Source organism: Cricetulus griseus (genome assembly GCF_003668045.3).
Source record: "Cricetulus griseus strain 17A/GY chromosome 1 unlocalized genomic scaffold, alternate assembly CriGri-PICRH-1.0 chr1_1, whole genome shotgun sequence".
Taxonomy (NCBI): Eukaryota; Metazoa; Chordata; class Mammalia; order Rodentia; family Cricetidae; genus Cricetulus; species Cricetulus griseus.
Genome location: NW_023276807.1, coordinates 219033096 through 219084775, shown reverse-complemented (window position 1 = coordinate 219084775; position 51680 = coordinate 219033096). Strand labels below are relative to the sequence as shown.

The following is a 51680-nucleotide window of genomic DNA, read 5'->3' as shown; positions in this document are numbered from 1 at the left end:
GGAAGGAAGGCACAATGGAGCCACGGTTGTGCCAGGCCAAAAAAAAAACGTGTGTGCACCATGAGGTCCGGTGCTCAGGAGCTGTACTGAGAGAAAAGCCCCATCTCCCGCAGTGCTTCAGAGGAGCAAAGTCCCTAAAGTGCTGTTTCTCAGGCTGAAGCCAAAGTGATTCTTGCCTATTGTCCTCAGGGAGCGGACACAATATGAGACTGAAGCTAGAGGGTCTCACTGTCCACAGCCTGCAGTTTCAGGCCATTGCTGGGAGCCTCTCACTGTTAATCCAGGGTAAAGATGGAGGCTGGTCATCAGAGGCCAGGAGGGAGGACCAGTCCAAGGACACAGCCTTGTGCATTTGGGCTTTGGAAAGGGCTGGTTGTAGTGTGCACCTACAAACCCTCAGCTTACCCTGATTCCGTCTGCTCCCGGTGAGGTACCAGATAGCATGGAGTTGGGAGTGTTCCTCTGGGACACCTGGGAGACCCCAGGGTGTCTCTGTGCCAAGCTGTGCACCACAGTGGAATGCCACCTTCTTGTGGGAGAGGGGACAAGATGTCAGTAAGGCCATTTGCCTCCCACTGTTCTGAAGGTCTCCTAGGATATCAAGGTCTGGCTTATCAGTGTTCTGGGTCACTAGGAGGTCACTTGACTACCACTGGGCATGCTCCAGCTCCTCAGTCTGTGTTGTAGCCAAAAAGCCATTGGGACTAAGATGAGCACTAACAGGCTCTTTGCTGGCAGGAGCTGGGGAATGGTGGCTCTTAAGGGCCTCCAACCCTTTATCCCCAGCAATTCAGTTCTTGAAGAAGCTGCCCATAGAATAAGCACCATGGGGTTGTGATCAGGAGTCTTTGCATGTGAATGCCTCATTAGCTGTCACTCCCTCAGTGAACCCCAAAATCTTACGGCTGTGCTGGACTGTTTCCCAGCAGTCCCTTCTCCATGCAATCAAGGACAGAGCACCGAGTCCCTATTACAGGCTGTTTTGTCAGCACTTGGCATGCGACCATGGAGGTGACACCAATTACTCGTGTCACAGCTTCTGGGGAAGACGGAGATGCATGAAAGCCAGCTCAGGGCCATCCATCAAGACTGGAGGGGGCTGAAGGCCTGTCACAATGACAGGGACTAGAGAGAGGCAGTGTCTCTCAGGGCACTGAGCTGGCAGAGTGTGTTCTATCATCAGAATTGATGCCTCTGCAGGCAGGATGGCCCAGGGCGAGAGAAGGGGACTTTGGGGGCTAGGTGTCAGGTCACAGTGCCATCCCCTATCCTCAGGCCTGCCTCTGCCCTCTTGCTGTTGTCCACACAAATGAACTATATATTACTTACTGTTTCCTCCTCCAAACACCCTTTAGCTCTCAACTCTCCCGTCAGAGCATCCCTGTTTCTTTGGGAAGCCAATCACATGCTGCCTCTTACATGAGGCCTCTTACATACCACATGCCTGTTAAAAATGTGCTCTATGGGAGTCCCGCACCCCTAAGCCAAATGATATTTAACCCACTGAAGTAACATCTTCTTTATTATATTCCGCAGTGTGTCTACACCTTCTGCCATGCCATCAGATTCTCCTGACCACACAGCAGACAGGAATGAAGCCAGTGTTGGTAGATGGGTAAACTGAGGCTAGCAGAGCTGTTAACTCATCCCCAAATCATACTGTTGATATACATATCATCTGTGGGGTACAGCAGTTGGGCAAATTGGGCACAAAGGAAGAAATGGTAGAGTTCACCCTCTCACACCTCCAGACCTGCTACTGTACCTATGGGGACTGTGTGTTAGACTGAGGCTCCCTGAAGAAAGCAGGCAGCTGGGCTCACATCATACTTACAGTATTCCCTACCAGGAAGCCTTCGCCTCAAGATATTTTGGGATTCAGGGGGACCTTCCAGAGAAGGGAGATGCTCAAATCCCTGATCAGCATGTCTTTACTTTTAGCCGTCCCTGGCACCTCTCCCTAAGAGTCTTGGACAACGAGGACGTTTCCAATGCTCTACCATCGTGTGTTCATTCACTCCTTATCTCACTGCTGTAACCAAATACCTGGTAGAAACAACAAAAGAGAGGAACATCTATTTTAGCTTTGGTTTCAGGATATTTTAGTCCATTTTGGGGCATGTGAGGGGGTGATATGGAGTCAGCAATAGCTTGATTCCAGTTGGTGATAGTGTGAGGCAATAGTGCCTTCTTGGTACCCCACCTGGAAGCAAGGAATAGGACTGGAATCAGAACCTGGCTCAGAGACCCCCCGTCCCACCCCTGTGATCTGCCTTTACCACCTAAGCCCCACCCCCTAAAGCTTCCACAACCTTCCTAAACTGCTCCACCAGTTGGAGAACAGGTATCAAAACACACAAGTCTATTGGTGCATTCCACATTTAAACACCAGCTTTATTTTGTTTTACCTCCAGCCTGCTCTGAGGGTCAAAGGATCCAGGTGGGGCTTCATAGAGCATAGAAGACCCTGAGCTACGGAGAGAGTGTGTCTCTGCCAAGGTCAAGGCAGGCTAGAGCTGGTGGAGCCAGGCTCTGGACCAGAACCTCCCAGAGTTTGCACAGCTCAAGCTCAATGTATGATGTAGCAACAGAGACACACACACACACAGAGGTGAAGCACCCCAATAGGTCAGAGCTGGGAGGAGCTTTCCAGCATGATGGGTGACTTGCAGGAGTGAAGGGACATCCAGTTTATTGAGAAAGAACTGAACCTAAGCCCACATGCCTACACTTACAGTATTCCCTACCCTCTTTCTAAAAAGGCAAGAAGGAGTGAGCTTTGAAACTTTCCGTCTTCCGTCTTTGCTGCAGACTCTTCATCCAAGAAACCATTTTTACTACAAGTGTTAGGAGATGCCTCAGTCCCCATGCCCTTCAAAGAATAGCCAAGGGACAGTGGCACACATCACCCCAAAGATCAGCTGACTGGCTTCTCTCATATTTTGTCATCAAGGAAGTAGAGGATACACAAATGACAGTGACATGACCAGTGTCTCCCAACCTGAGCTAGAGAGGGCTCCAATGCAATGTCCTGGTATCTCCACCAAGTTGTGGCCATAAGCATGTCACCCTATGTTACAGGCTGTCTCCTGGTCTGCTGGCCAGGGTCCCAGAGGCTTATCCAAGTTTTCCTCCCTCCTTCCTCCAGATCTAGGTTCAGCTTGCCCCTCAAACTCTAAAACTCAGCCAATGTCCCCAAGTCCATGATGTAGGTGCCCCCCATCTCACGCCCCCACAGCTGCAGCAGAAGTGCACGAGGAGTGAAAAATGCAGCCATCAGCACTTCTATTTACAGTGATCCTATTGTGTTAATTACTTAAGGCTCATGTCTCTGAGAGATAGACACAATGTTATTCTTGCTTATAACTGGGGGAGGGGCTTCCCTTTGAGCTCCATCCACTCCTTAGAAGGAAAACATGGAAGCAGGGTTTGAGGTTCCAAGAAAGGGATTTGGGCACCTCCCCTCTCGCCACCTCTTTGTAGCCACACACCTGAGTAAATTGCTTGGGATGGCAGACCTGAAAGGGCTTTCCACCCCATCCTTCTGCTTAGCAGGCTGTGGGGGAGGGGCTTTCCATGTTGCCGGTAGAACACACTGAGGAGGGGGAGGAGGAGGGGGAGGAGGGGGAAGGACCACAGAGAAGATACGCATCGGCTTCAGGAGAGCATAATAGGAAGACTTCAGGGTGATGTATGGTTCTGGGGACGTTATTAATGATTTGCTGATTTTTACCTTTAAAACCTTTGGGCAGATTATTTATTATGTCCTTGGCGTATCTATGATCTATGGAGGGTGCACTAATCTCTAAGCACGCCCCCCCCTTGTGTCCCTACTCCTTTACAGTGTCTAATTAGGCTGAGATGCTGCCCTATCTACCAGGCTCCACCCCACACCTGAGCAGGAAGGAGGCCAGATCTGAGATTCATGTTTTTGCCCCATGGAGCCTACAGAGCAGGGATTCTGGTTCCTATGCCCAGCTATGCATGAGATTGCTGTGTGACCTTGAACTGAAGCATGAAGCATGACTTTTCTGGGCCTTGTCTCATGAAGGAGGCTGCTAGAGAGATCAGGCATCAGTTAGAGTAGAAAGCAAGACACATAGCCCTGCTGGCATGAAAGTCTCAAACTCCTGTGACGAGGGACTAGAAAATAGTGGTGGCACTTCCAAAGGCTCAGAGTCCTTCCTCATCCTGGGCCTTCTGTCTGTGCCTGCTCAGCACAAGGCTTCAAATCCTCCCAGGATGGAGAGACTTCAGATCATGTAGTGATTGGAGACACTATGGGTACAAGAAACCAGATGCAAGAAGAAGGCCATCGTGGCTGGCAGACCATGTGCCTCAGGCAGAACTGTGGAAGAGAGAAGAGTGCATTCCCCCCACCCTCAAGTCCCAACCCCGCTCCAGGAGCCAAGGATCAATTTCCTACCCTGGCAATTCTCTTCTAGAGGCCAAGTACATCCTGGCCCCAGCCTTGCCTCAGATTGCCAAGTGCTCCTCCTATGCTAGTCTGTATTTTTGAGGACCTAGTGGGTCTTTGGACCAGGACTTGGGTGGCTAGCCAGCTGGAAGGAGTCCCATCCTGCCTGGGGTCTAGGGAGAGGCCAGGGGTATGACTCTAGGGGCCTGTTTGTCCCAGCTGAATTCCATGTCACCTCTGAAAGTGCAGGACAGAGGGTTCCAAAATCCTGGTTTCACTTCTCCTAAACTATGCTTTTCTTTCTAGAATGGCTGTCAGGTCACCATCTGGGGCCATCAGATCCCCTCCTCAGGCAAGCAACACTTCAAATCTCAGCTGCTTCACTGCCAAGCACCCACTACCCGTAGAGCCCCCTGCCCCACCCATGCATGTATACACACATGCACAGACATGCACAGATGCATATAGTCACATGGCCATACATACTTGCCTCATGACTTATCTATCTTCTCTTGAGCCCATCACCCCAGACCACAGCTCCTCACCCCAACCTCAGCCATGACTACTGGCCCCAGCTCTAGCTTTGCCTCCCAGAGTGACTGCACCCTCAGTAATAATACCTGCCCAGAACCTCCAGTAACCTACCCTTTGGCTGCTGTGGCTGGGGGTCACTTTTGGAGCTGTTCCCACTGTACCTCAGCTTCCTTAACTGTCACCCAGTGGGCACCACACTGGGATAAAAACCACCTGTGCAGCAGGACGTGGGGCTTCAGACCAACGGATACAGGATGGGTACTCTAGCTTGTGTGCTTATAAAAAGGGGAACAACAGACCATAGCTTCCACTCTGTATAAGCACCTGTTGTCAAAAGGCCTGGCAGAGACCAGTGACTCAGGCCAGAATGAACCCAATGCTCTTTAGCTTTATCCTAGGGTTAAAGGGCTCTGAACCCAGAAACCTTCTAACTTCTTACCCTTATATCCAGAGCTTCTATCATTACTATTACTATTATTATTGTTACTTTAAAACAAAAATTTATTTTATTTTATTTATGTGTATGTGTGTGTGCACCTGTCACATATGTGCAGCTACCCTTGGAGACAGCTTGATGTAGGTGATGGAAACTGAACTCGGGTCCTCTGGAAGAGCATCAAACTTTCTTAACCACTGAGACATCTCTTTAGCCCTTAGGTTTTTTTTCTTTTGTTGTTGTTGTTGTTTTGTTTTTTTTTTTTAGAGCAGATCTCACTCAGTAGCTCAGGCTAGCCTGGAACTCACTATGTAGCCCAGGCTGGCTTCCAACTTTCAGCAATCTTCCTGTGTCTGCCTCCCTAACTCTGGGATTACGGGTGTGAGCCACCACTACCTCTTAAGGACTTGATTCTGAGGTACAGGGAGGGACCTCAGATGTGCTTGGAAGGCAGAGGCAGGAGGGGAAAGCTTTGCTGCTTCTTGATAGCAGAAAACTGCTCTAGAGGCTTCTCTTCATCCTGGCCCCTGGAGATGTTTGCAACCACATGCTCTGTTGGGTCTGCGTCTCCTGGCAAGCACAAGCCCATGTGCTGTGGCCGAACAAAGTAGGATGTGAGGCTCAGGCTTGTCCCAGAAAAGTGAGTCACACCACCCTTCCGTCCCTGCACCCAGCCAGTGCCTGTCCTCTGGCTTTGTCCTTTCCTGGAACCGTATGACTGACTGATTGATGGGGCTGTGAGAAGTCACCCAGTTCATCCTGTGCCCGGAGGAAGGGTGCTCTGGAGCCAGCCTTGGATTCAGGAAGCAATCCTGCTCTTTCTGGGAAAGAACTCGGGAAGAGTCAAAAACCAGGAGAGGAGGCACAGGCCCATTTCCCTGAGGCCTTGGGATAAGAGGCAGGCACCCGTTCTTGGCTCCAGCCTTCTCACCATTACAGAGCTGTGACTGCTTGCATGCCAGCCATCTCAGGGCATCCTAGTGTTAGCCATGCACTCCACAGAGCAAAAGGAAAGATTATTTGCTGAGCTCAGAGGGAGACTGGGTGCCTCACCTGGCACAGGTTCTGTGTCCCTGGGCACATAGGCTGGTGGCAGCTGGACCCCACACAGGTCCAGTGCTGCAGAACACAGCCTGTACTGCAGAGCAGAGAGCCCAGGGCTTCTGGGCCCAGGGCATGGCATCTTCAAGTCCTGACGAGTCCTGATGACCAAGCTAGGCTGCATCTGAGGCATTAGCCCAGGAAGGGACACAGTACTAATTAGAGCATTGACCACCAAGCCCAGGCCAGGGTGAGCCTGTGGGCTGGGCAGGGAGACTACTCTCAAAGTTCAGCCTATGGCCCACACAGCTGCTCCCCCAAGGGCAGCTTCAGTTTGGAACTGAGCCTACATCTTCTTGTTATAGCAGGTCAGAGGGAAAGAGGGAGGGAGAGGCATAGGGGGGTGGGGACCAGTCCAAGTAGAGAAAGTTGGCTCACTCTGCTTCAGGTGACTTGGTTGGTGCAACCTAGATTTCTGGGTTCTTGGATATTGGTCTTTACAGAGGCCTGGGCAGGTTAAGCTGTCAGTTGGGCTCTGCACAGAGGAGTAGGGACAGGGTTGTGGTAGGAGAATGACCTTTACCCATCTAATTGCCTCTCAAGAGATGAGTGGAAAGGGAGACTGACTCTGGCTGACCCCCATTGTCCCTTGGGCAGACCATGTAATGAGGGAGGGCAAGGAAGCCGACCTCTGGAAGTACATGAATGTTTGTGCACGTGGTGCGTAGGTGACTGTGTACACAAGAGCGAGGATGTGCATGTGTGTGAATGTGTGTGTACACACCTGTCTAAGTGGGTGACTGTGTGTGCGAATGCCTGTGAGCCTGCATGTGTACAAGCATGCAGTCACATGAGTGGGTCCACAGATGGAGTAGGGCATGGTGCATGAGCCTCTCTGGGTGGTCCAGTCCTGGTGGAGTATCTGATGACTGACTCCATGCAGGCAATGTGGGGAGGGGTGTCGAGCTGGTTTTCCTGGGTTGTTATGAAAATTTGTGCTAAGGCTGACCTCAGACACCGGGGCAGAGTGTCAGGGAGGCAGAACTGTCTTGTTTTCTTTCTGCTTCGAGTACTCTTCTTGATCATGCAAGTGAAGAACAAAGCAGCTAGCCTGAGGTTGTTTGCAGTCCCTCTTGAGGCCTCCCTGCCGGCAAGCTGGTGCTTGTGGCAAGGCCTTCACAGCCTAAGCACAGGTCACCTTTCCTCTGGCCACAGGAGTGGTCAATGAAGCTTGTGTCTGGGAGACTCGGGTGCTGGGATCTGGTGAAAAGGGAGGTGGGGCCAGGGGATCGGGGTGTGTGGTCTGGATGTCCAGGGACTAGAAGAAGATCTGTTGTTGACTGTGTTCTAGGAGGACAAGAGGTTTGAGATATTGAGATATGGAGAAAGTCTGGGGTCTGAACCCAGAATCCCCTGGCTGTGTGAACACTTCTCCAGGAAGGCTCTGTCAGTTGGGTATAGGACTGGTCAATTCAACAGAGTGCTCAATTCCTCTTTTATTAAAAAGGAATGGAGCAGAAGTCCTAACCAGACCAACATGACCCGTCTCTGGTTGTGAACTCTAGACATGGATTTTGGCTCCTTAGACATTGTAAAGTTGCCTTTCGGGCCTGAACCTCTGTAGGGCAGAAGGGTTGCTCCACTCTCCAACCATTTAAGGCTGAAAGGTTTTGGGTTGCCATGGCTACTGTGAGCCCTTGTAAGCATTTGGGTGATGGATGATTTGGGTTTTTATCCAGCAGCCAGCTGAGGCTATAGGAGTGCCACCTTCCCAAGAGATGCTCTGCCACAGAGGCCTGCACAGCTTGGCTGCCATAGTAAAAAGGCGGGGAGAATACACCAAGGTCCCCACCTTAGCTATCACCATAAAACTCCTTATCTCAAAGTGAAAAAAATAAAAAAGCTCAGGTTGTCCATTAGCAACAGATCTTTTAAAAGATAAAAAGCAGAAATAAATGCGGACTTAAAGTAGGTGAATCTGTAACCAAGAAAATCCCACAAAGAGATACATTTTCAGTGTGACACTGGCTTCATGGACCTGGGGAGGCCACTCCTGACATCTGCCCACAAGTAGAACATTACTGGGAACATGATACAGTCGTCCCAGCAGAAAGAATCCCACTGAAGTTACTTTCAGTATTTTGCAATGAATTCACTCAGCAAAGTGTTCAGTGCCTTTAGTTAAGTTACTTATTCACACAACCTAGATTGAAAAGAAAGAGAGTAGGGAGATACAATAGAAAAGGACGTGGACTTTGAGCGTGTGGTATCTCCTTTGCAATCCTGGCTTTGCAGCTGGGTCAACTTAGGCAAGTTTCTGTATCTCCCCTGTGCCTTGATTGCTTCCTTTGTGAAATGGACATGAGAATGCCTGTTTGCATACCTGATAGATACACCTGGAAGGTTAAATGGGACTGATTCCGTGAACGGTACAGGATGATACCAAGTGTATCATGAGTTTTGAACAAATGGGAATTATAAATGCAGTGTTGAAAATGCCCCAATGTACATGCAATGATGTCTCTCGCATCTGCTCATTTGCTTCCACAGCAACGCAGGTTGTGGGGGTGGAGCCTATGTCATGGTGTAGAAACTGAGATGTGAGCTCTGGATTTGAACCCAGGTCCTCAAATCCCAGGTCTCATGCCCTTTCTACTTTTTTTTTTTTAAAAAAAAAGTATTTTTATTTTGCTGTGTGTAGAATATGTACACATAAAACAGCATTGGTGTAAAAGTCAGAGGACATTTTGCAGGAGTCAGTTCGTTCCCTCTACCATGTGGGTCCTGGGGACCAAGTTCAAGCCCTCAGGCTTGGCAGCAAGCACCATTACCCACTGAGCCATCTTGACAGTTCCTGTCTTCTCTTGATGAATAACACCATTTTAATACATAAGGGTAAGGCTGACTGCTGCAGGCATTTGGGAGGCATTGGAACATCTCTTGGTGATGGAGACCTCATATCATAGATGAGGTATATTCTGGATGTTTCTTGACAACTAGTAGTGATAAGAGATGGACAACTGTGCATGCCGCCACATCCAGACACCTGGTTGTATCTAAGTCACAATATAATCTTCTGGGAAAGGGAGGATGCTAAGGAATAGCCAATTCTCTACTTTGAATGACAAGTGGTTTGCTAGAGCATGGCCATCCAGGTCCTCCACCCAGTGTCAATATCAACTACTGCTGATTGACTGTTGGGAAATCAGTTCAGTTGGGAATGACTGCTCAACCTCCAGGAGCACTGTACTTCAAATATATTTTTAAAAGGTGAATTTGTGCACGCATGGTGGAAGGAGAGAAGCAACTCCACAAAGTAACACTCTGTCCTTCACACACATGCTGTGGTACTCAAGAGCCCCTATGAAACGATAAATAAATGAATGTAATAAAAGACTCAAATAATGGCAGAATTTCTTTAACTAACAGCAAAAGACACATGTAAATCAGTTCTTTTTTGAAAAATGAGTTAGTCTAGTCATATAATTTATAGGGAATGGGTCTTGTTAAACCCTAAAATGGGTTTTAATTTCATTAGTATTCAGATATATCTGGAATGGTGTCACATGAAATGAGATCCCGTGCTTGTCCATGTAGTTAGCCAGCAAACTCTGCTTTTCAAGGCCCATGCTGAATACTGGTGAGCACTCAGGGATCTAGAGGATGCTGGTTGAAGCTGACCTTCAGAAAACAATGTCCCAAAATGAATTATGATTCACCAAAATGCTGGCATCCTTTGACCCTGTAAGATCAAGCCTGGGAATCAAGTCTAAAAGAAACATCTAGAAGTTGGCCAAGGGGCCTGGGCAGGGGGCAAATGTTTTGCTTGCTGGTCTGCTGGTATATTTTGTGTTTTTGAGCCAGGGTTTTGCCACATATCCCAGGATGGCTTCAGACTCTCAGTGGAGCCCAGGTAGGCCCTGGATAGATGGAGCTCCTCCTACCTCAGCCCCCTGAGTGCTGGATTTCCCAGCCTGCGCTGCCATCATCAATATGGAAACATTTTTCGGGACAAAACAATGGAAAACTAAGGTGTTTGGGTGCACATATCTGCAATCCAATATAAGCCCAGCATTGGAGAGGCTGAGGCAACAGAATCTAAAGTTTGAGGCTAGTCTGGGCCACAAAGCCAGCCCAGGCTACATAGCAAGACTATTTGAAAGATATTTAAATGTATGGGTTTGGGAGATGGCTCAGCAAGTAAAGTGCTTGCTGTGAAAGCATGGGTTTGGGTCTCTGGAACTCTTTGAAAATCCAGCTGTGGCTACATGTGCTTGCAAGTCTGGAACTAGGGAGGTAGAGACAGGCAGATCCTGGGGCACTTCCACCAGCTAGCAAGCTCCAGGTTTGACAAGAGGTCCTGCCATAAAAGAAAATTTAAAAAGTGGAGAAATGATTGAGAAAGACTTTCCATTGTCAGCCTCTAAACTCTACATGTGCCTGCTAGGCACGTGCACTGGCATTTAATATAACAGAGGTAGGGAGGGAGGGGGAGGGAGAGGAGGGAGAGGGAGAAGAAGAAGAGAGGGAGGAGAGGAAGATCAATGATAAGTTTTTCTATTACCATCTAGAAAAATTCTTCAGTAATTAAAATATGAATTTGAATTTTTAAGCATTTATCTTATCCATTTATAATAAGTTCTTATATATTGAAGCGTTTGGGAAAGCAGATATAAATATTATACAGAGAACAATCCCCATGAAACATGCAGAATACAGAATATGATGGAGAGCATTGCACCCAGTCTTTTTCCAAAGCTGTCTACAATCACTGGTCCATGGGAGTCACTTCTCCTTCTGGCTCCTTGCTTCCCCTTCCCCTTACAAATAGTATGAATTGTGGGGGATGGAGCCTAGGACATTGGGGCTGAGAACAAACTTTATCCCATGACCCTGAATGTCTCTGCTTTTTCCAAGTATTTTCACATCTGCAGAGTCACCACATATAGTCCAGACCAGCAAAAAAAGTTCCTCAAAGTCAAAAGAGGTGAGTGTTCTCAGAGAAACCAAGGGGAAAGTAACGGCGGATCGATAGGGAGAGAGAGAGCACGCGCACAACTCCCTCACAAGAGCCAACACAAACAGAAGGTCCAACAAGTCTTTCCAGACCCTTCTATGCTCTTGAGCTGTGTGGATAGAGGAACCGGCTGACATCTGGTAATATGTCATGAAGTTTAGCTCCTAGGGACAGCATGGTGTGGTCATCTTTGGCAAGTCCTTTTCATTGCTGTTACTGTCAAGGTTGAACCCGGAGCCACAGATAAGCTAGGCAAGCACTCTGCCACTGGGCTATAGTCCCAAACCCTGAAACCATGTTTCACTAAGTTGCCCAAGTTGGCTTTTGAACTTGCTCTACAGCCCAGGCAGTCTTGAACTTCCTATCCACCCGGCCTTAGCCTCCTGAGTAGCTAGGCCTGCAGCTCCAGGGCGGGTAGCAGTTCCTTGGTCTTTGTCCTTGTTCCTTATACATCCCCAGTGGCTTGAGCCTCTCTTGGGTACATGGGTACTATATTTACGCAGGTATCACTCAGACTCATTGCTATCCTATCATTTGATGTCTAGAAATCTAAATCGTCCTGACCAATGCCATCTACCCTACCCTTGACCTGGGTACAAACTAAGCTTCCAGCTGTTTCTTCATCTTCCACACCACAGACTTCTCCTTCCCTCTGCTTTGGAGATCTTGGGCTGGAGGGGGCTTCTTGTTCAGATGAGGAACTCTCTGGGTACATCGTGGTACCTTCTCTCTCTGCATGCAATACCCGGCTGTTCTTGGCCTTGGTGAACTTGAGCTCTCCACTTGAAAACTTTTCTTCTGAGCTCTTCTGAGACACCTGTGAGCAGATGCCCAGAGATGATGCCCTGGAGGAGTGTGCTGTGTGGTGGCATTGGGGGCCTGGCCTTCTATGGTAGTTGTAGAGCCTCCCCTCTTGGTCTAGGCTGATGTTTTTAGAAACTGCCCTCCTCTGGCTCTCTCCAGAACTACCCCAAGGGCCATTCTCCTTTTCATCTTGATTTCCTCCTTCTACCTCTGACTGTCTTTCTCTGGAAGCATCCCGAGTCTCCACAGAGTGACCATCATCACCCTGTCTTCCTGAAGCCTCCCAAGAATCTCCTTCTCTAAAGCTCTGGTGCTGGGTTTCTTCCTCAGTCATACACTCCTCTAACTGCTGGTTTTCTTGTGCAGCACTGATGTGGATTTCCCCTTCTCTTGCAGTGGCTGCGTCCTCTTCTGGAACATGGCAACCAGCTCCTGCTTTCAAGAACTCAGAGTCCTCCTCTCCTCTCAGCCTCTGCCTCCCTTTCCCCTCTTCTTCCTCATCTGCCCCAGACCCCGGGGCCAACCTCAGCTCCTGCTTCTGATGAGTTCCCTGGACAGTTTGAGGGTCCTCCTGAGGCAACATCATCCCTGCCTTCTGGGGGGGCACCTCCATGGCCTCTCCATTCCTACCTTCTTTCTTGCTCTGTAGAATTTGCTGTAAGTCAAAGGCCTTTCGGACCGGTGCGCTGAAGACTGCTGTTGCACCCTTTGGGAATCTAGGGGTCATCTTCTTTTTCAGGCAGACTTCACAGGGACAGAACTCATCCCCCATTCCCCCCACACCTGGCCTGGTCCCTAAGGCTGTGCTGAGAGTGGACCCATCCTCCAAGGCGAGGGAGGGGGCACCCTGGCCGGGGAAGGCTGAGAAGTTTCTCAGGCCCTGAAGGCGACGCCTGCGCAGTGCTGTCTGTAGAGATGTCTGACCTCTGAGGGCTTCCCGGGGAGGTTCTGGGACCATCCTCCCTGCCCGGCTCTGGATCTTCCTCACTTCCCTGACAGTGCTTGCTTGAAGCCGTCGGCCCACATCCTGCTCCAGCTCAGTCACAATCTGGTCCAGTTGGCTGTTGTCCTGAAGGTTCCATCGGGCTCGGAGTTCAGTTATGGCACCAGCCAGGTGAGCCATGAAGTCTTTCTCTACCTTCTTCAGCAGCTTGGACACCCAGATGGGGTCAGGGTCCAGAGCTCTCCTGTGGGCAATGGGTGTGTTTGTCTCCCTGGTTCTTGAGCTGGCCTTGATACCTGCTTGCTCGCTGCCCGTTGCAGCCACTCTGGACTTCCCTTCCAACCCCAGCTCCAATACGTGAAGACTTTGACCCTCATTAGTGTTTGAGTTGCTCTCACGGAAACGGCAAGGGGACTCTGTGGGTTCCTCTCTCCCATCTAGGGGCCATAGTCCTCCGGAGGCAACATCTCTTCCTGCTTCATCTTTTGACATTCTGGTGTCTTCTGGTGAGCTCTCCCTGTCCCAGGAGCCAGCGGGAAACTTTTCCTGACTGCAGACTCCAGACCTTTCTTCTGGAAGCCCTTTCCCATGGACTCCATCTCCCTGTAGCCTCTCTTTTACTCTCCCTTTTTTCTCTTCTGATTGTGCCTCCTCTTCCAGCGTTGTGCTTTGGATGGATTGTTCTGGAGTGTTGCTCCACTTCTGGTTCCTGCCACCTTTACCTGACTCCTGCCCACTGGTGGCACAAGGCCACATCTGGGAGCCAGATGAGGCTGTGGAATGACTCAGTACCCCTGGGTACCCCTGGTTCCCGGAATCGGGTCTTTGAGAGGGGATTTTCAAGGGTAAATCTACCCTGTCCGGAGCCAGGGTATTATCCATGGCACAGGGCACACTGCCCTCACCGGAGCCTCCAGAGCCACTGCTGACATCCACACCAGAGGAGGAGGTAGGTGTGAAGTCCTCAGTTCCCAGCAGAGCCTGGTGTGAAGAGAGCTTCCTGAGGTCAATGGCCAGCTGGGCTTGCCCAAGCTCACTCCCAGGCCACAAGGCCTGGGAGATGTTCAGCATCTCCTTGTACTTAGGGGATTCTTCAAGCCTGGTGTTGCCATCAAAGAAATGGAGCCTGGCAAGGCAGGCAATGAGGGCCCCAGCAGAGTAGCTGAGCCTTTGGGCTACTGTGCTAGAGATCTCTGGTAGACTGCTGGGCCGGTCTGGCTTGGAGCCCAGCAGGGCCTTCATGATCTGTGTGGAGGCTGAGACCCTGCTGGGGAGCGCATATAGGCTCACACCATGGTCCACAGTGGTCTCCTCTCCTATTCCAGCTTCTGCGGGGGCCTTGACTCCTTCACCCGATGCTGCATCGTGATGGGGGTCACCTCCTGGCTTGTAGTACTCAGGACCAGACCCTGGGAGGTCTCCTGTTGGCTCTGGCTGCTCATCAGTGACCCCTTCTGGGGGCTGCTGTCTGGCCTGAGCCAGTTCCCTCAGGGCTTTCAAATAACAGTCATCACCAAGGTCCCCCTCAGGACTTTCTGGGCCATCGCTGGCCACCTCTGTGCTCTCACCTTCCATCTCCCATGTCATGAGTACTGGCTTTTCTGGGATGTTGCCTAGCCACTCACGAACCACAGCATCTGGAGAGGTGTGGGGCAGAGCAGTGGGTGTCACACCACCATCTGCCTGCTCCTCAAGGCTTCCCCTGGTACCAGGGGACTTCCCCAGCAGAGTCTTCCTGGGCTCATCATGGCCATCAGCTTGATTATGGTCACTTCTGGGACCACTGCTGCTTGTAGGATCATTTCTGGAACATGTTTGCTCCTGTGGGGGAGTTGGGCAGAAGCTGCTGGTCCCCCAGCAGGCCTCAGAGATGGGTGCCTGTGCTTGACCAGTGGGGACTATGAGGACAGAGGATGCTCCAACCTGTAAACAGCAGCAATCTTGGTGGGTTCCAGGATCTTCTACCTCAGGCCATGGGTCCAGCAAAACAGAGGGTGAGAAAGGCTCAGGGGTGGTCCCTGCATCTTCCCACAGGCAACCAACCTCTTCCCTGTGAACAGGAGTGGGAGCTGGAGGGCGAGCTTGGCACTCAGTGTCTCCTGCTGGCTCTGCAGAGCAAGTGCTAGGATGGTAAAAGCTGGAAGCACAGTCTGAGTCACTGGTGGGTATGATGTTGGCTTTGCTGGTGGCTTGTGGGTCCTGAAAGTCAAGAGACCTAGAGAATGGTGATCTAAGATGCCCGGAGGCTTGATTTTCAGCACTGGGTGAGTTTGGAGGAAATCGTGGTGTGGGGCCTCCTGGGCAAGCCTGTTCTCCTTCCTGAGGCATTGGCATCTGCAAGGCTGTGTCCAGTGAGGGTTGAGTGTCCCTACAATAATGACACTGCCTGGCATGGCCTTTCTGAGCCCCTTGGCAAGGGATAGAGACATCAGGCAAGCATACAATACTAACTGGCCTCTTCTGCTTTTTCTGCCTTTGTTGGGCTGGGGCACTGGCAGGAGCTGAGAGAGCACCTCTCTCACCGTCTGAAGAGCCAGAACAGCCTGGAACCAGGGGCAGCCTCAGGTCAGGCTCACCTCTGGCTTCCTGGTCCCTGGTGCTCCGATTACACTGCTCTGTCTGAAAATCCATGCGGCTCAAAGATAAGAGGCTCTGGGTGGAAATACCTTGGGTGGCTTGCCCCTGGGAAACCATGACCCTCACCTGACTTGAGCCTCTGTGGCACTGGCCACCACACTCACTGGACCCTTCGTGAGACTCAGCACTGACTGATGTATCAGAAAGGGCCCTTTCTATACCTTGGGTCTCAGGTCCCAAGCCACAGGGTCCTGTGGCTAGGCAGGGGCCCTTCTCAGCTTCTAGCTCAACCCCACTTGAAGAGGCTGAGGAGGCTGGATGCAAGGTGTCACTGTCTGTCTCACCTTCTGTTGTCCAGGGACAGCAGGGGCCTGACTGGGCACTTCTAGGGTGCCTGGGACTTGAGACTGGGCTGGCATTATTGTTGCCATGTCCTTTCCTATCATTGGCCACCTGGCTGCAGTGGCTCCTGCATCCAGAGGGCTTAGACAGGCCCCACCTCCTCCTTCGAGTTTGACCTGTACCCCCAGGGGTGGTCAGGGGGTTCCTCCATATGTCATAGTTGGGCTGTGATTCCTGGTCCAAATTAAAGACTCCCTGGTATCCTCCATCATAGGGGCCCAGTCCCTGAGCCCCATGTGCCAAGAACCCCCAGGGGTAGCCTTCCTGTCTACAGCAGAAGGGATCAGCCTCCCTCAGGACCTGGCCTTCCCCACTGGCTGGAGTGAAGACACTGGTATGCCCCACCCTCTGTGACCACCGCAGGGTATCCTCTCCTAGAAGTTGGAAGCGGACTTTCATCTCCACAGACAGGCTGCCATCCTCGTTCATGCAGACCTTCTTCTCCACATCATCAGCAGCCACCAAAGAGCCATGTGGAGCAGGTGTGTCCTGAGGGCGCCTGTCCAAAGCAGGCCCTCCCCAGTCTTGATGACCCAGTGCTGTATGGTTACTGAGACCAGATCTCTCTGACATCAAGGACACCTGCTGCGGCCTGCTGCCAGACCTGGCCCTCGAATGCATCACACTCTGCTTGGCATTTGGTCCCCAGCCACCTATTGCACAGCGGAGCAAGAGAGAAGAGAACAAGGCATTGAGTTACTGGAGAAAGCAACAGCAGAAAGACAAGGGCAGAGCCATTCCAGAAGGTCCTGTGGATGCTACAGAGCACTAGAAAGAACTGAGTGTGAATCTGACCCAAAGTTACCAGGTACCCGCTATTTCTAGATCTGCAGCTCATTGACACTGCTACAGTATATGCAGCCATGCACATAGTACTTGCTGTACATTGAGTTGTTGCACAGAAAGCTTCTTGCACGGAACATTCGCTGCATATGAATGCTTGCTGAAAGGCACCAGCACAATCGGGGTCTGGAGAGTTGGGGCATTGCAGGTGGAAACACACTGTGGAAATTCATTGACCTGGTCCAGGAGGCAAGCTCAGGCTACTGCCTGTGATCTGACCATAAACTGTAAGCCGACATCATGGTGATCCATCTCCCTCACAATAGCCAGGCTCATGGGCTGAAGAAGATTGCCAGAATAGGTCTAGACACACCACACCAGTTTGTGATAGTCTAGCCTGCCCCACAGACAGAAGAAAAGGGTGGGGCCTCAGGTGATATAAAGTAGCCCCAGAGAAGATGGAGTCCTGAGTGTTTCTCATTTCATCTCCCAAACTATGCTTGGTGGGATGCACTTATGTCCAGCAGGACAGACCTCATGATCAAGCAAGCCTGGTGCTCTTCTAGTATGTGCCAGACATTGTCTTTGTGTCCCAGCCACTGGTATGCCACAGCTGCTGGCACTGTTGCTGGTCATTTTCTTAATGGAGTTCCACAAAGGACAGCCCTTTGTTTATTCACCAAACTCTATTATCAGTCCAGTAGTTTGGCTGTAATTTTATTCTGCATTTGTGAATCATGTTCTCAAAATAATGCATATTTTAATGATGAAGCCTACACCTTTGCCCACTGTGGGCTTTTCTGATGGAGCTACATGTCTGAATGAATGGCCCATGGTCATGCTATGCTTTAATCACAGTAGCCAGCTATAGACCACCACTACTGCCTAAGACAGTCATGACTCTGAAGGACTCAGTGCTACCTATACTCACAGGGCTCAGCACCTCCACGATGACATGCCTGCCGGGAATTTTTTTTTTTTTTTTAACAAATTTTATTGGAATGTTTCAAATGACTTAAGGGGTTCAGGAAATACTTGAGATGAAGAATCTATTAGAATTAGAAGAGCTACTGTTTCCATGGACTGACAGATACCGCCGGGAATCTTAATTGGTAACTTTAGACCCCAGCAACCTTGAGCTCAAATTTCCATGTGTCAAAGTCTACACTGATCTCAAGCATCCCCAGCAACGTTCTGCTCAGTTAAGGCTGATGGAAGAAGGAAGAAGCAAGAGAGACCCAAAGTGCCTGCAAGACCTAGGAACTGGGCCAAAGCACCTTTCCCATGGACCTGGAAGTGATAACAACCAAGCCCATGGAGCCACTGTCCCCTTTGAAAGAAGCCATGGAGGTCCGGAACCTACTCACCACGTCCACTCCTTGCAGTCACACCAGATAAGGTTCTTGTCCTGGCCCCTCCAACATTTTCCATCTCCAGACGTCTGAAGGCCTCATTCCCAGCACACACCAGCAGGGAGGGACCATCGAGGAGTGTCAGCAGGGAGTCCACCTGGAGGAGGGGAACATGGAGTTGGGAGCCTGGTCTACAGAGACCCTCTGCTCCAGAAGGCCCAGGAAGGAAGATGGGATCTCCTCAGCTCTTCTAACTCTTGCACAGGCCATTCTGGTTTCCCACATCCCACAATGCTTCCATCACAAGCCAGGGTCTGAGAACCCACTGCCTGCAGGATCTCATTTTCTGTCTCCACCATCTGAGAGCCTGTGACCACAGGTTACTTTGGGTAGAAAGTACCCAAAGTACTTGAGCCAGCACATGAGCCAGCAATCGTGCTCTTTAGCACGATTTCTTGCAGCACTTTTCATGTGGATGTCTGATTATCAGCCTATTATGTCCCCAGGTAGAGTTTTCTTCAGTATTTGGTGACTTTCCAGTATAATTCAAGCCAGTTGCCTCTTCTTGAGTGAACCAATGAGGGCAAAGCACTGCTCTCCCAGAGAGCCCGTCTATTCTCAAATTCTACCCTTCCCTTAGAAGCACCAGCAGGACATGCTTCTGCCAACTGCTGGCTCAGAGATGAGCAGGGTACATCACTCCAGGAAATAGACTTCACCCTTAGAGTATTTCCCTAGCCCCAGAGGCCCTGTATATCTGAAGGCCTGTATTACAGCATGAATGGCAGTATGCACTGTCAGGGACTTTTTAAAGTGTACATCGTGTTCTTTTAAATAATTTCAAATTAGAAGGGTGTGCTCAGTAACAAAGAGACAAACACCCCTGATGGGGGATGTCTTTCTGTGTATATGTTTGTCTTATTGGTTGATAAATAAAGCACTGTTGGCCAATAGGGGAGCAAGTTAGACAGGACTAGGAGAGAAGGAGAATTCTGGGAAATGGAGTAAACAGCAGGGTAGCCATGTGAAGAGAGGACAAATTCCGCTGGTATCCTCGATAAGTCTTTATAAAATATATAGATTAATAGTTATGATTGATACTTAAGGCAGAGCTAGCAGATAAGAAATCCTAGTCACTGGCCAGCAGCATTGTAATTAATATAAATCTCTCTGTGTTATTTGGGGGCCCTAACATGGTGGCGGAACTCAGGCGGCTGGCAGAAAGAGTTATCATTACATACCCCCCCATGGAACTATTAGAATAATCAAACCCCAGAACACCAACAACACCAAATGTAAGAAGGTAGGACATCAGGACCTGTTACTCATGTCCCATATGAATGAAAAGTGGTCTAGCCAATCTGGAAGACAGTTTCTTGCAAAAACCAAGCACATGAGCCAGCAATCGTGCTCTTTAGAATTTATTCAAGGGACACATATCCCCTCCCCCTAATCACACACAACTTTGTTTTACTCTACCACCTAGCCCAGTTCTTTAAGAGAGCCCTTTGTTCTTTTAACTTCAAGGTACATTTATTCTTTGGGTAGATTTCTCTTCCATCTCACAAATACTGAGGAGGCAGTGGATTGCCAGGGATTCTTGCATTACAAATCCACTCAGGGACCATGAAGGGTGTCAGGGACTGTTCAGGGGATTATTGGATTTGATTGACTCTTACAGAAGGAACAATGGCTAGGTAGTGGCTAGGAATTCCATCTGAGAGTCAAGGACTCAGAAAGACCAAGATTGGAGGGTTGGTGGCAAGGAAATCTAGAGAAGCAGCTCCCAAAGGCTCCCCCACAACTGGCTGGTGGGTGAGGAAACTGGTAAGTGGTCACCAAAAGGTGATTATCACATGGATAGATTGGCCTGCTCAGTGGGTGCCAGACACCCGGTGGGAAGCTAATCAAACTGAACCCCTCTGAACCACTGTAGTTATATAATGAGGGCATTTCTGTTGGGGGCAGTTTGTACTCACTGGAATGGAGTAGACATTTGTTTTGGCTAACGATGTTCCTCATCCATTCTCTTTTAGGATCACCATCTTGGGCTTACAGAATGCTCACTTAACATGGGTACAACCCAGGAAGATGGCTGACATCACAGCAGAAGATACGAGGCAGTGGGCTGACACCAATAGAAATGACTGTGTATCTGAGTATAGTGATGTACACCTTTGATCTTAGCACTCGAGAGGCAGAGACCAGCCTAGAATGCATAGTGAGTTCCAGGCCAGCCAGGGCTACATAGTGAGACTCTCTCTCAAGACAAACAATAAGAATTCACTTTGTAGCTATATGCTCCATCACCCTTATAATGTGGAATAATGGGATGGATATTCTCTGGAAGATTCCACATGGGAACCAGTTGAGAGGCACCCCTTTAGGAGGTCGAGCTGTGTCCCTGTAGGATGTGATACGCATTCCCAAGGCAAGTGATGTGAACTGTTTGCTTTTCTGTGAACCACAGACACCTGGGGATGCGAGTGACTCTTATTCTCACTAGAAGACAGACATCATGGAGGTGATGTGGCTTGTGGCAGTAAGTAGATATGATGCTTTTGCTTTTTTTTTATTTCTTGAGGCTACCCTAGACGCTCTGTGTAGCCCAGGCTGGTCTCCAATATGCAATTCTCTTGCCTTCATGAGTGCTGGGATTCTAGGCATGCACCACCACACTGGTTAGTAAATACAGTTCTGACTATAGGAGGCCCCAGCACTAAGCAGATACAGGCCCAGACTGTGGGGAGATAGAACTAAATCAGCCTATATCAGCTTGGTTTCCTGAAATCCCCACCTTTGTCAGAGACTCATGTTCTGCAGAACCTAGAAAGGTACCAGCTACACTTAACTAGCCTTTGCATTAGGACTGAGTGCAGGCTGTATTCTCCATGCACTGGTGCCTTTGATCAAGACTGAGAAGGAAGCTGTTTGGTAGACACTACCTCATCCCACTTCTGGCTGGTGTCGCTATATGCATGTAAGAATCAGGTGATGACAGCCGAGGTGGTCATGGCAGACTCTTCCCTCCAGTTACTCCTGAGAGTTGAGACGCAGCTGTGCTCTCTGAGAACTGCTTCCCATTGGCTGTCAACCCCACCAATGTGTTCTTGAACTCTACATTCACAGTGCTTCCAGCAAAGGCAGGAGCTACCTGCAGGATGTGGTGAGCTGTCTCTACAGACCCAGCCCCAATCCCACATTCCAGCTTTCCAGACCTGCCTCCTGATGTCCTGTGCTAAATCTCTCAATGCTCAAGGTACCCTAAGTGATCTGTTTCCTGCCCTAAACTCTCATGGAAATATGCTATTGAGAGGATGGCATAACAAATGAGGAGTATGTGCAACGCTCATAGCCTGCTGTGTGCTAAGCACTTACTAAGTGGGAGCTATGAGTAGGGTGGCAGAGAGAGAGAGAGAGAGAGAGAGAGAGAGAGAGAGAGAGAGAGAGAGAGAGAGAGAGAGAGAGAGAATCTGACTCAGGTCCTCACGCTGGCCTGGCAAGTGCTTTATTAATTGAGCCATCTCTCCAAGCCTGATGATGGTTGTTTGGTTAACAAATTTGACCCAATGTCTCCACACTTCACCTTTAATTAGCAGTGGGCAATCACGGATGCCTTCCTAGCCCAACTATGTATTTTGACCCTGGGTCCAAAGGTAATGCCTGCCCCCCATGCCCAGGGAGCCTACCTTCTTCCCGCTGATTGTGTACACCTGCTTCACGGGAAAGTGCAGAAGCTCCGAGGCTTTGCTGAGGAAGGCCTTCAGGCTCCTGGTGTTCCTGTGACTGAGAACCACTGTCTGCTGGCATCTAGGATCCCCATTCTTCACCAGTGTCAGCCTCCTTGGGGGCATGAGTCCCTTCCAGGAAGAGGATGTTTCTGGAGCTTCATGGCCACCTTCAAACCCCCGTGACTGTCCAGCAGAGGGGCTTTTCCTTTGCCGCCGGCCTGGCTCTCGGGGAGTTCTAGGGGGCTTCTTATCTGAACAGAGGTAGCAGCCCCCATCTTGCAGCTGCTCCAGGGCACTGAGGCCATGTAAGCCCCGGGGGGTGGTGACAGAGCGCACTCCGAAGGAAAGAGGCATGCGCTGAGACAGCTCATCCATTAGGGCGCTGAAGGTCTTGAAAGTACGCTGGTGAACAGCTAGGCGAACCCCAGCAAATTGGGGATCCCCTCTCTTGAGGAAGGTTATCTTCTTAGCTGGTGTCACCTCGGTGACAGAGGGAGTGTGAGCCACAGAAGGCAGAAGACACTGCCGGCGGCTTGGGGCAGGAACATCCTTTGTGTCTCCTGGGGTGCTGTTCATGATGTGGAGGCCCAGACAGCTATATCAAAGAAGGAAGAGAGGCTCAGAGGCAAGTCATAGCTTAGGACTATCTACTCTCTTTTTTTCATTATGGAGGTGCTTCCTGACACCGCAAATTAGGTCCATCCAGCTGTGCAGAGACAGTTCGATCCATCTGGGTTAAAAGGCAAAGATTTAGCACTGGAAAAATCTATGCCAACCCCTACACCCCCCATGACATAATCTCATCTGTAGAATTCAGCTTATTCTGGATAGGGGTTATAGTAAGCAAATGAATTTATACATCTGGAGCACTTAACATAGAGCAAGGGTGAAAAGTCTTTATTTTCTTCCCTCCTCTAGCTGTTTCTATTGCCCTCTCCTGACAACATGCTACCTGTCCTCCACCCGCACTGAATGTCCTCATGTTTTCCCATCTAAAAAATGTAGGTAGACAGAACAAAGAGTGATACTCACAGGTACAATGCTTTGGGTGGCCGGCTTCCCTCTCCTGCTGTCTCCCCATCAACCCTGGGGAGCTGTCTCTCTCAACTCCATTCCTCCAGCTGTCAGGTGGATGTCTTGGGTTCAAGCACTGGTTCCAAACCCTCTAGGGACAGGGAATCAGACAAGGTGACTAGAAACAGTTGTCTATATAACTTAAAGCCAGATGCATCACTTCATGGCCCATGTTTTCTTCACTAGATTGTTGTTTGCATTGGTATTAAAAATAAGTTATGGGCTAGCAAGATGGCTCCGTGGGTAAAAAGGTACTTGCTGCCAAGACTGATGACCTGAGCTCGATCTCTGGGACACACATGGTGGAAGGAGAGCACCAACTTCCAAAAGTTATTCGCTGACCATCATGAGTGTATGTACACACACACACACACACACACACACACACACACACAATGTTTAAAAAATACAAAATTTTAAAGCTATGTCTAAGGTCCCCCTAAAGTCTTTTCTATGGGTGATTATCAGCTTGCTGCCACCAACAGGAGAGACTAAGGCACAGACCTGTTCCCACTGTCCATTTCCACTCCCACTACCCCACGGTGAGCAGCCCTGTTGCTTCCCACGGGACACTTGCAAAACCCTTTCATCTGTTTCTCCTGTCCCAGGTCACCATACTCCCCTCTGCCTATGGCAGCCAGGTTGTTCTGAAACCCAGCTTCTTCTTGTTTCCCCAGACTTTCCCAGCTCCCCAAATCTGTAGAAAAAGTCTTCACTTTTATTCCACTATTCAAAAGCTTCTCTCACGTGTCCCCTGTCGACTCTGTGAGCCTAGCCTCTTCTCACAGGATTCTAAGGTTTCCTGTGAGGTGGCCCTGCCCTTCTGCACCCCACTGTGGCTGGGCTGTCCTCTTTGTTGAGACATCTCCAACTCCCATTGTTAGCATAGCATCCTGGCAGCTCCTACCCTCCAGGCCATGCCTTTTCCAGCTTACCCCACCTGCGAAGCAAACCTGTGCTCTCCAGGGCACCGAGCCTCATGACTGAGAAGTAAAGGTGCATTGATAACCAGACCCTCCTAGAGCTTCCTGTTGAGGCTGGATCTGAGCTGATGGGGTTAGAGGAGGATTTTCCCGACTCAGGGGTGCTCAGTGCCACAATATACATGGGTGGGCGGGGGGCTACCAGGGCCACAGCTCACCTCCCTGGCACTGCTCTTTATTTGGCCCCATTTGTTGGACAGAAAATAACTCTTCTCTCATTTTCAAAAGCACGGGGCACAAAGGAGCCTTGTAATCCTCTCATCTCTGGACAGATCTATAATTAGCTCCTGAGACCTCCTCCCTGCCAGCTAATCCCTGCAAGCTGCTCCCATTAGCCCTCCAGCCTATGTTACTATGGCTCCAGGAACAGTTATTCCCAACTGCCTGCCCATGGGGGCCATTTGTCCCTCCTGAAGTTCACTGTCACTCACAATGACAGCCTTTGCTGATAATGCCAGAGAGGAAGGAAGCGTCATACTGTCCCCAGCACCACCATGGACGTGGGCATCATAATGTCTCTGGCACCACCGTGTCCACCACATCAGTATATCCCTGTAGTCACCATGTCTACTGGGATCATTGTGTCTATCATGCCCCACAATGTCACTATGCCCCAGAGATACACTCTATCCCATTGTGCAGACAGCATCTTCTCCAGCGCCACTGTGGCCCACAGTGTCTCTGTGTACTCCAACATAACCATGTCCTTGATTGACAGCACCACGTCCCAGCACCACTGTGGCCCACAGTGTCACCATACCCTCTAGCACTCCCAGCAGATGGGACTCCTGCCCCTGCAGCCCTGTTTGCACATGGGCACATGCACATATTACACATATGTGTGCCCACATACAAACACATACTTCAGAAGGAATCTCAGTCCCAGGAGAAGGAGCTGGAGGAACAGGGCTGCCTGGCTGGGATCTATGAAAGGGAGACATTACAGGAAGAGGTGGCACCGATCTCTAGCCTTGTCAACAGAGTCTGGGAAGGTGAACCTTCGGTCCTGTGGGAGTCACCAACAAGCAGAACTTATAGCCACTGGGATGGGAGTCAAAACAAGGAAGAGCCCCTTCTTTGAAGAAGTGTAACAAACCTTAAAATCCCTTCCTCTTCAAGTCCCTCTGGTGCCACCCGGCTGTTTGCTCATTCATATTCACCAAAGATGACTGAACATCTATCTGCTCTTCTTGCCTGTATATTGGGTGACAGGAACACAAAGACTAAAATGCCATGGCACCCCCGACAAGGCCTGCACACTCTCATGTGTCCAGTAGATATACTATAGCTAAAGCTTTTTAGTCTCTGTGGCCCCATAACCCAATGGACATCCCAAGATGGTGAGTGTTGTGATATCCTTGGTGAATGAATGAATGAATGAATGAATGAAAGATTGGGAGAAACCAGTGATTGTGAATGGGAAGAACTCAAATGGTCCTTGAACATGGATCATTCGGTAATAAGAACCAGAAACTCTCCCTTGGTGGGTATGAGTTGGGATGTAGGTCATGGCATTTAAGAGTTACACGGCATTGGCTAGCCAAAGAGCATCAGAGAGCACCCTCATTTCACTGGACACAGAAGCTAGAGCTGAGCTAGGAAAGAGCCTGGGCTGCAAGGTGGGCTAAGACCCCTGTTAGATCACCAAGGTGCCTCATGCACCACAGGTGTAAGCCCCATCTCTTACAAGGAGATCTTCAGAGGTGAAGCAAAAGACCAAGCATTGGCTAACGCAGAGCAGGTTGCATCTTAATTTCCCCTCCTATGTCCCTCCTGTCTTGGTCTTGCCCTTCTTCACCAGCCAAGCTGAGGCTGGTGGTCCAGGCAGGATGTCATGCACCTGTGGACACCTGTTCTAGCAGCATGGACGAGGAGCCCACAATCGCAGAACCATCTACAGAACGTAGAAGATCCTTCCCCTGACATTTACATACACATGAAGGTCCAGAGAAGACTGATAGTAAGATGGTATGGTCCCCAGCACCACTGTCCTCCCAGTTAGGGGGTCACATGGGTAGAACTAATATAGGGTACATCTAGGAAAGGGGCAGGACCCCATCAGGCAACGCTGGGACCAGTTGCTTACAAAGAGCTCTTTCTCAGTTTTCTAAGCACCCCGAGTACCTCCCCCACCCACTCACCCTGCCCCTGGGTAGAGACAGAGACACCTGGGAGTCAGCATGTTGCTGGAAGTCTATAACAAATGACCCTGGTAACACAGGGTCTGTGTGGCCCCACTTCTGGTGGTGGAGTATCCTGGGGAACCCCTGGGCCCGAGGACACTGAGTCTGCCTGGAGGGGTGGAGTCAGGAAGGATGGAGAGGGCGGAAGGGTGTGGGGATTTCAGGGGAAGTGGACAGAAAACAGAGGCTTCCAGCTTGGGGGCGTGGAGAGGTGGATCGGAGAAAAAACAGATTAAGGGAGAAAAAATAGAAACCACAGGAAATACTCAAAAAGGTGACAGACCAATGGAGGAATTGGGCTGGTGGTCCCTGAGGGCCTGGGGGAGGAAACAGTTTTGCTGGCCAGAGACCTGGAAGTGGGCTCTGCCGAGGGAGAGGCTGGAGGCCAGTGAACGAGTGAGATAAGTAGATTCAGGAAGAGAGTAAATATGGTGAGAGAAGGCAGCAGGCAGGGAAAGGGACAATGACATCATTGCCAGACCTAAAGAGGATAGGCAGGAGGGAGGCGGCATGCTGGAGACCTTGAACAGCTGATGAGCTTACACACAGAAGCTAAGAACTGTAGGTAAAAGGGTGCATGGCTCCCAGACCTGGCAAGAGCCACAGAGGGTCACTTAGCAGGGAATTGAGTCCTTCTTGGGGGTCCCAATTGCTAGATGGTGTCTGAATGGGCCATAAGTGGGCATATGATCATTGCAGTATAGCCTTCCAGTGGCTCAACTCCACCATAGCTAAAAGGAATTGGATATAATTTTATGATCTTCCAAGAAAGAAAGCAATAGAAATCTTGATGCGCTAAGATGTGGTATTAATAATGAACTGTTTCTAAATTTCAGGAATATTAAAGTGTGGTAGGGAATCATATCTATGTGTTGAAGGCTGACAAGGGCCAAGTGCAGTGAACACATATCCATGATGGAATGTAAAGCAGCGTAGGCCCCAATCAAAGCAACGTGGCAGAGGATCAATAAATTGACCGTAGAATTAGCACAGAACCCAGCAATCACACTTGTGAATATACACAGAGCAACTGGAAGCAGGGTCAGCAGGCGTATAGCAACATTCATTGCGGTTTATTCACAGGAGCCAGAATCTGGAAACCACCCAAGTGCCCATTCCCAGATGGATGGAGAAGTATCATGTGATACAGAATTATTAGTGAACTTAGAAAATAACGCCCCTGACATGTGCTGTGACCTGGATGAGCTAGGAGGACACTGCGCTAAGTGAAACATGCCAGTCACGGAAGGACGACTGCTGTGCAATTCCACTTTTAAGCAGTCCCTGGAGTGGCTGGAGACAGTGGGAAGAAGGAGAGCCACAGCAGTGGAGGAGATGAGGAAGGAGGAGTTAATATTTAAGGTACAGAATTTCAGTCTGGGCATACTGAAAAGTGTGCAGAGACGATGGCAGAGATGGCTTTTGTAAAAATAATGAATGGGCCTAATATCACTGAGCCAAGCACTTGAAAAGGTTAAAATAGTAACTTTCAAAGTTTGATCATTTACAACAATTAAAAATTATAAAATACTTTTTAAAGAGAGGCTATTCAGGGGATAATGTCACACATCAGCAACCCTAGAGCTTGGGAGATGATGAGTTTGGGCCATTTGGGGACACTACGAAAGGCCCTGTACTTAAAGAGTTAAAAATAAGTAGGACTTGTGAGGTGGCCTAGCAAGTAAGTGCTTGCCTCATAAACTGAGTTTAATACCTAGAACTCATAGTAGAAGGAGAAATCAACTCTCTAAAGTTGTCCCCAGACCTCCATACATATTCCATGGCACACATGTGCCTCCCTCTACATACTAATAGCAAATACAATTTTAAAAAAATAGTTGGAGTCGGGGCAGGAAGGACAGTTCAGTGGTTAAGAGCACTTGCTGCTTTTCCAGTGAACCAGAGTGGAGTTTGAAGCACCCATCCCAGGCACCAGGCAACTATAACTCTAGCTCTAAGGGATCTAACACTCTCTTCTGGTCTCTGAGGGTACCAAACACAAATACATACACAAGAATCAAAATAAATCTTTAAAACAAAGCAATGGTATTAGGATAGGGTAGACTACTTTTTAAGAAAGGCCACTTAGTGCAGGGTTTCCTCCCAAAGCCAGGTGCTGCCTAGGGTTTGGGGAAGAAGACCATGTCAGTACGATAGAATAGGTATTCCTTAACACTCAGAATTTGCTCCTGGCAGAGAGTGACAGATGAGTGTGAATGTGGCATTCACAAACAGGAGCAGCCTGACACTAAACACTGATTGGCTCCTGTGTGACAGACCTTGGTCAAAAAGAAATGAGGCACAGGGTGGAGAGATGAACTCCTGCCTTTTGGACTTCATCACCCCGAGAAAGGGAAAACTCCCACACCTGAGTCCTAACCTTCTGACACTTGAGGGGCCTGCTTCTTCCTGGCTAGGCTTGGCTCTGACAGGAACTGGCAGAACAGCTGCCTGGCTCCTCCATGCTTCTATGACCTCAGCCATAAAATGGGTGCTCCAAAGGCCACCGAAGATATATAGGAATTGTCTGGAGGGCTGGAGAGATGGCTCAGCCATTAAAGGCTAGGCTCATAACCAAAAACATAAGGAATTATCTGGAAAGGGCCTGCATGTAAAGTCTCCCTAAATATGGGAATCTTGACAAATCTAGACATTGGTTCTTTTCTCACAATGCTGGTGAAACTGTAAAAAATACAAGAACTTGTTTCTTTCCTACATATATTGCATATGATTTATTTCAGCATGCTGGGCCTCTGGTGCCCTCCTACAGATCCCTCCAAAGATCCCCAGGTTAGGAACGGGGGAGCAGAGAGCAGAGGGAAAGGAGAGAGAAGGCTCTGCGCTGGCCAGGGGACCCAACAGTATCCTGGTTTTAGCCAGGAAAGTGCTTAAACTCTTTTTAAGCCTGAAGCCACGAGGAAGAGGCTCCCAACTGTTGATAAAGGAAGGCAACATTCATGACAACTAAGGAAAAGATACCTTGGGCAGGAAAACGCCTGATATTGGCACAGGAAGGAGAATCTCTGGAAACTGCCGAAAAGCAAAACAAAAACCAGTGTTGGAACATCTTCCTGCCCTCCACCCTGCCTCACTTGCTAACATTCTCCAGACAGTTTATCTGTAGGGAAAGCCGGCTGCAGGCACAGCCTCCACTTAGGAGGCTTTAAATGACAAGTGAGATGTGCAGTCTGGTCTGGGCTCTTCAAAGGCAGGAAGTGACACTGGTATGGGTCTGTGTCCTGCCTGGGCTTTGCATACTGAGATGCCTGGCAAATGTGTGTAGAGTAATTGGTGTGGGACCAGGAAGGGGGTGTGTGTCTGTGCAGTGGGGAGGACTTAGCTAGCAGAGAAAGCTAAGACAGTGGGAATGGCACTGTCTTGCACCCGATTGTGGGCCACTGTGTGTATGAACAGCTACAGAAAGATATCCTGCTACTGCCAGGGCTGAGAGAACACACACACACACACACACACACACACACACACACACACACACACACACACCAAGCTGACCATGGCCCTCAGAGCTGAGAAAGCAAGCCCAGAGCCCATGGGCCAGTGAATAGTTACAAGATGGAGCCAACAGCATCAAGATGAAAACATCAATAGTAAGAAATAGGGGGAAGTTAGAGAGGACAGAATGGGTGGATTTAAGGGGGAGGTGGCCCTGAGGTAAGGAACAGAACTGACCATTGATAGCAGTCAGTGAACTAGGGAAATGGCTTAGTTAAATTCTTGCCTTGCAAGCATGAGGGCCTGAGTTCAATCCCCAGAACTTGTGCAAAAAAGAAATAAAGGGAAGGAGAGAGGGAGGAAGGGAGGGAGGGAAGAAGAAAGGGAGAGGAAGGGAGGGAAAAGAGGGAGGGAGGGAGGGAGGCAGAAGGAGGGGAGAGAAAGAAAGCTAGGTATAATGTATAATGGTGTGGACTTGGAACCCCAGCACTGGGGAGGTGGAGACAGGTGGATCCCTAGGGCTTGCTGGCTAACTAGCGTACTGGGTGGATTCCAGGCAAGTGAGAGACACTGTCTCAAAAAACAAAACAAAACAAAAATATGGGTGGGGACTGAGGGAAGATCTTGATGTTACCTCTTAATCTCCATACACATGCTTGGGCTCACACCGACACTGTACCTGTACACACAGAAGTGTGTAATAGACACACACACACACACACACACACACACACACACACACACACACACATACACTCACACACACACAGAGAGAGAGAGAGAGAGAGAAAGAAAGAGAGAGAGAGAGAGAGAGAGAGAGAGAGAGAGAGAGAGTTGGGGGACTTGCCAGGGCTTTCCGAAGACCTAAGACATTAGGGCAGTCATCAAAACTCAGGAAGACAGCACTGAACACTGAAGTGGGTGGCTGCACTAGGAGTCAACAACAGAGACCCCCACACACACTGCCTATGAGTTAGCCTACACAGAAGTCTAGAAACAGTCTATAGAACAGCCTGTTAGCCTGGTATAGAGCTCTTCTCCAGCATGCAGGATTAGGAGAAATGGGCAGACAACAATCTCAGGCAGAGAGGTGATACACTAGGCTACAGTATTTCCCAGTCATTCTAAAAAACCTACAGGGAAGGAAAGCCAGTAGAGAGGAGAAAACCATCTCAGGCAAATGACACACAAGGAAGGCCTGTATAGTCAGTCATTCACCACCAAGGACAGAACATATGAAAGGAGACAGCAAACATCAGCATGCCTGGACTAACAAGGGTCTTTGACAGAAAGTTACAGGGATTAGAGATGTCATGGCCACCATGTCTTAGGGACTGTGGTCAACAGGCACCTAGGTCCTGTTTTCTTGACTAGGGTGATAGTGGTTCAGGGTTTACTCATTGTCAAGTCGAATACATATCTTTTATGCAGAAAATAACAATAGGGCTTTTAAAAGATAGTAAGTTGAGGCTGGGGAGATGGCTCAGCCAAGAAAGTGTTCACCACACCAATAGGAGGCCATTGTTTGATCCCCAGAACCTGTGTGAGTCAGCTATGGTGGCATGGGCTTGTTACCTCAAAGCTGAGAACAAAGAGACAGAAGGATCCCTGAGATTTGGTGGCACCAAGCCTTCCAAATTGGCAAATTCTGGTTATCCATGAAAGATCCTGTCTCAAAAATCAAGACGGGCTAGTGAGATGGCTCAGCAGGTCTTGCTGCCAGCTCTGATAACCTCAGTTTGATCCCTGGACCCCACATTGTAGAGAGAACTTACTCTTGCAAGTTGGCCTCTGACCTCAACATGTGTGCCATAGCATAGATTAATGTGTGGGCATACATACACGATATATATATATATATATATATATATATATATATATATATATATATCTCAGTTGGGCCAAAAGAGCCATGACTGCCAGGCCTGCAATAGCAGAAGGCACCATCTAAGAGGTAGCTACAGCTATTACACAGAGGGAATCTAAGTGTTGCAGAACCCCAAGTTCAGGAAGATGCTGAAGGGAGGGGCAATGCAGCCGGTGAGGGAGCCCCAGACATCATGTCATAGGAGATCCCCAAAGATGTTGAAGCTGAGGACTCCTAGACTCTAGTTGCAAACATTGGGCCTTTGTGTTGTGGCAAAGGCCCAAGCACTGAAACAATACAAGCTTTCGGTATTTGTACTTTTCAGACGGTGCTGGAACTCACCAGGGTCACTTATTGGGCAAAATCAGGTGGCAATCCCATGCTACCCCATCATGACAGTAAGCCTAGGAGCAGCTGAGGCTCTAAAAGGAGAGCTCTGTCAGAGCTTGGGAATGCTTGCAGGATAAAGTTGAGGCCTGCAGTCACCTCACTGAAAGGAACTTGTTTGAATGAAGAGTGATGGTATTGTGGGATCTGGGGGAGGTGGGTTGTCTAAAAGCAGCTACCACAGTTGGGCACCATGACAACTTTGGAGTAAGGCATGGCATTGCAAAATGGGTCTGGGGAGCAAGACCCAGGTGCAGGTCTATGCATACTTAGGCATGTTATTTCAGCCTCATCTACTGTTCCGATGAGGCAAAGAGGCTGGGAAAACCCCTCACAGAGAAGGAACCAGTGGCTTGGCAAAGTGCCATGTTTTCCCCTATGCCCTGGTCCTAAGTGACAGAGGCTAGGCCAGAGGCAGCTCTCAGGTGGTAACATGGTTTCTTCCCTAGCCTGCTTCAGCAGTGTGGTCTGCTTGGAGACAACCATCGCTGGTGGGTGAAAACCAAGGACCATGGACCCCAAAATGTTCTGCACTCTGGGGACAATAATTTGAAGTCCAAACAGGAAGGGGGACCAGCCCGGAGCACTTGGAACTGTTCCATGGCAGCAGAGTGAGTGACTCTCTGACACCGCTGTGGCCTCCAAGCAGAGAGTCTCATTTCCTCAAGAATGTTTTTGTCATTTTGTCATCATGCTTCTCACCATGGTCGAGGTCGCCCTTGAGGCCACTAGAGGCCAAGTCCCGGTGAGGAAGGAAAGAGACAGAGGTGGGGCAGAGCCCAGGAGGAGACCAGGGTGAGGCCTGGGAGAGTCCAGTCCTCAGAGTCCCATTGCCCAACTAGTGAGTGACCCGAAGCAACCTGTAGCCACCATGGGCAGCCGACACTGGGAAATGCCTCCGCTTAGGGTCAGTTTGAAGTGGGTGACACTTCACCAGGATGGAGACAGCTCATTCTAGAACATTCAGCTTCAGCCTCTTCTTTCCCAGAAATGCAAGGAAGCATTTTCTGTCTTATATGGATACAGAAGAAGCTAAAGAGAGTCTCTGAACCTAGTATTTACTGGGCAGTTGTCCAATGTTCAAGGCTCAGCCCACATCTCAGTGAGGCGGTGGGTGACACAGTGCTTTCCAGGGAAGGAGGCAAGCTAGGAGGAACCTCTCACACTTCAGTGCATTGAGAGGCACTGGTTTTCTTCTAGTTTGACTAATTAACCAGTGGCCAGTAACTATTCAATCCAGTTAATGGGTTTATACAGATACCTCCACATAAAATACAAGGCAGAGGACTTGCTGTCCCACCTCCATGTCCTTGTCCTCTTGAGTCCCTCGGTGACTCATTTCTGCCTCTCTCATCCCCATGACATCTGGTCCTGTACAGCTGTGGGCACATCTGGTTTATTGCTCCTACTAGGTCAGGAAATAGTCAAGGGTGAGTACCAGGCCTCGCTCTTGGGTTCCCCACTACATAGTACAATGTACAGTACATTATAGGTTCTTGGAAGTGCTTGTGAATGAATGGGTGAGAGGATAAACAGTCATTGGGCACAAGGGCCATCAGGTTTTCAATCTTTGCTTGACCTGATGCCATCTCTAGGATGTATATGAGGAGCCCCAAAGGCTCTGATAGTATTTGAGGTCTGTGAGATTTGATAGGCCCATCAGTCAGGTCACTTTCTACTGGCCACATCTTGGGCTGGGACTGGAGTGGTTACTGCAAGCTACCCCAGGGCTGGGTGACCCAAAGCTTCAGGGGTCACTCTGACAGTGAGAGTCAATACCAAGAGTTAACTAACTTAACTAACTGAAGATAATTTAGGGAAGAGACGCTGGCAGGGCTCTCAATGCTCTGAGTCCAACCTGTACCCTACAAGGATGTGCCTACGAGATGGTGTCAGTGGGAAGTTTTGGCAATGTACCTGTCTGGCAGCAGAGGAACTGGCACCATTGGACCAGGAGCCTCAGAGCTGGATAAGCCAGGGAACTTGAGTAGACAAGTGTAGCTAAGTTCAAGATTGTGACTGGGTTTGAAACGGGAAACAAGGACATCTTCTCTCTTTCTCATCTCCTATTAGTGCTTGCTATTGTTTAACCACTAGAAGCAAGAGGGCAAAGGGACTAGAGAGAAAATCTACAGAAGCCAAACAGCTAGCTGAAAGGACATGCGGTTAAATGGATATTTAATAACCCTCATCAGTTTGCTTTCTGTTGTTATAACAAAATACCTGAAACTGGGCACTTACAAAGAAAAAAATGTCTATTTAACTCAACTATTTTGGAGCGGGTCAGTCCAAGATCAATTATCCCCAATGGTTCAGTCTTAGGAGAGGGATCCTCAGTGCTCGGTTGCATCTTTTCATAGCAGATAGCTTGGCATCATCGTGGGAGCACATGAGAAAGGGAGTGGTCTCATGGGAGCCAGAGGCTCCCACGAAAGACCAGGCATACTAATGACTAACAGTGTACTCCTGAGGAAATTCACCAGGATCTCTTGAGAACTACATTGATCCCTTCCAATGACAATGCTTCCAATGACCTAATTAGACAAGGTCCCACCTGTTAAATGTTCTACCACCTATTAATGTCATTCTGTTGGGGACCAAGTTTCCAACACACAGTGGGAAGTAGGGAACCTGTGTGTCCCCTCTGGTCTCTTTCCTTCTTCGTATGAAGCCATCAGGATTCAGTCATAAAGATTCTATCTGGTAACCTTACCTCCTCCTAGTCACCTCCCAAAGTTCCTCCTCTACACACCACAGTTAGATGACATTTTCATCCTCTGAGACCCTCACAAGAGGGACTATACTTTGGCCTTAGGGGACACCTTCAAACCACATCCTAACCACGGCGCTCCAGGCTAATCTCTGGTCTTCTTTACACCATTGTGGAATCTTGTTGCTCAATGATTCTGTACTTTGTTTTTGGTGGTGCTCTGAAGGGCCCACCATTGCAACCCCATAGTTGTAGACCAATACCTAGAGCATTCATGTATTCTACTACTGCTGGCCTTTTTTGTTTGTTTTGGCTTTGAGGTTGAGATCCAGTCTCACTGTGTAGTCCAAGTTGACTTCAAAGTCTTGATCCTCTTGCCTTTCAGGTGCTTCGATTGCAGGCATGGGTCATCATGCCTGACCACTAATACTTCTTGAATGCCTGACAATTTCTGGGCACCATCAGAAAGAAGGCCAGGGAACTTCTCAGGGGAAGTGAGGATACTTGTTGCCCTGCTCTGTGGTGCCCATGATTTGAGAAATGAAAACCTTTGGTCTTAGCAACACCAGGAACTTCAGACCTCCTTGCCCTTTGCTTTCCTTTCCTTGTTGAGGCCAAGGAAGTAGAATTGATGGATGAGTTGGGGATGGGGAAGGACCTGGGGCCTTTCCGTATTATGCTGACAACTTTTCTATGGGTTTGGAACTATAGCAAAGCAACCATTAGTTGCCCTGAGAACATGGATACTTGGGGTCAGATACAGCCCCAGCAGGATTCAGCAGATACTGAAGATCCCTGGTCAGGTCACAACCCTGATGAGTAAAAGCTATGTGGGTAGGGTGACCCTCATGCTGATTGCTTCATCTCCATCCAGGAAGCTGCAGCCTGGATCCCAGGTAGCACCAGCTGGAGTCAGTTCTCACCTGCTGTGGGCATTAGTCTGACTCCAACCTACCTAATCACAGCCAAGGTTCAGACAGACCTGGAGCCAAGGGGGTTGGTTCAGATAACCTGTTTTGTCTTCCTCCCCCATTTATCCACCAGCCTGGATATCTCTCTGGACCACTTGCCCTGAGCAAGATGCAGAAAGTGCTGTTGTGTGTGAGTAAGTTCCTTCACCTCCTTGGTCCTGTGTTTTCTCATCTGTACAATGGGTTATTGAGACAAAGAGATGCTAAGACTATGACTGGATCCTAAGAGCTCTAAGCACTCCCCCCACCCCCTTCTTGACTATGTGGAGCAGGTAGTCTGCACCTCTTCCATCAAGAAGGTGTCTACTTGAGGAGAAGCAGGAGCAACAGATTTAAACCTGGCATTCAACATCTCAGCACTGCCCTTCAGCATGAACAAGAAGTCACTTCCCTGGGCATGGACTTGTCCTCTATAAAGTGGCACACAGACATATGCCCTGCAGGCTCTGGGAAATGGTGGGGCCATTTCTGCACAAACATAGTGCTTACCCTCCTTCTCCCCTACTGTCCTATCTCCCTCTGTCCTATCTCAGGGTTGGTGACTGTGGCTCAAGGATCCAGCTTCACGGTGCTCCCTGGATAAAAGGCCCAGGCCACAGGAAAGTCTGTTGTTTCCACAGCTCTGGGTTTCCTCCCTTTGTCTTGGCGTTATAAACAAGCCCATTCCCAAAGCCACAGCTGATGATCCAGCTGCAGGCAGTCCAGCAATGGAAAAGGCTCTTAGGTAGGATGGGTTTAGCCTTGAGCCAGCCTGATGCTGGACAAGAGTCAGCCTGTCCACATAGTCCCTTGACATACCACATAAGGGCAGACAAGCCTTGGACCTCACTGATCTGAGGTAGGACAAGTGTCCTGCAGGGGAAGCTATTTTTAAGATACAAAGCACTGTCACCTATTTTCCAGCTGACCCTATAAGCAACTTGTTTAAGTGGGGTCCTTAAAGGAAAATAATATGAAGCTCAGAGAGCAGAGAGCCTAAGAAGGTAAGGGAGAGCCCAGCCTTCCTGGTTGTCTTCAAGGCCTTTCTCTTCTGGTAGAACCTTATACCTGCCAGCCCTCTAGGCTCAGCTTTGCAGCCCCACAGTGGCAGGTCACTCCTATCCCAGCCTCTCATAGAAAGGAATCAGATTGCTTTCAGCATTTACATATTGTCTACACATCAAGCCAACAGGTCAACAGGTTTAGTGATGCCTACTGTGTGATGGTTCCCAAGCCCTATAGGTTTCTTTAAGCTTTTATTGACAAGCTGTATTTCAGATGGAAGAAAAGATACCCTAATAAAAGCTGGGGCATGGGACTTGGATGGGATGATGGGACCTGAGTTTGGACTTCCAGCCCATATGTAAAAAGTCAGCTTGGAATCCCAGTCCTGGGGAAGCAGAGATTGGAGGATCCTGGGGCCCCACAGCAATGCCTAGACTTGCTCAAGTGGTGAGCTCCAAGTTCAGTGACTCTATCACAGAAAAATAAGGTAGAGAACAAGCAGGACACCAACCTCTGGCCTACACACACATACATGCACACCCAACCACACACATAACGTACACATAAGCTGGGTGTGTGGTGGCACGTGACTATAATCCCAGTACTGAGAGGGCTGAGGCAGAAGGATCACAAGGTCAGGGATAACACTGGGATACATGACTATCTATCTATCTATCTATCTATCTATCTATCTATCTATCCATCTATCTCTATCTCTCCCTTCTTCCCTCCACCTCTCCTTCTCCCTCTTCTCCCTTTATACATGCACATAGTATTATATAAATTATATACAGACATATATAATATTTTAAAGATAACTCCATTTCCAGCCACATAACCTGCTAGATATGGACTTTACATCCGTGTTAGTTACAGCTCAGTTGATCTTTCCTGCCAAGAAAGAGTTAATGCAGCTATTACTTGTGGTGACTTATCTCCAACATAGGCATTAATTTCCCTAAATTGGTGGAGGAGGGGAAAGGGAGGGAGGAAATAGGAAGAGAGAGGAAAACTGCCCTAGGCTCCAGTTCAAAGATGTTCTGAGATCCAAAAGGAAGCAGGGACTGGGGGGTAGGGGTGGGGGATTCTCAAGACTGCATCCTTCTGATAAGGAGCTGGAACTTAAGATGGCCTCTTCCTCCTGCAGGCAGACCCCAGCTGGGCCCCCTTTGCCACCAGAGCAGGCAGTGGCACCCGCCACAGGACCTAGGAGGTCCCAGAGGCAGCCACAGGTGGAGGAAGACTGCTTCAAGCCAGGGCATGAAAGAGCAATAGGAAATACCCATGTTGTTTACACGTTGCCAGGCTGGATGTGTTGTTAGCTGCAGGTCTGGTTCACGTCATTGGTGTGTGTGAATGCGTGGTATTAGCTGAGCTCGCCCACCCATGCCAGCAAGGGCACGGTTAATTCCATGCTGTGTGTTCACAGGCGCTTGTGAATTCCATCCAGGCCCTGAGCCAGTTTTACTGACGGAACATTAGGAAGCAGTTTTCCTAAGCAGCTGGGGATAGGAATAAGAGATTCAGTTTTGATGTAGGAAAAACATTAAAGAATTGCAACAATTCATTACCTTGGCTGGTGTGTGTGTGTGCGCGTGTACATGTGTGTGCGTGCGTGTGTGCATGCGTGTGTGTGTGTGTGTGTGTGTGTGTGTACAGCTATATCTACATGCCTGCAGTGCCCAGAGGCTGTCTTCCTGCACTGTTCTCACCTTATTTTCTAAGCTATGTCTCCCACTGAACCCTGAGTTATCTGATTCAGCGATTCAGATAGACTAGTTGTCCAGGAAGCCCCTAGGATCCTTCTGTTCCCATCTACCCAGAGCTGGGAATACAGTTGCATCCTAGCCACACTCACCTTAGTTTTTTTTTTTATTTGTTTGTTTTTAATGGTTGCTAGGAATCCAAACTTGTGTTTGGATGCTTACATAGCAAACACTTGGACACCTGAGCCATCTTCCCAGTTCCCTACTTCCTTGGTTTTTCTTTCTCATAGAATTATATTAAAATTTCTACTCAGAGTGAGGAGTGCAGTGTGGGGACTAGAGAGATGGCTGCTCTTGCAGGGAATGTGGGTTCAGTACCTACCACCCACACGTTGGCTCACAAACACCTGTAATGCTCTTTCTTGGTTTCCTTAGACACTGCATGCATGTGATATACAGACATACATGCAGGAAACACACACACACACACACACACACACACACACACATGTATATAATTTTAAAGTGATGAGTGAAGTCTCTGGGCCCTGAACTGAGTACCAGCAAGGAACTTCCCAACAGAAGGCTATCCTTAAGCCCATTAGGTGCTCATCAGATAAGCATAAGCTCTAAGGCTGCTGGAGATCCTGTGCCACTCCCCGAGAGCAGCTGTGTTGCTCCTGCTGGGGCCCCTGAACACCCTAGACCTGGTATACACAATACTATCATCATGGGATAGTTCTTGTGTCTAAGACTGGGAATAAGAAGGGGCCAGATAGAGAGAGAGAGAGAGAGAGAGAGAGAGAGAGAGAGAGAGAGAGAGAACATCCAGATGTTGTATAATAGGGATTCTGGGAATGCACATCTCTCCTGACCCCATTAACCTGCCCCAATACTTTTCTCTCTCCTCTTGCAGATGTCTTACTATCATCATCGTCATCATCATCATCATCATCATCATCATCATCATCATCATCATCAATGAACCCTGTTATTGGAGTATCTTACCGTGAGCCTATTTCATGACCTCAGGGAAATCTTGACTAAACTATACTCAGACTACAAGGTCCCCACACCACAAATATGAAAGAGGAATGCGTTTAACATGCCAAATGGAATGAAAGGCATGTCTGGTACAAGGGACAGGGCTAGCATGAGTAAAGCCCTTGGGGCACTCTTCTTCTAAGGCCTGCTGCAGGCAGATCCTGCCTGATATGCATCTCATAGTGTTCCCTGTGGTCAGGATTCTTATTACATTTTTCTATAATATTCTACTTAATAAAACAAGAAATAAGGAGCTGGGAAGATGGCTCGGTTGGTCCAGTTCTTGCTGTGCAAGAGTGAAGACCTGAGTTAAATCCCTAGAATCCATTGAAAATACCAGGTGTGACAGCAAGCTCTTGTAAACCCAGCGCCGTAGAGCAGAGACGGGTGGATCCCTAGGCTTCTCTAGCCAGCCAGACTAGTTGAATTGACAAGTTCTCTTGTGAAAGGGAGAGTTGAGGGCTATGTGGCCTGTGGTGAGGCCAGTCCTCACCAGTGAATTATGCACATTGCATGTGTTTGTATGTACATGTTTAGGCAGAGGACAGCTTAGAGGGTTGTTCTTCAGGACAGCAGAGACGCCATGCGAAAACCACTTAGACCCAAGTGCCCTCCCACAGGACAGATGCCCCTGAGGGTTGTCTGGATAGACAGCAACTGTATCATCTTGATATTCACTTGTGTGGGCTGAGTCCTGGGGTGTCAAGGTCATTGGACATTGCAAGCTGTCTATAGGAGCAAACACTGCAGGAGACAACAAAACAGAGATGCACATACTGGGGACTGGAGAGAGGACTCAGCTAAGTCCTCTAAGTTAAGAGCACTGGTTGCTCTTCTGAGGGACCCAGGTTTGATTCTCAGCACCTACATGGTGACTTATAACCATCTGTAACTCCAGTTCCTGGGGATCTGATGCCCTGTTCTGATCCCTGTGGGAACCAGGCAAGCAAATGGTATTGGTGCACATTTGTGCATGCCTGTAAAACGCTCATACACATAAAGTGAAATTGAAAAAAATAAAGATTCACACTGAAAGATGCAAGAAGAGGCACCACAATGTTTACTGTGTCTTTTACTATGACAATTACTTCCAAGTTATTTAATTGTTTTATCTTTTTTCATTTGCCATCGGGTAACATAGACTAATGCCTGAGCTAACTGCCTCTTGAATGCTTATCCCAGAGAAGTAAAACTTCAGCTCCCCTGGCAGCCTGTGCACGGATGTTTGTAGCAGCTTTAAACACAGATTGGGAGGAGAGCCAGGAACCTGGCTCAACAGGTAAAGGTTCTTGCCATGGAAATCTGGCAGCTGCATTTAGATCTACAAAATGCATATAAAGGTAGATGGAGAGAACTAACTTTACAAACCTGTCCTCTGACCTCCACAGATACACCATGGGACATGTGCCCAGATATACACATCACACATACAAACATATACACATACACAAATAAATACATCTTGTTGTTGTTGAGACAAGATCTCATTCTGCAGCCCAGCATGACCTGGGATTTTCCATGCAGCTCAGACTCACAGTGATCCTACTGGATGCTAGGATTATAGGCTAGTACCACCATGTCATATGGAAATAGCCAGATGTCCTTCAAAGAATGACACTGACAGCAATAACAGGATGTCCATGCCTTGGAATATAAGTCAGCAAGGAAAAAGACCACCACATACACCCTGACTCCCCTTACACAAAATCTGGAAATGGCAAAATCCCAGACAAGAAGGAAACTCCTGTGCTTGCCAGGGCCTAAGGCAGTCTCAAAGGGAGGGAAGTGGGTAGGGCATGGCTGCTGAAGGGCACCTACGAGCTGCCAAGGGTGACCTTGTGACGTCAGTGTCCCTACCTCCACTAGATCAAGGTCAGTGTCTTGGTTGTGATATCACAAGCAGTGTGCTGAGGTGTGTATGGGGGAACCTGGGTGTAAACATGAGTAATTCATCTGGGTTATTTGTCACACCTGCATAAACATCAGCAGTTATGTAAAACAAAAGGCATAATTCTTTAAAAGCAGAGTTTTAACAAAAACTCCAAAGATGACAGAGATCAAAATTATTCATTCTCTTCTGGTTTGCAAATTCATCAAAATCCTGCACATGACACGCCATTAAGTATTTTCAGTTAGTAAAACACTTCAACATTCCTTTCCCGGTGGCCCAAGCTGAGGAGTTTTAAGTGAAGTCATTTGGAAGGGTTTCTAGGAAACCTCTTTAAAGGCTGCTTCTCCCCTCTCCCCTTGCTCCCTCCAGATACCTGGAAAAATACATACAATGCTGGCACTCCTGAAATAAGTTTGTAACCACAAGGGAATCCAGTCCTAAAGATAAAAGACAGAAAGAATTCCAATGTCAATGGCCTTAGAGATAACATAGCAGCCTAAGACTAGGAGCTGATTTTACATGACATGTCTTAAAGCCAGTCCTAATTGGTGCATCAATTCTCTCTGCTCAAGTTACCCTGCTAGGTCCCAAGTAGAAGGATTGGTGATTGGTTGATTGGATTTTAGTTGTGCTTAAAAGTTAAGAACTGAAGGAGGAAAGAAAGCCTGCATTTGTTCTCCTTAGACGCCCACAGCTCAGGCAGACCAAAACTGGCTGAGAAGTTGGAAGTGGAGGGAAATGAGAGAAAATAGCATCTACACCAGATGAGATTAGGAGAAGAAAAGGTTCCAGAAACTTCTTAGGAAATTTTTCTGAGGGAAGATAAGCAGATGCAATTTTAGGTGCTTTCCTACAGAATTGTCTCCCAGGGGCCTTTCAGTGGTGTTTTGGTAAATAAGTTTATTATTTGTATATGTGTATTCAGGAAAGCACACATGAAAGGAGTTCATGTGTGTACATGTAGAGGCCATAGGACAGCCTCAAGTGTTGTTCCTCAGAAATACTGTCACTTTAATTTTGAGACAAGATCTCTCCTGGGACTTGGGACTCTGACCAGCCTACTGGCTGGCCTGTGAGCCTCAGGGATTCTCCTGTCTCTGCCTCCCCAGAACTGATATTACATGGGCACACCACCATGCCTGTTATTTTACATGGGTCTGGGGATCAAATTCAGATCCCTGTTTGCAAGGTAAGCACTGTATGGTAAGGCATCTCCCAGCTTAGATAACTGAGTTTAAAAATTCAGTTTAAAATATAAAATGGTGACTCTTCAGTAGTGAGATGTGCCATTGAGTTGCCCACCTGCATTTGGATTTTTGTGTTCAGGAACCCTGAACTAGCTGCTTCCAACAAAAGGGAAGAAGCCAGCAGGGGCTTTCAGGAGGCAGAGCAGACCATGGCAAAACTACCAGTTTTCAAAGTGAAAAACAACTCTGGAGGCCAGGGGAAGGTTTTGCTTCTTCTTAGATGCACAATCACACAAGCCAGGACAAATTTTGGGTTCTACTTCTTTGAAAGGCCTGGTGCACTGTGGTGCTGAGCCCTAGGCTTCTCCTGCTGATCATCGTTAGCACCCACTCTCCCGGATGGCAAGTGACATGGAGATTTGGGACAAATGTCACAGAAAGGAAGGAAAGAATTCTTGGTTAAGAGGATGATGACAATGAGGGAGAAGAGGAGGATTCGGGTGACAGGAAGAGAAGGAAGAGGAGGAGGGGCAAAGGAAAGGAAGAGGAAGAGGAAATGGGAGATAAGGGGAGGAAGGGGAGAGGGGAAGATGAAGGAGGAAGAAGAGAGGAGGGAGAGTGGAAAAGGGAAGGAAGGGGGAGGAAGGGGAGGAGGTGGAGGAGAAGGAAGGAGGAAGAACGGAGGCTGGAGAAGGAAGATGACACTTTTTTTCCTTCTCTTCCACCAGGTACCAGAGATCCTGGGAAGAGTTGCAAGGAGGCCATGCCTGCTTGCATGATAAAAGCAGCCTCCAAGAGAAGGGCCTTGTGCAGCCAACGACCTGATGTGAGAGCTAGAAAAATGTGCCTTCCTTGCCTGGGGCTTTGCCGGCTTGTCTCACTTGGGCAGGTGGTGGTTGCAGTAAGCCATCCAAGCTATGTCCAAGAACAGGCGTTGATAGATCCATGGAAATTCAGAGGATGGAAGCAACCAGAATGTATGAGAAACTGATTCATAAGGCCAAAGCAATAAAACTGGGTGCAGCTGTATCATGCTGGCAGTGTCCTGGGGTGGGTGGAGTGAGATTGGGAGGTAGAAGGGAACAGAACCTTCCAGCATCTGTCAACAGGGGGCACATAGCCAGGGAGTGGCTCGGGATGTGAGAAGGCCTTTTCAGATCCTGAGAGCATGCATCCAATTCTGCTCTGGGGGAAGCATACTCTGCTTCCTGCCCCTTTTATCTTGATGGACCCAAGTTCCATCTAAGGAGCATGCCACCATCACTATAGTCCTTCCCCCCCCCACCCCCGTTTAGCTCTAGCTGTCCTGGAACTCACGCTGTAGATTAGGCTGGCCTCGAACTTGAAGAGATCTGTCTGCCTCTGCCTCTCGAGTGCTGGGATTAAAGGCGTGCGCCTTGACTGCCTGGCTCATTACTCTAGTTTTACTGAGGAGACCTGAGCCAGACAAGCCTACAGAGAGCTCAGCAACCAAGGACCTCACTTGGTGTGAGCTACTTAACACACACCCCTTTGTTAAAGCACACTTAGCATGCAGGACCCTACTTAACCCTACTTACATCAAACTGCACACACCCTCCACACAGCAGTTGAGACACTCTGGCTTCTAGCTCCCTAGCAACATTTAGTGATTCCTCTTTTGTGGCCAGACACATCCCCAAACACACCCTGAAAGTAGAGATAATGAGACAACCGCCCCCATAGACTGGTTTTGGGTGCATATGTAGCAGGGCAAATTGTATTCTCTTAGTGAACTTTTAGGAGGAATTCCCTATTTGCTATCTTATGTCTATGCATGATTAGGCGTGCATATGATTAAAATCAGAGGCATTGTGGGAAAGGATATGCAGTCAATAAAAGCTTACATAACCCAAGCCAATCGAATAAAACAGAAAAACACCCACACTCTGCCCCTGGCAACTTAACTCCTCTTCCTGGACCCAGGAAAGGAAGCCCTGGGGAGCGACTACGGCTTCTTGAGCTGCATGCTGGCTCTGGAACCTTTGGTCTTCTGCAGTGTATCTAACCTGTACTTCCACTTTGGCTTTGAATAAAAGTCTTTGTTACTTGGGTATCTGTGTGTGCTTCTTCATATCTGTGAAGAAGATGCCAAGCATTGGAGCCATCGGGTCCAGCTGTTCTCCCTTCAGAAAGCCCTGCAAAATTGGCTCAGTGTCCATGGACCCTCCATGATGTCTGACTCCTCCCTCTGTCCCCCTTCTCATTACCCTCCCTCTACAGAGATTTGTGACACATCCCTCTAACCACCTCCTCAGTTGGCTGTCCAGAACCTGTCTGTGACATCTGAGACCCTGTGACTCTTGCTGTACTCTGTGTGCATGCGCCTATGTGTTTGCTTTTAAAAGTTGTGTTTTTAAAAATTTCGTGTGTGTGTGTGTGTGTGTGTGTGTGTGTGTGTGTGTGTGTGTGTGTGTGTGTGTGTGTGTGTTCTTTTGAGTGGTGGTAAAGAGCACATAAAATCTTCTCCATCTGTACTGTTTTAAAGTTCACATTCCACCGGCCAGTGAGACAGCTTAGCAGGTAAAGGTGCTTGCTGCAAAAGCCTGGCAACCTGAGTTCAATCCTTTTGAAATCCATGCAAAGATGGGAGGAGAGAAGTGACTTCACAAAAGTTGTCCTCTGACCTCCACAAGTGTGCTGTGGCACATGTGTGCCCATAAACAACACTAAATAAGACAGGTAAACATTTAAAGTATGTATTCCAGTGGCATTAAGTCCAGAAATGTGGCTATGAAAAAACACCTTCATCTCTAGGACTTTCTCACAACCCCAGATTGGAACTCAGTCCCCATGAAACATCTCCCCAAAGCTCCTGCCACTATGATACTCTGCCTAAATCTCAAGGCTAAGTGACCCAGGACTGAACCCCCAAAATCTGAGATCAAAACAACTCCCCTGCTTAAACTCTCTGTTAGGTATTTGGATCACACAATAGCAAAAAGCCAGCCAACACACAGTCTGTACTCTCCTCTCTGTCTCTGTTTTCATCACACTGTGGACTTTCTATACATGGACACAGCAGCTGCCCTTTGTGACCAGCTCCTTTCAAATCTTTAGTGCTCATCCATGTTGTAACATGTGTCAATATCCCTTTTTTGTGTGACACTCTACTGTATGGACGGGCCATATTTTGTTCTTCATTGACTCCTTGATAGACAGTTTGCTGTCCCTCCAACAAGACCACTTTTTTCTGTGATTTGCTGGCCCTGGCTGCCAGGGAGCTTAGCATCTTCATGGAAAGCAGCTGGTGAGAACCAGTCAAGTCCCTCTCTGGCTGTGCTTCCTGAGCCAAGAAGAGCTTGAGATGTATGGAATGATCACCGGCAGAGAAATGCTGAGGAGGACTGGAGGGTGGACAGAAAGGCAGCCTCTTCCCTCCGTCCTTCCTGTACTGCTTTTTGTTTCCACACAAGTCTTTTGGAGTGTTCATAGTTCATGGTCTCTGTCCACCCCAGGGGCTGACAATACAATAGCACAAGCCAACTGTGTTTATTCCAGTCCCCTATTTTAGGGTATGTGACAGAACCCTAGTGAATGAGAAGATTCTGAAAAAGATTTCTCATCCATTAAAAGGATGCTAGTAGGGTATTCATCTTGCTTTTGGATGTTGCTCTGTGTGTGTATGATGCTTGGTACAGCTGCAACCACAATGTAATAATGAGGAAAAAGTCGAGATTTCAGGGTCTTTATCAACAATTGTGTTAATCAACCATGCCTCTGGAATTTTTGTTAGATGAGCCAAGAAGTCCCATGTCCTTAAATCCACTTCTAACATGGAGCCCTTTATTGTGCAGCCAGGAGCACCCTAACTGGTAATTGTGGGCTCCAGTGCAGCTTTGACTAAAGAGTCAACATGATCCAGAGCATCCACAGAAGACACGGTACAGTCTTGCAATGCCTGCTTCCACAGTAACTAGGTGTCCTGTGACTGAGGCTGGCACACGGGATGGCTCACCGGGCATCCTGTCACAGTAAGGGCGAGGAAACGGAGGATTAGGGAACGTAAAAGAACAAGATTTGGTAGCTCTTTGTGTTTCACAATGTGCTTTTATGTAGAACACTTCACTTAATCTTTATAAAAATGACTCAGTATCCTCATTTTATAAGTAAAGTGAAACTGAAGGAGGCGTCAAGCTGTTAGTGGTTATTTGACACTTTGTAGTTTACAAAGTGCTTTAAGAGTGTGTGTAGTTATTACCTGGGGAGAACTGTCTAGTCGAAAGGATGGAAGGAAGTCTAAATATGCGAGGAAGGCTCAGCTCGATTAGCTGAGTAAGTGCCAATGCTCTCAGAGCCTGGGGTAGGGGTGAGGGATAACCTGGGCTTCTCAGTCCTTGAACTTAGAGCCTTGATATCTCCCCCTGGGGAGGGGCTTCTCTGTTTTTTTCCCCCTTTTTTAAAATTTAAATTAGAAACAAGTTTGTTTTACACGCCAATTCCAGTTCCCTCTCCCTCTCCTCCTCCCCTGCCCCACACCAACCCCCATCCTGCCCCTTTCTGCTCCCCAGGGAGGGTGAGGCCTTCCATGGGGGGGAATCTTCAGAGTCTGTCATATCGTTTGTAGCAGGGCCTAGACCCTCCCCCATGTGTCTAGGCTGAGAGAGTGTCCCCTCTATGTGAAGTGGGCTCCCAAAGTCCATTCGTGTACTAGGGATAAATATTGATTCCCTACACACACTCTTAAAGCGCTTTGTAAACTACCAAGTGTCAAATAACCACTAACAGCTTGATGCTTCACTTTACTTATAAAATGATTCACTGCCCCATAGATTAACCAGACCTCCAAACTGACATCCTTGTTCAGAGGGTCTGGAACAGTCCTATGCTGGTTTCCCAGCTATCAGTCTGGGGTCCATGAGGGGGAGGGGCTTCTTAGAGGCACAAATTAACACGTAGCCCAGACTTTCTCCTGGGTCAGAGGTTCTAGGCTAGTGGTTCTCAACCCTCCTAATGCTGCCACCCCTTAATACAGTTCCTCATGTCATGGTGACATCCAACCATAAAGTTATTTCTATTGTTGCTTCATAACTTCAGTTTTGCTACTGTTATAAATTGTAATGTGAATATCTGTGTTTTCCAGTGGTCTTAGGCGATCCCTATGAAAAGGTTGTTTGATCTCAAAGGGATCATGACCCACAGGTTGAGAATCCCTGCTAAAGAGTGAGGGTGGTGTGTGGAGCTCAGTGGGGTGCCTTTGACTCCAACCTCCATCTGATAGTGATGTAAATGATTTGAGAAGCATGGCTTTGCATCCAACTGTTTTCTCCTAACTAGTCTAGAATTTCCTCACCAAGTTATCTGTAGGTCATGACCAAGACTGAGTACTTCCCAGTACTGCAAACAGACATTAAACCCAAACAGTGTGCCCAGCCTCAAAGGAAAAAAAAAAAGCCTCAGTCCAGCCACACAGCTGAGCCTAGACTGTTTGGTCCTGAAGCAGGGCACCATGCTAAATGGAACTGCTTTTAAGTTCAAAGGAAGTGTCTTTGATCTAAAAGCAAGGACAGTCCTGTGCAGGCCACACAGGTGACTCACATTGTGGTTTATGCATTATTGCAACACAAACACCTGACAGAAGGGACTTACAGGAGGAAGGATGCCTTTGTCTCACATTTCTGAGAGACTTTTGTTCATCATGGCCATGGTGGAGAAAGCATGGCCCCAGGAGTAGGCCTGTCCATGGTGTTAGGGGTGTGTGCCGGAAGATAGTGCACACAGCAAGGGTCCAGGAAGCAGAGAAGGCACCGGAGGTGGGCCACACTATAACTTTCAAAGGTTCATCGATAGATCTACTTCCGTCAACTAGACCCTGCCTCCTAAAGGCACTATGACCTTCAAAACACAGCCACAAACTAGAGAGCAAGAGTTCAGTCACAACAGGGGACTGAACTACAGGGGACATTGCCAATTTAGACCATGGCTCTCACTCATGGAACATAGCACCCCAAGCTCACAGTGTGGTATTCAGGCTCAGTCTTACCTGGAGGAGCTGCAGAACACCCAGAAACTGGGTCACAATGTCAGGGTAGAAAGATGGAGGTGGGGGTAGTAGAGAGAAATGTGTGTCATCACCTACTCTTTGTCAGACACCCAGTTAAGTGACCCTATCTCATCTTCCTAGTGGGACCCTCATTCTCCAATGCCTTAGAGAATCTAGGCCTCTGAAAGATGAAATGGCTTCTTCAAGGCTGCTGCAGCTATTGAGTAAAATACAAGTTTGCTTTCCCCCCGTTTCTAGGTTCTTTGAGCAACCTTGCTTTGTATTCATCAGACTGTATCGGGAAATTAAGCCCTGCAAACAAGGACACATAGCAACGCCGATGTCCCGTCTGCCACCTTGGCCTTGGCTGGCTCCTGACCAGGGCTCATTACCCGTATTGCTTCTGCAGCCTTCTGCTAACCTTTTGACACACCTGTCTTTCGCTCTGGTGGCCAGGGACTTCCCACTCATTGTTCCTGCCCTCATGGTGCCTAGCCAAGCTCTGAGCACAACTGGTGCCCAAATGACGTCTGCATGCCATGTTCTCAGAGATGTTGGGTGAAGGTCCTGATCTCTCAGGCATGGTACCATAGAAAAGGATCAATGTCCTCCTCATGAGTCCCCAAGGCCCTGGGCCATGACTGGCCAAATGAACCCCGGGACTGAGGCAAGGTAAAAGCCCTTTTGGTTGCAGGATGGTTGAGCTGTATCAGCCGGGCATCTCCTGCAAGCCGCAGGGTGCTTGCTTAAGAACTCCTGACAGACTGATTTACTGACTAATTTATGTGACATACTTATGGAGTGACACAGGTCTCTTGGCAGGAGTTCAGAGGGAAACAACCACGATGATTAAAGGATTGGAAAGTGGGTTTTCAGGGAAAGGTTCTAAGGACTGGGCCATGGAGATGGAAGGTGCAGAGGCCTTCTTCAGTCCACCCTTCATTCTCCAGCATGCAGACCAAGGCTCAGAGAACAGAGCACTCTATCTGGTCAGACAAAGCAGGGTCCCACCTGTGACTGAAGGGTCAGGGGTCCCCTGCTATACCAGTTTTTCTTCTTAAACATACTCACACAGGAGCACACCAACACATGCATGAACATGCAAACCCATGGATCGCCTGGGTGCACACCTCTCTGTGTGCCTCTCTGTCTCTCTCTCTCTCTCTGTATGTGTCTTTCTGTGTGTGTCTCTCTGTTGCTCACACACACACACACACACACACACACACACACACACACACACACACGTGCTGAGAATGGCAAATGGCTCTTGTCTTGTTGCTCAAGAGAGCGGCCTGTCTGAGGTCACTCTGATTTGTAAGAGGATTTTTAGAAGTCTCTATCACTAAGAGGGTAAATAAGATTCAATCACACTCCTGCGGGCAGTGGGGGTGGAGTTTCCACTGTCTGTCTGCATGCATTTCTGAGGCTACAGCTTCCTGAGGGTGAAGCTGCAATCTCCCCAACGGGTTCACCCATGGTTGTGTCATGGTGAGACAGTGGCATATGGCTCTCACCTCTCACTTCTCCCCTTGTCACTGTGTAGCAGTTGGGGAGGGTGGGGACTTCCCCTCCATGGAGGGAACTTTTAGTGCTCAGGGAGAGGGATGCGGGGTGCGGCTCCGTGGGAAAGTCGAAGCTGAGGTACAGGAACAGTGATGGCCATGCTGGAGCTGGTCTGAGGAACCTAGACTCGGCATGAATCTCCCCTCACATGCCGTGTGACCTTGAAGGCACCTACTGCCCCAACCGTGGCTTCCCCATCACTGAACCTGGACCAGGGGAGTGGCACTGTCCCCATGCTCCCAAGGAGGCTCTGACTTTGAAGAATATTCTCAAAGTCTCTGTGGTCCTTATAGTACTTAATCTCTCTGCATCTTGGTTACTTCTTGTAGAAATGAACAAGGATGCTAACCCTGAGGCTAGTCTAGAAGATTTCATACGGTCATACCCAGGGTCCTCTAGGCCCTCTTTTTCTTTTCTGTTTTTCCTTTGCCATGCTAGGGATAGAGCCTAGGGCATTAGGTACGCTAGGCAAGCTCTCTACTACTGAGCCCTAGCTCCAGCCCCCCACACCCTCACCGACCATGTTTTCACTCCCCTGTGCTTGAGGTCTAGGTCTTCTGAGAAGCAAACCAGACCCTATCCTGGGAGCCAGCCCCTCCTCTCTGGATATCCTGTAGGGCCAACTGACATCCCTCCTTCCACTGTGGGACCCCAAGTGTCCTGGGAAGGAATTTCCCTCTTGCCTGCTCCAGTAACTGCATCGGTCCCCACAAAGGTCCAGGTGGAAAGACTGGCCAGGCCATAGCACTGACACCCATAAATCAACCAGCAAGAGCCTGAAACTTTGCTGCTGTGACAGCACCATGTTTCAACATGATCCACTCCCAGCTCAGCAGGCTACAGGGTGGCAGTGGAGCCTTGCATCACCACCAGCATCTGCAGCAGAAAAACCTCCCCACTTTCTAGAACTTCCCGGAGTCAGTTTTCCTACCCCCACCCCCCACCCCCACCCCAGGTGGCTTACCTCACTGGTTACAGGTAGCTACCCACTCACCATCCTTGGAGAAGCACTTGGGCATGGCTCTGCTCTCTGAGTCCAGGAAACAGCCAATGAAGGTTGGGCTGAGGTGGATGCAGCCCCTCTCCCAGTAGCTGCTGTGGACCTTTTGATGGACCCTCTGGACATACCTCGGGGTGGTCTTCTGTGGCTTCTGGAACTCTCTGCCCAGTCACTGGCCCTCTCATATGAAGACTCACCACCTCAGCAGCTTCCAGAAAGGCTGGATTATGACAAGCCCAAGAAGATTACAGGGGTTCACCATCTGCAGAGACAATAATTAGCTTTGTGCACTCACACAAATGGCTTCTGGCCCTAGGGATGGCTGTGTGGATAGCTGCGTGTTCACGGGGAGCCTTCAAGCACCAGGGATCTCCATTTGATTTCAGCCCTTGCAGTGGCCACAGCCCTGGGTCCAACAAGCCAGAGCACTAAGCGAAAAGAGAAAAGGGAGATGCGGGCCACTAGTCCAAGGAGAGCTGGCAAAGAAACAGGAGGACAGAATATGGGATGGTGTGATGGGTAATCTTGATTATTTACTTGATGGGATATAGAATCACCATGGAAACAACCTCTGGGCATGTGTGTGAGGGAGTTTATTAAGGTGGGAATTGCATCCTAAATGTGGGTGGCACTATT

The 51680-nt window shown here is 48.8% G+C and overlaps 1 protein-coding gene across 1 annotated transcript; it reads right to left on the bottom strand.

Annotated features, from left to right (window-relative positions):
• Positions 1-11895: 11895 nt before the first annotated feature.
• Positions 11896-22613, bottom strand: Rp1l1 (RP1 like 1). The gene is made up of 3 exons (XM_027390039.2): positions 21996-22613; positions 18322-18463; positions 11896-16824 (listed from the first exon to the last, which is right to left on the bottom strand). Exons 1-3 carry the CDS (start codon positions 22611-22613, stop codon positions 11987-11989), a joined length of 5598 nt encoding a protein of 1865 aa, XP_027245840.1. The 3' UTR covers positions 11896-11986.
• Between the last annotated feature and the right edge of the window lie 29067 nt (positions 22614-51680).

Excerpts from the sequence above, each read along its gene's own strand:
- Rp1l1 (XM_027390039.2), bottom strand. The coding sequence starts at position 22,613 with ATGAACAGCACCCCAGGAGACACAAAGGATGTTCCTGCCCCAAGCCGC. Across the intron at positions 18,464-21,995 it reads ACACAATCAGCGGGAAGAAG|GTGGACTCCCTGCTGACACT; the intron begins GTAGGCTCCCTG and ends CCCCTCCTCCAG. Across the intron at positions 16,825-18,321 it reads GACTGCAAGGAGTGGACGTG|GTGGCTGGGGACCAAATGCC; the intron begins GTGAGTAGGTTC and ends GCTGTGCAATAG.